General features: G+C 40.6%; 1 protein-coding gene across 3 annotated transcripts; it reads right to left on the bottom strand.

Moving 5' to 3' along the window:
• Positions 1–23,662: 23,662 nt before the first annotated feature.
• Positions 23,663–67,583, bottom strand: YY1 (zinc finger (C2H2 type) family protein). Of its 3 annotated transcripts, none has more exons than XM_087694798.1 (7): positions 67,260–67,583; positions 57,737–57,795; positions 26,578–26,763; positions 25,575–25,765; positions 25,395–25,484; positions 25,060–25,203; positions 23,663–24,842 (listed from the first exon to the last, which is right to left on the bottom strand). In XM_087694798.1, the coding sequence occupies exons 1-7, from the start codon at positions 67,403–67,405 to the stop codon at positions 24,264–24,266; spliced, it is 1,395 nt and encodes a 464-aa protein (XP_087550924.1). In that variant the 5' UTR covers positions 67,406–67,583; the 3' UTR covers positions 23,663–24,263. The 3 variants fall into 3 exon arrangements, with proteins under 3 accessions (XP_087550924.1, XP_087550925.1, XP_087550926.1); XM_087694799.1 differs by having other exon boundaries at positions 26,584–26,763; XM_087694800.1 differs by lacking the exon at positions 26,578–26,763 and having other exon boundaries at positions 23,664–24,842; positions 67,260–67,581.
• Between the last annotated feature and the right edge of the window lie 4,506 nt (positions 67,584–72,089).

The following is a 72,089-nucleotide window of genomic DNA, read 5'->3' as shown; positions in this document are numbered from 1 at the left end:
TTTGCAACTTGGAAATCCAATCCACTAGAAGGCGATCGATTTATGACATGCACTGCCGTACTAACTGCCTCAGCCCAAAAGCTCTATGGTAGGCCTGCATGGCTAAGCATAGAGCGGACACGCTCCTAAATAGTCCTATTCATGCGCTCAGCCAAACCATTTTGGGCGGGGGTGTAAGGGGCGGTCAATTGATGCTTAATATCCCTGTCATCACAAAACTGCTCAAAAGCACGTGAGACATATTCTCCCCCATTGTTAGTCCTAAGGCATTTTAGCCTATACCCAGTTTGGTTCTCAACAAGAGCAAGCCAACGCTGAAAGACTGCCAAGACATCGGACTTTTGCTTTATGGGATAAGCCCACACTTTCCTAGAAAAATCATCAATGAAGGTAACAAAGTACTTCGCGCCACCCATAGACATACATGGCATGGGCCCACAAACATCTGAATTCACCAAAGCTAAGGGCTCACTCATGCATGGCCTACCCGATTTCTTATGCGTAGACCTATTCTGCTTACCATAAAGACAATGATCAGATGAGTCAAAACGTGCATAGTCCAAAGGCGGAAGATACTGCAAACCAGATAACATTTTCATTCCCTTCAAAGACATATGCCCCAAACGGGCATGCCAAAGTGATACATGTGGGATAGAGCCCACTGCCAAAACATGGTCTACAGAAGACCCAGATACAACAAGAGGATAGAGGCTGCCAGCCTTGGCGCCTCTAGCAAGCACAAGTTTGCCTCTGGTAATCTTCCAGGCAGAATCCCCAAAACAGACATGAAACCCTGCATCATCCAACTGTCCTGCTGACGTAAGACTGCGCGTAAGCGCATGTACATGACGTACATCCCTGAGCAAAAAGGAACTGCCAGTGGAAAACTGCAACTGAATATCTCCACAGTCCACAATATCAAGAGACCTGCATCACCAAGTCTGACTGATCCAGATACAGTACGGTAAGAGTGAAACCACTCACGGTAAGGTGTCACATGGAAGGACACACCTGAATCCAATAACCAACACTGTGCATACATACTAGGTGTCTCAGTCAAGTGTGAGGCATAAGAAGAACTAGCTGCAAGTATGAACTCATCACCACCATCGGAATCCTCGGTCTGCGTGACATTAATTTCCTCAATCTTGACGCTGGACTTCGCAGGTACTATGCTGCGATCAGAGGACTTCTCCTGCACTTTCTCTTTCCCCTTATCTTTGCGCTTCTCATTGGGCAACTCATGACATTGTGGTGTGATATGACCCTTTTTCCCACAATGATAACAAGTGACATTAGCGTTGCGCCCACGCGACTTACTACGTGACTTTCCATGAGATTTAGACCGACCCTTCTACGAGTCACGACCACGGCCATGACCACGCTCATTCCTATCATTCCTGCCTCTATCTGTTAAAGCATGTGAAACATGAGAGGCATCCAAATTTTTGCGATTAACCTCTTCCTGCAGAAGAGCACTCTCAACATCATTCAATTTCAGAGTAGCACTAGAGGCACATAGGGCAGTGCGGAATACATCCCATGACTCATTCAGAGTCCCAAGCAAGAAAAGAGGAGTCACTTCCTCTCCAAAGGTGATATCCTACGAAGTCAGGTTCTTCAGTATAGCATGGAACTGGCTCAAGTGAGCAGACATAGTCGCATTATCCTTCATGCGCAGATCCATAAGCTGCTTCAACCAGTATATCTGACTCGCCGGACTTTTCTTATCATAAAGATTCTTAATCTTATTCCATAGATCCCATGCACTCTGTGCTTCCTCAAATACATTATAATGTACATGTTCAATGAGAGACAATACAATCGTGGACTTGCATAGCTCATCAAGTTCAAGCCAGTCGTCATTGTCCATAGTTTCAGGCTGCTCCCCGCTCAACCGAAGTGGCTTAATCTGAGATTTCTGCACCAAGACCTGCCAAATTTGACTCTTCCAATAAGAGTAGTTGGTACCATCCAACTTTGTGATGTTAAATATGGCATTATCAGTCGAAGAGGACGCCATAATGCAGGCCGGAAATGCACAGACAATGTAAAACTACTGGCTGTTTTACTGCAGAAAATGCCCAAAATCCACTGAAATGAGCTCCAAATGGCGAGAAAAGTGTGCCAAAAGATGCTGCCCACTTAGTACTAGGTGTGGTACACCAAATTAGGATATTTCAGCATAAAAAATACTGCTCAGTCCACCAATAAATGCTTGCTGTAATAAATTTCAGAATTGCAATAATGAGAGCAAACTGTCCCAAAACTGGATCTAATGTCAACTAAACAATGCTACGTCCAAAGCCGGCATAAAGAGGACAAAGGAAAGCCAAATGACAGTGAAAATACATGAGCATAACACCGAGAGATGTCAAATAGCATCTGCCAGTAAGAGGCACACCCCCAGACAATCTAGGCAAAATGTAGAACCAACTGCCAAAACCTGACACAAATAGGTGTCTACTCAAAAGAAAGCGGATCCAAAACTGAGATTCAGCTCATAAGCATAATGTGAACCAAGACATATACTCAATGCAACATCCAATTGTCAGAGGATAATCCCAAAGTCTCAATACATCTGTAACTGCTCAATGACATAGACTGCTCCAATAGCATGTAATCCCTGCTCAAGGTCAAGTAAGCATGCAAGATGCTCCCACTGGCACAAAAGGCGTACAAATGAGCTCAAGGGCTCAAGCAACCCAAGACAAAGTACCAGTGACAAGTGACCAAGTCAATGCGTCATACGCATCCCAAGAGCTTGACATACATGAAGCAACTGCTGGAAGCAACCAACGAGCAATACATAATTCCAAAATAAGATCTCTGTCAACTCAATGACATTCGATAGCAACCAAGTAAATGATCAAACTGAGTCGAAAATGCTCAAATACATCCAAGGCAAAGCTCCCAATGTCGGTAAAGCATAGACGAACCAAGCGGCATATATCACGAACCAAAGCATGTAATGTATGAAGCCTAACTGTCAAGCATAGACATGAGGCATAAGCGGTCCAAGAGCATGCCAACTCGGTCTAAATGCCAGTGAATACCAACCAAGACAGAGCTTATGCGTAGCTCAAATACATTCCATAGATTCAAACATGAGCTCAAAGTCGTCCCCAAATGTCAGATACATGATGGCAAATCCCAAAGCATACATCCGGTACCAATAAGTAAGTGACAAAGCATCCAAAGTATCTTAAGCCCACTGTTATTACAGCCAAGTTTGACTGTCAAAACTGAGAAATTTAAGCCAATATTTCAGGCCAAAATCATGGCATAATCATGTGCATACATTCCCAAGACACTAGGCATCATGTAGGCCGCATAAGGGCATCAAACAAGGTAACCGGAGTAGAGTATAAGTATCAAATGCCAATGCCAAGTGTGGCTGCCCTGTTTCCAGCACTGTATAACAGTAAATGATAGTCCCAAATCAGCCAATATTTCAGGCCAAAATCATGGCATAATCATGCGCATACATTCCCAAGGCATTCGGGCATCAAGTAGACCGCATACATGCATCAAATAGCACAACCGGAATGGAGTGTAAGCAACAAATGCTAATGCCAATGGTGATGCCCTAATTTCAGCCTGTTATAACAGTTTATGATAGTCCCAAATCTGAAGAAATCATCCCCGAATGATCAAGACCAATGCCCAAAGCTTGAATGACATCAAACATGAAGTCTAATAGCCCTCTTGATCAAGGTAGAGAGCAAGAAGCAATGGCCAAGTGTGGAGCTGAAGTATTCGAGTGCTAACAGCCTAGAAAAAATGGTGCAATCTGCCCTGTTGGTGCTGAACTTGCTGTTGCTCCACATGGGCTGAAAGGGGGTAATGGGGGGCTCGAGAAGGGCCTATCAAAGGCCTATGACAAGCCTCTTTGAGCCTTGATAAGTGTAAGGCACAATATGAGGGGAATAAGCTTCAAGGGTTTGAAGCCATGGATGCCCTTGCTATTTGCAACCTGTAGACTGAAATAAAATCCTGAAAGAATGATCAAATACCTCAGTACCAATGCCTTCAAGGTGCCTCAATAGGCCGGGAAGGTGCTCGGGAAGCCGGGGAGTGACGGGAGCTCGGGGAGATCGGATATGGCTGCCGGGATGGAGATCCAATGCGTGAAGGGAGTCGATGCGAAGGTAGAGAAGCACCAAGTCGAGCTCGAGCAAGAGGAAGCCAAGCTCTGATACCAGTTGAAAGGTGAGAAGGATCGAAGCTTGCACGCGAGCTATGGCGAGAGAGCAAGAGCAAGAAAGAGAGAGACAAGAAATGGGAACTCCAACGGTCACAATGTGTGACCGGGCCTTCCTTTATTTACTAGTCACTAAAATGAATGTAAAGAATAAAGTGACGTGACGGGCGCCCGCCACCTGCAGTACGCAGTGGCGGGTATTGTCAGTGTAGTAATACACGGGGCGGCACGGCAAAGGCGCCTTTACCCCAACAACGCCTTTACCCCAACAAAAGGAAGACCCCGTCTAAAGCCATCATCAATCTATCTTTCACCTAAGCTCTTCTGGCTACCCTAAGCTCTTCACCTATTATCTGCCTAGATCACCATCTAAGCTTCATAGTGGAAGTGCATAGGTAGATAGAGCCATCTTTGTATCAATTTGTTTGAAATTAAAGCAGTGTCTATTCTTCTCATATTTGGTGTGTGCTCTTTACTTCTTGCTCAGATTTTGTCCGTTGTGCCGTGTAATTTCTAAATAGTTGTCGATCACCCCCTCACCCCATAGCCATCAATCACCTTGACTCAATAGTTGCCCACCTTGACTTTCTCATTTTTTAATCACCTCGAGTCGTTGCAACCACCTGAAGTAGTACCTACCCTAATTGCCTTTGAGGCAATGATACACTAATCATCATCACACGTTCATCACTACCCCCATCCACCTCGGATTCACACACTTATCACATATCCCCCATCCCAATTTAATTAGTAGAAAAGCAAACATTGGAAAAACACAAAGCAAAGAAAAACTAGATTGATATGTGGAGCCACATGGTCAATTTGAATGATTTAGAGAAGGATGCTTATGTTTTTGTTGCTAAGTAATGAAGGGTGAACATTAAAAATTTATTTTTGAATTGTGAATCTTCTATAAAGAACAACATGAAATTAAGGTAAGGTATTCTATTCATGGATATTGAGAAATTAGCAATTCTAATAATTTTGCTAGGTGTTCTTGTGGTTTTGAATAGGTTGAACATCTATATACATAGTTTGATGTCGTTAGATGTATTATTAGTTTTTTATAGATTCTAAGTAGTGCTATTTGTGCTATGTGTACCTTGTCTAGAGTCATCTTTGCATTTGAAGATGTTATTTATCTATAAAAAGGAGAAAAATGTAATCGTCTTAGTATATTCAAAACAATTTCAATACAAGCATTAATATTTGAAAAAACAACATGTTTCGTATACTTGTTGGAAGAAGTTTGGGCAATGTTTCTAGGTTGTCTTGTGTTGTAGTTGGTCTATGTTGAATTTCTATTGAAATGTGTTGTTTGTGTGTGAGAGTCATATTATTGTGGATGGTACTAGTGCAAAGGTAGATGGACTTGGAAGTCCAACTATATATAAATCATTTATTTGAGTTATGCGAGAGAGCATCATGTAGACTAGTTTGGGTATGAGCATGCTCATTATGTGTAGAAGTGCTTTTGGATGACTGTAGCTCCTTGAGATTTTTGATTGGTGATTGCATACACAAGTATTAGTGAGAATGTCAATTTGTAGTACCACTTGTTGTTTAATGCTTTCGTTGGTGATGTTGCTATGTCACAATGTTAGCTGTTGGTTATTAGATTGGATTGTGACTTGGATTTTGATGATCATGTTGTCATTTGTTCTATCAATATGATCGATTTTACACATGGCACCATTTGCAATACCTATACTAAGATCGATGTTCCCTATTATCAATGTGGCCACTCTGATTGCTATCTCTTTCATCTAGTGGAAGTTCTTATCTTGTGACCACTTCTACAATATTGGCTCTTCAATTGCATTTTTTTGAAGTTTAACACTGTGGATATCTTCGAATGTGTAGTATTTATGCAAAAGTTGCTTGTTGTACTTTTGGGCATCTTTCTTGTGTGTGCATATGATTATTGTTCTTAGATCTATGGAATATAGGACCTCCTTCTCGTCAATGATGCACTCATCTAGGCACTATTGTATCTCTTCCTTGGTTGGGATACCAGTGCTTTGCCTAATGACATGCATGAATTGTAGGAATGATGGGTCTTGAGGATTAAAGTGTAGAGGGTGTGGTGTCATGCATGTGTCCAATTGCTAACAAGATGATGTAACATTGTTGGTAAAACTCTATACAATGGTTACAAATAAGTGGCAATTGTGCAAGGTCACTGAACAATATCAAAGGGTTTTTGTTAAAGGGTTTCTGCTTTCTTATTGTGATGAATTTCTCATCCATCTTTTGCAATGATACAAGATATTGATGTGCATGCACTGTTATCTTACATTGGTAGTGAACCATGGTCGAGAGCTTGGATAGTCTAGTTGTGGCTGCTCATGTACTTGCTCTTAATAAGGCATTTTTGTTCTTGGCAATGAGATTGTAATTGTAGTAGCATATGAGGAAACTTTTCCCATTGCGTGGTATGCTGCTAATGTTGTGTAGTCCAGATGTTTCATCGATGAGTTCGTTGTAGACCGTTTGCTATTCTATGATTAAAGTACTACCAAGTATAATTTTGAACTCTTTTATCAGTTGCAACATCTTGGTTCATGTTGATGCAACACTATTCTAATGCTCATTGGAGTTGCTATGAATATTGTTGGGTTATCTTTAATGAATGATATTTCTTGGATAGCCATATTCATTACCTCATGGGTCTCGTCCAATGCAAGTAAATTCCTTTGTGTATACTCGAGGTCTTCCTCATTCATGATGTGACAAGCTCATAGAATTGGCACTCTATGTAGTATGATTGTATTGTATTTTCATTTTTGATCAACTCATTCTCATATTTAAACTTCACTCGTAGCAATAATGTGTTGAAGAAAAAACCTTCAATTTGGTGGCCTGTATGAAAATCAATGAATCGTACTAATCTATGATACTAGATAATGTTTCCCTAAGTGTATTGTAGACTATCTTTGAGATCAGATGTAGATGCATTTTTGGTGATGATGTAGGTTTTTTGGCACTCATAGAATGTCAGGTTGTCTAAGCACAATATAGGTCAATGGGGTGCATGATGATATTCTCTATCCTTGTGAGCTTCCATTGTTGTATGCTAGTAGGGAATGTGTCTTTGTATTCAACAACCTTACTTTTTGTTACTATTGGAATTTGCATGCATTTCAAGGCCCCTTCAATGGGAGATATTTGCTTGGAATGTATTGCAACTGAGACTAGTTTTTACTTGTTTAAATCCAAGTCTTGCAAGCCCATTCTTTTGGCACCTTTTGTTTGAACATTTAATCTACTAATTGGCTTGGCCTTCATTGCACATTTCCTCATTCAATGTTCATTACTCGTTGAATGATATGGATGAGTTTATTACTCATTGAATGTTCATGTGGGCTCCCCACAAGACTAGTAATGTTGGGTGATATGGTATAACATTGTGGTGCTCATCTCCAAGATGATAGTATAGTAGATGTATCATTGAGTTTCAAGGTCTATTATTGGTTTTGGATTATTGCTTGTTCCAGCCTTTGTTGCATGACATGGTGCGCATTTTGCCACTATGATGCCAATGATGTGTTGTTGGCATTCAAGAATGAGGATAGTGCTTGACAAAGCCATCTAAACTTGCATTTGTGTTTGTGAGGTAGTAGTTTGATGATGCATGGGGACTACTCCGCAAGTTGAACACATTGTTAGTGTGCCAATGATACTTGCACATTCTGTTGCCTAAAATAATTCAAGTTTGCATATATCATACCAATTGTAGCATATGGTTTTAGTGATGTTTTTCTAGAAGCCCTAGCTTTCCTTTTCCTAGAAGACCTTAATAAGGTCCTATGATTTGGCATCTACGTGGAGTCCATTATTGTTGTATATCATATTACCATAAAAATGTATATCTATCCATAAGAATAGTACAATTATATGATTGAATGTACTCTTACATCTTTATTCGAACTAGAGAGTGTATTTAACTATCTTTAAGCAAAATGAAACATCGTCTTTTAAACTATGCACTACATGAACAATACTTATACAAGTTTTTAGAGCTAATTAGATTTGGTCAGAAACTTGTCGTACAACTTGGCATATTCTGTTGTTGATAAAGAGCACCTTGCTTTGCTTTTCTTTACTTTCCTACATTATCGATTATAACAAAAAAGGGAAAAGATAGAATCTAACCTTGTCAAAGATTTTATGTATAATGATTATGGTTGCTTTTACTAAATTGAAGCATGCAATGATTAGGTAGAAGTAAATGAGCAAATTGGATTAATTATAAGCATAACAATTATTAGTTAATGCTAGAAAATAATAATAATATAACTATTAAAAGCATTAGTAAGCATACTACTAATAAGTAATTGAATAATAAAAGCTAGTTAACTAACTAATGAATGGAATTAAAACTAATTAACTAATCAAATAGTAATTACAAATTATAAAACTAATAGAATGAATTAAGTAATCAAAACTAACTAATTGAATTAAGTTTACTAATCTATATATTACTGACAAGTAATTAAATACTAAAAGCTAATTAACTATTTGATGAATTGAATTAAAAGCAATTAACTAATCAAATAGTAATTGCAAATCACAAAACTATCTAATCTAATTAATCAATCAAAACAAACTAATTGAATTAAAATTATTCATTTAATAGTAAATATGTAATGAGTATTTACAACATTGATCAAATTCATTCACTAATCAAATTAAACTATTTAACTATTTAAATGAATTAACTAATCATACAACTAATTAATTAGATTATGAGAAACCAATTACTAACTATTTGAATGAATTAACTAATTATAAAAGTAATTAATCAAGCTAAAAAGCTATCCAATTAACTAAGTATATTAAATTACATTAAGTAATTATAATATAAAAATACTTAATTAAATAAATTAATTATTTAATTAAACAACATAATTATTGAATACTAATTATTAACTAAGGCTAATCTAACTATTTGAATGAATTAACTAATTATAAAGCATGTCAATCATGTCAATCTTTTCCTCAAATCGAGGAGTAATTAGAATGCCACTAATCATGTGGTTAGTGCTCTTACGTCGTTTTCAAGGCGAGGTAAAGGAGGGTTTGGATGAATTAGGAAATCTAGAAGACATGGAGGTCTTTGGGATGATTGAAGAAGAAGACGACACTTCTAGGGAGTTCTTAGCAGAACACCCTAGGTTGGATGGTTTGGACTCGATCTCAAGTCCACTCTAACTAATTATAATCGATTAATTAATCAATCAAACTTTATTATGCAATAGAGTTGTAGGTGCTATTCCGCATTTAAGTCGGCAACTTGGGAAATGCCTCTAGGCCAACAAAATTTCCTAGTGCAGGGTGGAGCAAGGATTGTTCTTGCACCTCGAGTAGCTCTACCAAGCCATTGTAAAGGCTCAAGACTAATTTATCAATTAATTAATTAATGGATTGATAAATTAATTTATTTTAATTAATCAATTAAATCAATCAATTAATTAAACAATTTTACAATCGAACGACACACAACAATTATGTGGACGCAGACTAATGATAGATATATGCATGGGGGCCACTTTTCATTGGTGATTGCCTGTTAAATTTGGTTGCGAACTAGCCAAGCTCCTTGGAGGGGGCTTTTTACATTGTATCAAATTGGCAAACCAATCAAGCCAATTACATATAGCGGTGGATGCCCAGTTTTTTTTAAAAAAAAGTGTCCATGGTTAACATGTGGCGATTTGATTTGGTTTGCTTTTTTCGATTCATAGACACTTTTGGGCGGTCTCCCGGCCCAAAATTTGGGCCCACTAACCAGACAACAATACCTTCAAGTAAAAAAAATTTCCTTATGCCTGACAAGATTTGAGCCCTTGCCCAATGGGGAAGGGGATAATCTTTAACTACCACTAGGACATGGCACTTTTGGTGTAGACAAGGGTGTTTTACAAGTGGGCAAGGGATTTAGCCCTATGTGTAACCGCCCTCAGTTCATGGTTGCATGCATGAGTGTAATGGTAGTTGAAGCATGTTTGTGACTGGGTAGGAGGAGATAGGGGGTTGAATATCGAGAGGTGCAAGTTTTTTTCCCCACAAGCTATCCAACACTAGCTCATAGCCAGTAGCAACTAGCATGCATGGGGGGCCCCATGCGTGGATTTATCCACAGTGACCACACAATCAAATATACATTCAATTGAGGGCACAACAAACGCAATGACAATGTCTCTTCAATTAATGTATGTAGATCATAAGTGCATGATTACCTATATTAGCAGGTACTATCTTAACTTGCCCTTCATTGTTATTAAATGGAGCCAAGCTTCATCAGAGCCAAGTTTCATCTCTCTATTATGGAATAGAATAGAGCTAACAGTCCTATCTTTATTATTACCATTCTTCATTTTATGGCATTAGTTTTTTTTTTTTTTTTGCTTTTACATGTAGAATGCAATTAAAAAAAGATTTCTTAAATATTTTTCTCATGCTTGCACAAGATAAAAGATTAAACAAGTGCTAGTAGCACAAAAGAGGCAAAAGCAAATTATGCAACCAAACAAAAGCAACATGTGTGTGCATACAATCTTGGGATTATGTGCTTATCTTCCAATCTATTTCATGCTTGTTCCCTCATCACTGGTTCGTGACATTGAGGTACATGTACATCCTTGCATCATATTGTGGTGTTGTAGTTTTTGATAGGCTTTGCAAGTCATATATCAAACATGCCCTCGCCACCTCAAGTGGTAATCTAGTCACATATTACATGCTAGGTTAGCACAATCTCTCCCATTTGAAATCATACTACAAGTCTTTGCGAGACTCACCTTGAGCCTCATCCCTTCACATGCACATCTAATTTGAGTGGATCTCATACCTCAAGACATCACTTACTTTGAGTTGGTATTACCCCAAGTTGGTACAATCACTTATCCTACTCAAGCTGCTTGCATTCTAATTCTTTTGAACCTTCTTGGTTGGGGAATAGTGACATGCTTGTATTTCCTTTAGAGCACAACACAAGGGTTTGTCACATTCCATCCTTAAATAGAGAAATGGAGTTTGTTGAGCATCTTACTTTGAGACTTGCAAGGCCAAGAAGACTATAGGACTTATCCTAACCCAAACACTTTACCTATTCTCAAAAGAGTGATTTGAACCAAAACTAAGGAAGGGCTTTAGTCTAGGTGCATGCATACTATGAACGTCAAAGACATACATGTTGACCCAACTTAAAATTGAGACCTTGAGCAAAGGAGACTTTGAATACTCATCATGAGTCATACAAGAGCACGATGATAGAACCTCCAACCGATGTACATGAGGCACCTTTCTTCCTAGGCAAATTATTGGCCATGCCTCATATGGACTTACCCTACCTTTCATGACCTAGATGGTTGTGGGCCTTACCTAGTAAGAAATACTCTTCGTAATGTTGAAGTATAGAAGTCATGGTTGTTGTAAATTTTGGACACACACACACACACACACAAGATAAATATAGTGACAAACTATTTAATGAAGTGGGTGTCGAGGTGAGAGCCACCTGAAGAACAATGCTAGAACAACATGTAAGTTTTGATGGAATTAGGTCATTTCCCAATTTGGTTGTCCCATCAAGATAGTGAATGACCAAGGAATTCGGTTAATAAATGAGGTCATTGCATGTTTGTTGCCCACCTTCACAATCATTCATAGAAATTCATCACCCTACCACCCTCAAGTAAATGGTCAAGCAAAGGTATCTAATAAATTTTGATGAAAGTACTAACCAAGATATTCTTGGCCTTTATGAGCAACTAGCACAACAAGCCTATATGGTAGTTTTGTGGGCATGACACCTAACATACAAAACCAAAATTGAAGAGACACCCTTCAAGTTGACATATGGAACATATGTAATCCTACCAGTTGAAATTTTCACATATGCAATCCTACTAGTTGCATTTTTCATTCCTAGTTTACAATTCACAATGCAAGAATATTGGGAGACTAAAGAAGCTTGAATTAAGCATCTCATCAAGCTTGAATGCTTATTTTAAAAAGAAATATTGGCTATACATGTAGTCATTCATGAAAAAACTTGCAAGAAGGCATGGTTTGACAAGCATGTCAACAAATAAAGAGACTTCAAGAAAGGTGACCTAGACCAACTTCAAATACTGAGCGTGGCTTTACTCCATTAAAGGACATAAGAAAAAGATGAAGTTTAGATGTCTCACCCCTTTTCATGTATGCCAAATTAGCAAACGAGCAATATGTGAAGCTTGAAACCTTAGAAGGCGAGAGGGGATCAATTAGTTCGATTGAAGTCACATCAAGAAGTATTTCCTACCTACATATTTGCTACATGAACCACCTATGTTATTTCCATCAATGTTTGCACAATAATGAGCATCATAGAATTTGACCTGAAGATGGGGAACTAGTGCCACTTGCTTATATTAGGGTCAAAATTTCTACAAAAAAGAGAGCACACCCTTGAATTTATAATTGATGAGGGAGATATTTACAACATTTTGATGCATGTGCTTGAATGTAGATAGGACAATATCACTTGATCCCAACAAATACAAAAATCAACCTGTATGATTGAGATTAAAAGCCTTCCCATGATTTTTTATGTGTTGCCAAAATGCAAAGGGAGTTGGGAAGGAAACCCTATTAGGGTAGAACCTTGAATGTTGGCTATGATACTCAACACATACACTTAGCCTTATCCAATGTGAAGAACAACTTCAGTCTACAATAATTAGAGTATACCTCACCTCCTCTTTAGCAATGAGGAGTAGGATAAATATAGCACTAGCTTGGATATTTGGAAGCACTGCAACTTGTATTATAGACAAATTCAAAATCTTGGTAGAGTTCTTACTATTGGAGATCAAAGGGTGAAAAAGTTGGTGGAATAGTGTGTTGTAAAGAAGTATGCACAGAGATCCGAAAGGAGAAGTAGACCACCCCAAATGCATAGAGTTCTTGACCCACTACAATCCTAATTAGAAAATAGGGAAGGTAATAATGAAAATAAATAAAGGTGTAAACAGAATTGAAGTACCATTGAATACAGATTTGGTACAAAGGGCATTGGACTTCCTTAAACAAACAGAAATATTGTAAGGTCGAAGATGGATGTATATACAATGTATGGAATGCCTAAGTAGGAGGTTAATAATGATGGCCTCAAGATACTTTGACCCAACATATCAATTACAAGCCACACTGATTTACACCCTATTCTCTAGCAGCAAGTATAATACCATGATGATTACAATCCACAAGGTTTGCTAGAAGTCCTACAAACAAGAAATATCAAGGAGTTAGACTTCAATTCCTACACAAGAAAAGCCATAGATGTAGTTGGCCAAAGCACTACTTGGAGGCACAAGGAGCAAAGCATTCAGATGCCATTTTAGTTGCAAGAAAAAAGGCAATGACAAGAAAAAAAAACATGAAAACAATCCATTGTACGATTTGGAGGAATTTTGACTCCAATCATTAAAGAGGCGAGAAATGATCCAAAGAAATCAAAGATCTATGTTGGAAGTAGAGGAAGGAGCAATTGCATCATTTCAATAAGAGGTGTCCTTGGTAGTCACAAAGTGACATCAAACATGGAGGGAGAATTGTCAAACCCAATACCCCTTGATAATAAAGCCCAATACCCCTTGATAATAAAGACTCGTAGCTTCAAAGAGAAGTGGAAGAGGTAGCTAGAAGGTATGAAGAGTCCCAAAAGAAGCTTGAAGCATACCGACAGACAAGTAAAAAATTATCTAGTCTTTCAAGAAAAGAAATCCAATTGACAAAAAGTGAAGTGGATCAATCCATTGGGACCAAAAAACAACAAACTAGACACAAAGATACAAGAAAAGGGCGGAAGACACCTAACCGTCAAAAGCTAATCTAGAACCTGAGTTGAGTAAGCAAGCTCAAGTGATAAAGCAACAAAGAAAGGAAAAGAAGCATGTTAAGTAGGAGAATCAACAAAGAAGGAAACTTGAAGAAAGACTCAAATGAGTCACACAAGCCCAAGAACAACTAAAGAGGAAGTGACTTTGTTGACAAAGTAGCATTAGTAATTGAAGCAGGTCAAGGACTAGTACTATGACACCCTAAACACCCTAATGAAGTGGAAAAACAAAAGACTAGACTCAGCCAAATGAAAGATTGGAGCATATGGATGACCAGTGCAAAAAAGAGTCCAAAAATGAGGAGCCAACTTGGCAAAGGAAATTCATAAAAGGAATCTAGTTAATGAAAGAGCATGGATACTAGAAAAGCTAATGTAAATATAATATAAGAGTTTCACTAGAGCCCTGACCAAAGTCATTACCCCAAGTAAGGATGACTCTATTGAGGAGCACAAAAGGAAGCTTCAAATTGCAAGAGAAGCCATGTGAACTAACCTCAAAATAATAGTACCTCAACAAGAGTATTAGGGCTTCCAAAGGGCAATGCATTCAACAACTCATTGATGAAGGATATTCAAATGAGGGCATTAGAAAAAAGGGCTTCATAAAAAAAGAAGAACCAACACTATCACATTCAAGAGTGAATTTTGATGATTGGGAGGTGATAGAATATTGGAATTATCCCTTAAAGAGGATTTAACCACAAGAAGTTTGCAAGACAAACCCACTTTATTACAACTTGAGTAATGGAGAAACATATTAGATGTCAACCAAGAGGCTTGGATTGCTTTATGTAGTACCACTAGATTGAAAAGAGGAAATCTTACTTGCCTTCCTTATCCTCAATGGCATGGCGGACTATGATTAAGAGAAGCAAAAAAAATTTGACCTCCACCTCATCTTCAATGATAATACGTGGAAACTCATGCCCTTTCAAGATCTTTTAACAAAGTTAACCAAATATCTGGACCTTGCCTTCAAATACCACTTGTAGCCATTTGCGGTTTCTCATCCTCCTCCTCAACCATAGTGGTAGTGACCATTGGAAGAAGAGAATCTCCACCCCCTATTCTTTGATTAGAATGCAAGAATTGACAAGTACACAATGGTAAGGTTGATGCTTTGTGCTGCTGCATTGTTAGCTTATTACCTTAAGTCTCTAAAGGACATGAATGAGAGCCAATTCACAAATTGCAATTGCCTATTATTTCTCATACTCCTCTAGTAACTAGATTGGACATGAAGAATTACCTCATGAGAAAAGCTTGCATAGAGAACTATTTGAGACCACTCATTCTATGCTTATTAGAGAAGGAGGAGTACTTTTTTTTTTTGGGGGGGGGGGGGGGGGGGGGGGCAGATGAAAAATAAAAAAGAGAGAAAAAGCTCATTGTAGACTAGGAGCACACACAAGCACTACTTCTAGAGGTTCTTAAGTTGGATGTGTCCCAATGGTTTTGATAGGCTGACTTCATCCCCAACCCCCTAGCCCCTTCCCTCAAAATATCATATAGGGTTCTTAAGGGTAGGCCAAGCCAAGAAATTGGTAAATTTGTCAACTTGAATGCCATTACACAACATTTCATTAATAGCCATACATCTATTAGATCATTAAGTGTGGGACATATCTAGGAAACCTTATCTTGTCTAGTGTTGGGCCCAATACCAATTTCACACCTACCCATCCACCCTCACACTAAGGGACCATCTCGAATTGGAGCAACACAAAATCTTCCTTGTAGGTATGCAACGTGCAACCATGAAGTGCCATCAACAAGCTCTACCCCCAACCTCATCACCAACACACCCTCTTACCCTCTTTAATCTTTCCACTCAAGTTCCAAATATTCTAGGAAGTGCCATGGGATTGGTGCTCAATAGTGAGGGGGGTAATGTTAACTCTTTTCGAGACAAGTTACAACAAAAAGCAAGAAGCATTGCACATGCAAGCCCAAAATAAAAAAACAAAGGCTACATGGTCATATCTTCATATTTTTAATGGCACACCTCAAAAAGGAAAAAAAATAGGGTACATTAAAAATAGCAAGTCACATAGCTCAAGAAATAGTGAATGTGCGTACAAAGTGTGGAAGTACTTAAGGACACTCTAGTAGTGAAAAGCGGCAAAAAAACATTTTTGAAAGCTAAAAAGTAGCCATCTTTATAATTAGTGATGCAAAAAGCTAAAAATATCATAAAGACATAATTTTCTCCAGGATAATTTAAAAACTTAAATGTAATGCATAGGCCCCCTATCTAAAGATCCATTAATATCATTTTCGAGCACTTAAACTTGCTCCCATCCAAGTCGTAAATGAAAATTATGTTCATCTGAGCCAATGAAATTGAATTTGGACATTCTAAAGGGATCAAGTAGTCTATAGTTATATGCAAAAAAGTACTCAGCCCCACAAGTACCCAAGACTAACTTACCCTATCCACACATACAAAAGCCCACTTCATATTTAAGGCAAAAAATTAATTAAAGAAGCCATTTTTTTTGCTCAAAATCAAGCATGGCTTATTGCTCTCCTGCTTCTACCATCTCTCTTACATCATTTGAGAGCACATGATAAAAGAAAAGAAGGTGCCATCATCTCTTGGGTCTATTATGATAGGAGGCTACGTTTTGTCTACTCGGCTCCTTGCTTTTTCACCTTGCTTTGGCCGCCTTCTCACTACTTGGTCTCTTGTCTTTTCCCATTGATTTTGTATATCACAATTCGTGCATGCGTGCGTGTGTGTGTGTGTGTAGAGAGAGAGAGAGAGAGAGAGAGAGAGAGAGAGAGAGAGAGAGAGAGAGAGAGAGAGAGAGAGAGAGAGAGAGAGAGAGAGAGAGAGAGAGAGAGAGAGGGAGGGGGGGCTTTAATAGAGAGATTCACACACACACACACACACACACACACACACACACACACACACACACACACACACACACACAGAGCTCTCCTTGGCTTGGAGGAACGAGCTATTGAGTTTGATATCTTACACGTGGAGCTCATGGATATTGAGAAGTATGGAGCTAAGAAGAGGTGTGGCTATCAGAATTGATGGAAGCTTTGGAGATCATTGGCAAACCTCTAAACTATAAGTCAATGAGCCTCATCATCCCCAATAGTTTTCTTTCCTTAGTTTCAAGAGATGTGCATGATCACAAAAGAGATTCTTGGTTAGGCTAGGCTTGATAGACAACTTTGGTGAGGATACTCTATGGTGTGAGAGGCCATAAGGCATCAGTTGACTAAGAGTGCATGATTGATGCACATCTCCATGTAGATATGATAAGCGTGGTTCACAAATTACAATCACATATGTATTTGATTAACATATATGAATCACTTGTAGATATTATGTTTCTTAGAAGGACTAAAGCTTTTTCAAGAGGAGAGCATAGGTTGTCCTGATTGGGATGTAATCTTAAAGCCTCCTAATGGTGTGACAATTGATATGAAAAGATGTTTGACTAATTGATGCTTTATGTTCTTGAGCATTATTAGTCTTCTATATTCTTGAGTGTTGTTGGTATGGTTGATAATCATATATCTCATATTTCAAGATTCTCATCATACATAACATTAATGACATTTGATTGTTGTTTTCTTAAACAGATATGAATACATTTACATGTGCTGGAATATGTGTCTAATCAATTTCTCATATCTATGATTTTCTATTTGACTATAACAATTGCAACCACAATTTTTTCTATCTTGTATGAATTCTATAAATGGTTTTATTATTATAAATGCTTGATTATACCTGGAGTGAGGCATTGTGAAATATTTGTGATGCATGATAATTTCTATAAATGTCAAGTACAAAATTGTCATATCAACCTACAATGCAACATTTATACATGTCACGATCTTGTTTCTCTACGATATGAATTGGTGATTGGCTAGCTAAGTTGTGCATGCACAAGACTAATTGTAATGCCTATTTTGGCATTATTCTTGTAGAAGTTTAAACTTACTAGTACTCTATCATACTTAACTCTTTTGCATATTTTTCATGGAAGTACTTAAGATTAGCTAGCTAAATACCATCAAATTGTCTTTGATCAATCATGTCATGTCTTGATCTTTCTATTAAACATTTGTGCATGTATAATAGCTAGGCTTTCAAGGCTTGTCATGAGATGATGTTGATGTCAAATTTTCTTGTTAGATATCTTGTATTAAGATTCCATAGGGTAATTCTAGCATTATATTTAGCTTTAATAGCTTTACCTCTAGGAAATTGGTGCGTCATTTAACTTGTGACTTTTTTTAAATCACTTAAATATGTTTGCTTTTCAGATAAACTAGTTTAGAGGGATTTTAGTCAATATTAGAAAATGATGTTTATGTTATGAAGGAAAAACACATTTCTTTGTTAAAAAGTTCTTACTCTCCTTGCTCAATGTTATATTGTGCACCAAAGTCATGTGTTGAGCTTTCATATGCTAGTCCATAGTAATGATTTGAAAGGATTAAAAATTTGACTCTCACATAAGGGCCAAGATATTCATCTGTCAAGTGCTCGGGGTTCTTTGAGTGAGTGCCTCCACAAATGTCTTGTGATATCTCAATTCTTAATATTTTGTGATAGAGTAGTAAATGTGTTGATTGGTTAATGATACAAATTTGTCATGTAATTTATGAAGAAAGCTACAACTAAGCATGTATAGATGCATTCATTTTCTCTCCCTCATATCAATAGTCCTTTTCTTGTGTCTTTAAACATTAGAGGAAAAATAGAATGCAAAGAAAGCTACAACTAAGCATGTATAGATGCATTCATTTTCCCTCCCTCATATCAATAGTCCTCTTCTTGTGTCTTTAAACATTAGAGGAAAAATAGAATGCAAAGACAAAAGAGAAAATGTAGAAAGATGAGGCAATGTTCCAAGTAGGCAATTGTAGACAAGACTATTGCCCAAAGTTTCTCATAACTTGTGTGCAACATTACTTCCAACTTCCACAAATGTCCTCGTGTTAAGAAAATTACCCCAAAACTCATTCACTATGAAAAGGAATGCTTTTTGTGTGAGTGAGAGTAAGAGAGCTTTAGAATGTGAGAGAGCCTTCTTGACCTCCATTGATCCTAATGATTGGATCCTTGTCAATGGACCTCCATATATTCTCTAAGTTCCTAGAGTGCATCCCATTGTTTGCCAAAATGTTGTTAGGATCCCAAACTTAATCCCATGCCTTTAAGTAAGTAGTTTGCTAAGATGGATTTTTGCTTTGCCATGTATGAATGAAATCACTATACGTGGCATCCTTAGGAGCTTGATTGAATTCCAATGCCTATTTGCAAGAGCATATATGTTGCCAAGAAGTAGTTGGAAAAGAGTACAACACATTCAATTGGGTGGCCATTTGTAATTTGCTCCAAATTAGTATGTCCTTGCTAGGTAATCAATATTTAGTGTGTGGAGAGCTTGTCATTCTGCACAATATTGTAAATTTGATTAAAAGTTTCATAATGGAGTCTCAAAGATCCATCCGACCAGTTTTGGGATTTTTATTGCCAACTGTCTTGTTGAGGTGCACTAGTATCAATGACAGGATGGGAATAATTAAAGATAAAGGGAATAAAGGACCATATCAAAATTTTGCAAGGGTTTACATGAACCTCCATATAGGGTGACCTATCTCAAGCATAGAGAAGTTTAATTCATGACATCATTATCTAACACTACATTAGAGCACCTTGCAAGCTATGCAATGTTATGGTGATGGTTAAGTGTACTACATTTAATGGATCCAGACCAAGTTACTTTATTGGTGGAATATTATAGCTGCATGGATGATTTGTTGGGGAAGATCATGGCTACATGGATTATTTCAGGAAAAATTTAGAGATTTGTAGCTCAAATGAGTTGGCTACTTGCTCAAATAAGTTTATTTGTTGGTGGAATACCACAAGTCACTTTGATACGTTGAGGAAATATTAGGTTACTTGTAAGCTCAAATGAGATTTTTTTTCAAATTTTAATGTGATAATTTTGAGATAAGCTCAAATGACTCTTTTTGGGGCTAATGCAATATTCTTGAGATATGATGCCAAGGCCTCCCCTATGGATGAGGCAAGTTAGGTTGGCCCATCCCTAGGATTGAACCTCAAAAGCAAGTGCTCTAATTGTCACCTCAAAAACTAGCCACTAGGCTAATTGATCAATCCCAAGGAAGGTGCCCTGATTTCTACTAAGTTGGCCACTAACTTTAAAAAGTTTAATATTAATTGATGAATTCTGTGAAAGGTGCTTTGATTGCTCTCCAAAAGAGAAGGGTGCCTCTCTGAGAAAGAGTCGAGTGAGCATAGAACAGTTTTAGCATATTGCAAGCCTATTAGTCTAATTAAAGCTTTGGATTCTTAATCTTGGAGATTCTTGACCTAATGGAAACATGAAGCCCTCTTGCAATGCAACACAACCAAGGATTTGGTATTGGTAGGAGTGATGTTTCCCTACCTACTACATGAACTTCTAGGAGAAGCCTAGATGAAGAAACTACCAAGCTTTGGAATTTGATATTTCGAGTCACTATTAGGTTTATCTGGCACATCAAGGACTCCACTATGGATAATAAGAAGTCCTCTAAGTTAGAGGCAAACAATTTTGATGTTGTTAAAAATGAAAGCCTTTAGTTGTTTTAGAAGGAATTATTGTGTGTCTCAAATAGCTCAATGCTTCTATCATGCTACCCTCCTTTCAGAGTAGGTGATGCAAATGTGTCTAATCAAGTTTACATTTTAAAATAATGATGCCAATTTAAGGGACATGTGAGAGATATAGGAATTGCCTCCAACTTAAACCAAATGAAAGGCAAAGGAAATGTAAGGAAATCAAAGCCTTAGATACCTAGCCAAGCTTCACACTTTGAAATCCACACATGCTTATCACCAACCCTACTTTAATGTCTCCTTTGTCACAAGATTTATTGAGAATATATGGTAGGCTCATGTATTACCCATAAGTCCATGAATTGATTGTCCATAGTAGTGGATCAATGTGATTTGAGCATACTCAAGATGCACTCTCGCTAAAAAAAGGCATGAGATATTTTAGAGAAACCACAAAGAAAAAACATAAATTATGCACAAAAATATTCAACACAAGTAAATGGAATAAGATAAAGAGAGGAAACATGATGAGCAAGTCTGCATTGAACATAAAGGATTTTGTACATGCGTCTACTTCTAATAGGGCACTACAGGATGATATTGACCTAGTCTTAGCCATGTTGAATAGCTTGAGGACAAGACATGCATGTCTTTCTCTACTATTTTGGCATATGAGGTGCTTCCTAATTCAAGGTCTCATTTGCATTGATGGTCATTATGGAGATAAGGATTCCGTGTTGGTTCTTCATCAATGCAAAATGGTGAGAGAAGCATTGGCCTTTTATCAAGATTCATGTACAAGTAAAGGGTGATTATTTAAGAGGTCATAATGTAGGAGCCTTGTTTGGCGTATATTAGCGAAACAAAAAGAAGTTTAATTTTTTGTCACATGGGAAAGGAACACAAACTATAGAAGGTAAGAAAATCCAGTAAGGTTAAGATAGACAATACCAAAGGCAAAATGACAATATAGATAGATGTTTTACTATAATAAACAAGATTATATGGAAAAAATTTACATCAAGAGGTAACATGAGGCAAGTATTGGTAGTACAAGAAGGAAATTATGCATTTTCAAACAAATATCCAAATTAAAAAGTTAAGAATTCGTAATGCAACCATTAGTAGTGCTTCATCAAATGAGGTATGGTAAGTAGACTTGGGGCTTCAAACCAAATGACCAACTACGTTGAGTGGTTCATGATGTGCACAAACTAAGAGAGAGTTATATTTAAATTGATATGATGACTTTAGCCAATCTATCACACATGGAAAATATCTTTGTCATATAAGATGCATGGTCAAATTGTTTATGGTTTACCAAGTTTAATGAAAATGTTTATATATTGAAGATTAAAGAAAAAGAAAATATAAACTCAACAAGATATCACATTTGATGTTAGTATACCCGTTGTAAGTTATTTACATTGGATTTTAGTAATTCCTACCCTAAAAGTCATTACATTTACATGTTTGAGATTATTTCCAAATAAGCACATTGGTTATGTAAATACGTAATGGCTAAATCAAGTAAACTCAGAGAACTATTATAAACATACCAACATTTAAGTTGGTGTTATGCACAAAGTGTGTTTCATATATCAATTTTAAAAATAATTAAACACCTATTTTTGCATTATAAAAATGTAAGTAAAAGGCCATGGCATATTATCCATTTAGATGTGCTGTCACATTCATAGATGATTATGGAAGAAAAAGCAAGAAACAAGTGTTTACTCACTTTTAAAATTTTAAACTTGAAATTGAAAATGAGATTCAATGTGTATGCACATTAAATATCTTTCAATTAGAAAATGACACCCATCTAACCTATAAGACCCATTATACAAAAACTCCAATCAACATCCAAGAGTGGCAGATTTTAAGAACAAAGCTCTGTGTAAAAAAAATAGCCATCTTGGCTAAAGATGTCTAGTGGCAAGAAAGCATTGCCATGCAAGTGGATATACAAGTTGAAAAGTATCCTTAGATACCCCAAACCAACTTATAAGGCTAGATTGGTAGCTAAGTGTTTCAATCAAGAACATGGTGTTGACTTTGATGAAGTCTTTTCTCTTGTGGTCAAAACGACGACCCTACAATTAGTACTAGCATTGGTTGCTCTGACCTTTATCAAATGGATGTTAAGATGGCTTTTTTACATGAAAAGCCATTGAGTTGAAAGAATAACTTCAAGAAAAATTTGGATCAAAGATATATCAAGGTAAGCAACTCACCACAGAAAGCACCAGTGTTATTTCAAAAGAAGGATGGAACCCTGCATCTGTGCATCAACTACACCAAGTGACTGTCAAAAAAAATATCTAATTTTAAGGATAGATGAATTCCTTGACCATCTTCGAGATGTAAAGATCTTTTCAAAGATTGATCTACAATCAAGCTACTATCAAATAAGGATCAAAAGAGATGACATTCCAAAAAGTACATTCAATACAAGGTACTAGGTATTATCATTACAAATTCGAGGTTACTTCACAAAAAATTCAAGATTTTCTAAGAATGTCTGGGATTATATGCAATTGACATATGCACACCCAACAAATTTTTGTGAAAAGTAAAATAAACACATCACTTGGACTATTTTGAGCAAGAAGAATCTGCTCAACTATGATAAGGATGAAGTTGTACATATGACTATTGGCATCAGAATAGGATCCCCAGCCATTACAGCATTACATAAAATGACACCTAAGGAGAAGCCTAGTGATAGGAAGCCAGGATAATCCCATTTGAAAGTGTTGTATGTTGTATGTATTGCACATGTACACACCCCAGACAAGTTGAGGTAGAAATAATATTCCAAGTTAGAAAACTTTCTCATTAGGCTGAATAGAAAGGACATGACCATTACAAACATGTATCACATTTAAGAGCAAAGCCACAAATTTACCCATTTTCATCTCCTGGTTCTTACTGGGAAGTAAGATAAAAGAGACCGGTGTAAGTCTTTAAAGCTTCGACCCTTAGCCTGAGCTTGAAAATTGCTGTTTTTAAAATGGTTAACATCTTATCTTTTTGTGGGAAAAACTTTCACTTCTGACAGTACATAAAGCAAGCACAGTGACTGTACATAATTAGAGACCAGCTCTCTAGAGGTTTTCCTTTAGGGAATTGTCTCTTAATACCCCTGAGAGGCTGCTTCAAGCTATGCACTTTCTAAATTAAAATATAAAGCTTAATGGCAAAAGAATCCCTTTTTTGGCTCACCATGCGAGCACTGCTTGTTTTGGCACAATGGTATTTTAAGATGTAAGAAGAAATACAAACAATTAGAGATTAAAGACTTCTAACTCTGGTGTGTCAGAACTGTACAACATATCACTGGGGCAGCAGTTACCCTGCATCATTTTCCCAAGAGCTTCAAGCACTGGCTTGGAGCGCACAACTGCTTTGATGGGGATACAAACAGAGCCTCCATTTGAGGAAGATGGTTCTGAAAAGAAAAAATTACACTGAAACCTGTGATCAGTCAATAGTGTTATGCTTCCAGCCTTCAGAACCAATAAGCTGTCAAGAAAGCGCCCATGAAACACCAAACTTTACTCCATGTCATCTTCTGTTTCTTCATCATCTTCTGATCCCATTCTAGGCTGCATCATTCTGCCCAAGTCTTCATCTTCTGTGTCCTCTTGATCTTCTTCTTCCGTTTCCTCACTATCTACTTCCTTCTTTGGAACTTCCTTTCGTCTAACAGTTCGAGAACCCCCTTGAATCTTGAAACTCATTTCTACTGGAGCTGAGGGCACTGGCTTTCTCCGTGAGGTTTTTACTGTAGGCGGTTTTGATATAATGCGGAGTTTTCCTCGTCCAGAGCCTCGTATGACTCCAACCTTACCATTGGGCTCTTTTTCACTACCCTCATCCATATCATCTTCAGCATCAGTACGCCTCCCAACCCTAGAAATTTCTTCAGCATTTTCTTCTTGTGCATGCTCCTTGCGTAGATGAAGATTCAGTTTGTACTCATGAATGTATCGCTTATCACAGCCCTCGTATGGACATGCAAAAGGCCGTTCAAGATTAACTGATGCTGCAGGTGTCGCCACTGCCCTTGGCATTGCAACTTCTCTCTCCACGGGGGGCACTGGAGGAGTAAGTCTTACTTCAGGAGGTATCACCTGTAGCAACAAGGTCCCTCTTAGTAGCTGTGTTAAAATTTTCCCAGTTAATAGTATCCCATTCCTTTTCAGTAATATAAACACATTAGGCAATTGCATAATACCTCAAAGTCGTAGGTATCCCAGAACTTTCAGTAATAGATGCACAGATGCACAAACAAAAACTGTTTTTGTTTGGTAAATATCTATTGAAAGCATTACAAAGTAGAATACATACCTTTTCATGGCAGGACTTTAAGTGTGCACGTAACTTGTATTCATGGGCATATCGCTTTCGACAATCTTCAAATGGACAAATATGATAATTCTCTTGGGTATGTGTGCGCATGTGAGAACGTAAATTGAAATCCAACGAGAAGGCCTGCAAACTCAACATGTTCTCAGCAATTCATGAAGCATTATTACATCAAAAGCAAACAATAAACTCTCGCAGACTCCAAGCAACCTGCAGTGACTTAGAGCCTGTGGCAACTAGAAAATTGCCCTTACGTGAACTATCAGGTAAGCAATTGATTTCAGGTTATTGCAACTCTGGTCACCAAAAATACACACCTTACCACACCCTTCCACGGGGCACACAAAGGATCTCTCTCCTGTGTGAATCAGGAAATGTCTTTTTAGCTTTGAGCTGTCCATAAACCGCTGAAAAGAAAATGTACATAAGCAGTTAAGATGGCTGACCCAGTCCGTATACAAAGAATGATGTCTAACACCAAAAATGTTTAGTCTCACCTTCCCACAACCTTCATAATGACAAACAAACTGCTTTTCTCCATGAATATGGGTGTGCTTCCTCAGTGCACCCTGATCTGTAAAAGCCTTTCCACATCCTTCGAAATTGCAGAGATAAAGAACCTCAAACTCTTCCTCGGGTTCAGGTTCAGCCTGTGGATACTTATCTTTCAAAGTCTTCAGCATATCATCTGACACACAAAAAGACAATTTTTAACATGAGTCTTTCCAGAAAGATGCTATGACTGTTTAACTTGGAAAACGACTTTTAAGCAAATAAGAAACTTAGATTCACTAAATGGCATGCTAGGACAAGATCAGTCCCCTCATACATTAAATAGAGATGCACAAGTAGCATCAAATGTTCAGAATACGAAAGATGCTCAGCAAGAAATGGTTAGCACTAATCACAACAGTAATCTCACTAATGATTTGCCACAGCTTTTATCACTGTGCATAATCTAATCGCACAGGAGTAAAACAAGCTGCACCAACTTCCCCATGCAAAACTTCAGATGCATGCTATGACATCTAATCCAAACTCATCGTCAACCATGGCATATACCACCCTGTGCAGCCCAATGAAAGAGACTAATATTCCAAATACTAAGTTTATATTCATTAAATGTCTGGCTTCGTTCAGATTCTCTTTCAAAACTCCAATCTTTCAAATCACTTCCTTTGCCTAGATCTTCCAAAACAACTGAAGCTCAAAATATTTCAAAATGAAACAAACCTTATGCAATACAGAATCTATTCAAGAGAACATAGTGTAAGTACATGATATTTACACATGGATTTACTAGTAAAAGCCTGACCCATGACAATGTGCCTGCTCTATTATTCCTAAATTCCTCTTATCGTAGCATAGAATAATGATTAACCTCCTACTGATACAACTTATTTACACATACAGCTGGATTGGGGATATAAAAATGACAAGTCCGAAACTGGAATGGCTATCGAGAAGAAAAAAACAAAATATAGTATACGTTAGTCATACCACGACCTTTGTAGTGACAGACAAACTGCTTTTCTCCATGAATCTGAATGTGCTTCTTGATGGCACGCTGATCTGTAAAAGCTTTTCCACAACCTTCAAAACTGCAAAGGTAAAGGACCTCATACTTTTCCTCAGGTTCAGGCTCAACCTGTGGATATTTATCTTTCAAAGCCTTCAGCATATCATCTGATACCAAAGAACAGAGATCAGACATGACCAGATTCTTTAGCCAGAAATTATGCTGAACTTGCTTGAATACACTTCTGAACAATGTCTTAGCATTGGGCAAGAAGCCCAGATTTTTTGCATGACACATTAAGATGGCATTTTCCTTTTGTCAGACATAGGAAGGATACCAAATTTGATTTTCTTCTTAGAAGAGAACCAATATGCAAACTAAACTCCAAAGTCAAATACTTGGGAATGGCTGGCTATCATACTTTAAGAGAACACAAGCAAACAGAAAATCAAATCTCTTAAACCAATTTCCACCATTAAAAAAACATTAAGCCTAAGCTATATGCCAAAAGCCTCAAGGTTGACCCACCCACTAAAATGACCATCACAAGCTCCTGACTCGACATGCCTAGGCCACACCTCACACTTAAACACAAACAATCAAAAACTGCAATGAACATATTTACACCTCAAGCCAAAGGCATAAGCAGCGGAAATTCCAACTCAGTTGCTGTGCACCTTCTTGCATCTCCTCTACAGACACATTTTTGTCCTTACCACTTTACTTATTTTACAAATGTTAAAAACTGTAGGTGGACTACCATGGCATTTTGGCAATTCACATTGACATGGTGGGAATAAAACTCGACTTGGTGGAGGAATCAAACAAGAATACTTCGTATTGCACTTGTCAAGAGGATGTGAGACAAAATAAGTGCATCATCTACTTGGTCCAAAGGAAACAATTTACTGAAGTCTAGCTGGGGTAGGATGGTTTGTCTACTATTAAGGAATTACAAAGGTGACTCACTCATAGACCACTTGGGATTAGGGGTTCATGAGGAGATAACATGAAAGTGTGATTGATCTCCTATCCAAGATATTCACACATGGAGAAAAAGATAACTCCTAATAATGGCCTCCATAGGATTGTGGACTATAAGTGGAACATTTAATGGTGTGCAGATAAGTGCAAACGTCTTGGATGAGGTTCCTCCACTTTCAATTTGATATCACACAAAATGCCTGTAAAGCCTGTTGATGCTACAGCAAAAAGTGAGGCAAATGAATTAGAGTTCAAAGAGTTGAGAAGTGCCTACTCAAAACAGTGACACATGAATTGAAATTAAATCACAAAGAACTGCAAATCGGATATATGGAAGGGAATCAATTCATCATGAATATGGTTTTAGTTCTACATTGCTACACAAATTTGCCGAACCTTCCATTAGCACATGTAAGTGCAGTTGATCCTCAAATGGCTCATCTCCAAGTAGCGAAGGTTGTGAGGGTTTTCCCCCTATTAGCACACATGATCCATCATGTGTAATACAGCCCTATGTGAGGGGTTTCCCCTAGTTGTGCTACCCACACAATAGTACCAATCCATAAGGCAATAACCTACAGAGCCAAGCAACTACAAGATGATCATGATTGGTCATACAATACCCAAGATTTTGGTTCTATGAATCTACTCATTCGCATAAACTGAGAAAAATGTACCAAGAGACATGGCAATAGAGCAATTGGACAAGGTTGCTTCAAACAAGGACGTCACTAGAATGTGAAATGTGAATGAAATCTTAACATTTTTAATTAGCCTTGCATATGATCTTTAACTATGCTAAAAAATTGTTCTTGCCGTCGCACTGCGCTACTCCCCCGTCCTCGTCATCGTACCAGCACGCCCCCACCTACTGCTGCGTGGTGCGCTGCTCCCCTGCCTAGTCCCCCCCCCCCCCCCGGTGGTGCGTCTGCCCCCCGTGGAGCACTCCTCCCTAGCGCCACCCCACCCCCACCCCCGCCAGCACTGCCCGGCCTCATCCACCCCCACCTGCTGTCCCCCCGCTATGATCCCCTGCCATTGCTTGACACCAACTCTTCCCCCCACCATGATACCCCACCTCCTCCGTCAGATCCCCTCGCCCTCTCCACTTGACCCCCCCCCCCGGCCTCTTCTACTCTATGGCCTCGACCCCGTCCGGTAGACCCACCATCCACGTTGTGCCCGTGGTGAGCCGGCCTCTAGTGGTGTCCAACACCTCCCCCACCATCAGAAAACAGCATTTCCTCCCCTTCCCGCCATCGGCCCCGCCCCCCTCCTCCCCTCCAATTGCTCCCTCCCTCTGCAGCAACTCCCCCGATAGCATAGCAGCATGATTGGTTGTTTCTCAGTAGGGACGTGCAATGGAAACCTCTAGTTAGATGTCAGTGCACTCTGCGAGTGCCCCCAGCCAAACACCTTGCGCATCGTCCTCTCTAAGGAACAGCTCTAAGCCGTCCGTGCCACAGAGCTGGACCTAAAAGAAACAGCGATCTTTGGTCAGGTCGTAGGACACTCCCCATCTAGGGCCCAACTTTGGGATTGGCTTCACTCTACGCTGCGCATTGGCACAACCATAGTACGAGGGAGTTTCGGAAACAAGGGGAACAGAAACGGTAAAAGCCGGAGTTTCAGAGTTTTGGCCAAATTTTGGAAATGGGGAAACGACGTTTCGGATTGTACACTAAAAAAAATACAGTATTATGTGGGTATGTAAATATATCAATGCCTACAATAACATGTATCTAAATTTCATACAAAACTTTGAGTCTTTAAGTCATATGATTGAAATCATGATTCATTATAAATGTCACGACTCACGACTCATGAGTGAAGATTGAGGAGTCAAGATTGAGGACTCAATGGTTGAAACTTAAAACAACTTAACACAATTAAGATTCAATTTTCAAAACTTAAGGCCACAAAATGAATTAGAATTTATGACTCATGAATAATCTATAATCTAAAGAGCAGTGAAGACTAACATCAAGAACGATGGAACAAGAATCAAGATGCATGATAAGTGGGATCAAGATACAATGATACATGTAACTATGTCATGTGAATAATCTGTAAAAACTCAAAAGTCTAGTGAGGCTATAAGTATCAACATCAATGAACAACTGGCAACTATAGTCTAGACTCTGCACTGCTAAATTGACTTCTATATATCACAAGTCATGACTCATGACTCACCCGGACTCTGAGGATCTGTGCACCATTGACTCCAAGGACCCTGATCAAGAAGTTGATGAAGCAGCCTCAGCCTCATCCTCAGACTGGCTTTGACTCTGCCTGTGATGCACAACCACGAGTGGCCCTTACTCTAATTCTCATCTGTGCACGAGTCTTGTGCACCGATGCCAATAGCTCCTCGTAGAGCATGGAGTAGATATCCCGCTCCTACTGTGGTATCTACGGAATGTCGCGCACCTTCTCTATATCAATCTTGTCAATATTCACTTGTAAAGATGAACGAGACAAAGATATATCATATTAGAGGAGATTCGATATGTTTAATATTCATACATATCACAATTTACAATAAAACTTCCAAGCAAATTAGCAATGTCAAGTGTCAAGGACTCAAGGTTAAAAAGTTAATTATACATAATACTAATCATTACCAATTTACCTCTGAAGGCTCAGGGGACAAAGCGGTCCTTCCAAAAAGCTGGAGATTACAATGTCAAAACACTAAACGCTTCAACTGGGCAGTTGTGAGCTTGTTTCTCTTTTTGGTGTGGAAGAGGGCCCATGCGCTCCAATTCCTCTCAGCAGACCTTGAACTATAATCTTACGAGAGGACCCGAATGGCAATGCGTTTCTATTCAAATTTAAGAGATTGAGATTAAGTAATTAGCAATTGCTAATATGCAAGCCACAAAATTAACATTTGAGTGGACAATAGATTATAGAATCTGTTACCTAGGTTGCATAATGCATTAGATAATCAAGATTCAAAATATAAAAATCATCACTTACATACCAAAGTAGAAGCACAATTGTTGCATTTCTCCCACCAAGAGAGAGACTGAAGCTGTGTCTCTTGAAGCCTAGCTTACTCGCCCAAAATGAAGAAAATGATTGCAAAATGCCAGTAAATCATCCTCTACTCTCCTCATCATATCTATATCATCCCCTGTGAGGCATCTCATATACTCCATGAAACCCTCCTCTAACTTCTCGCTAGTGTATTGCTCCTCGTTATACCAAAGGGGATGCAAGATATGTATGATAGCATAGATTGATTTATGAAACCAATCCCATCGTGCATTCCACACTGCACGAATCTCATCAACTCTTTAGAGCAAAGGATAATGAATCATAGATAAAATAAGTTAAAAACTTAAAAGTTAGAATAATGATCAATCATCGAGGAGTCGTTATTACGAAATAATTACATGTATTAAAGTTAAACAAAAACTTACTTATCTTGGGATAAAAAGCCGTTGCGAAGCAAGGCCTTGCCAATTTTATCCATAAACTCATATAGAAGCCCTAAAGTACTTCCCTCCATATCAGTAATGCGCAATACAGTGTAAATACTTTTTACCAATGCCTCTGCCTCAACCCACCAACTCTCATTTAAAATATTGTGTCTAAAAGCAAGAGCCTTTGAAGACTCCCTGTCACTCTATGTGAGCTATTCCTCGCATGCAATGGTCCGTATCAAAATTGGACGGACTCGTATCAACCTCTCCAATACAATAAACATATAAGCAAATCTAGTGGTGGAGGGCTTCAATAGCTAAAGTGTACTATTGGCTCGAAACATGCTTGTGACGGATAGCGTCTTCTTCACAAATCTTATCCTACTTGTTGTCGTCTTGGAAGTGTCATCCACCCAAGATATTTGCCCAACATCGTCAATAAACAAGTCAAGGCAATGGGATGCACATGGAGTCCATACTATGCTAGAAAACTCCTCCTCAAGCATACGTCCCATAGACACACAATTGCTTCCATTATCTATCACCGTTGCACCACATTTTGAACTCCTACGTCCATGAAGATTTGTCGTATGTGCTCCCAAATGAAAGCTCCTGTGATAGTAAGACCTAAGGCAGAGGTATCAATGGCCCTAATGAACATGGTTCCTTTACATGAAGACACCAAAACATTGTAAACATTCCTTCTACGCATATGTGACCATCCATTGCATAATATTGTGCATCCATATTTCACCCATGTCTCCTTCAAGGGCTCCAATTGAGCCTCTATGGATACTTTCTCTTTTCAAAGCTCCCGTGTGCGTGATGCTTCTCCGGATGGGCCTTTCCACTAACACCCTATGTGACTTGCTGCCCTGATTGTCTTCCTCCATTGATGTGTAGTGGCCACATTGAAAGCAATAGCACACCGAATAAATAAGCGTGTGAGTTCCCTAGTTGCCTTCACAATTGCTTGCCTCTGAAGTCCTGTATGGATACTTGCACCATGCAAGGAGCCCTTTTGCCCACCACCACTAGAAGATGGCAACGAGGTCCTTTGAGGCCTACTAGCCTCTCTTTGTCCCACTTCTGCTTCATTAGAATAAGAGGAAAAAGAAAAAGAAGAAAAAGAAGAAAATAAGGAGGATGGACCTTGAGAACCGAGGAGGCGGCGGCGAGAGCTAGAGTGTGCCACGCGAGTCAAGAGTCGAGAAGTTTGAAACCGGACTCAAATCGCGATCCAGCACGTTGGATAACCAACACCAAAACGAGCCGCAGAATCGCGAAACGGCGGTCTGCTGTTTCCATTCAAGTCCGAAATGGCTGGTCCATTTCGGCAACTCCGAAACGGCGTTTCAGAATACTATAACCACATCTCCCAGTGGATTGGAGAAGGAGGACTAGCACTCTTTTCCCAACAGTGGCCAGGTTGCATGATGGACATTACCTGGTGGACTGGTGCTGAGGTCCCACATCTGAGCATTATCTTTTGAGCCTCTCCACAGTGGAGAGCAGTGATGGATATAATCGAGTGGCCCCTGGCACAAGCGGCCCGGTTCTACCAGTATATAGAGTCGCGCCTCTTAGTCTGGCTAATAGATGCCCTCAAGATACCACCAAGAGCATCTATCACCCCCATGGTCCGCCCGAGGGCCACCATTGGAAAATGGAGTTCACTGTCTAGGCCTACAGCAAAGCGTATTTGCATGCCCCATAGCTCTTCTTCTTTATCAGCAGCTTCCACACCGAACAGATGCCTATTCGGTCAGTCACAGGTTTCCCTATGAGTTTACATCTAGTATCCTAGAATGTGAATAGCCTCCACTATAATGGAACACATGGTTCTAGGAAGTTGATTATTCGGCAGGAGTTGCAACCTCTCCTCGCCGGACGGATTGACATTTTACTTTTGTAGGAGCATAAGCTCACTTCCACCCAGGCCCATCGGGTAGGGAAGGTATTTCCAGGCAGTTCACACACTTACTGGGAGTACGCCATTGGTGCCCACGGCAGGAGTGGAGATGTATGTACCTCTATTGGCTCGAGTCTCACCGCATATGTATGTGACCATGGGATGATTGTGGCAGGGAGGGTTCTATGGATCAGATTGGATATTGGGGACTCGTGCCTTGGAGTCCTCAATATCTATGCCCCTACTGAGGTTAGGGCATGCAACACGTTCTAGGGGGAGATCGCAGCAGGACTGCCAGAGGTGGACTCCTAGATTGTTGGAGGAGACTTCAACCTGGACACCTTACAAGACCAGTAGAGCAGAGGCAAAAACTACCAACATATGGCTAGGGAGGATCAGGAGGCATAGGAGGTCTTCCTCCTCACAGTAAGAGCACGTGATGCTTGGAAAGACCCAACTTTCCACAAGAGGGAGAGGTTGCTGGACTTCTCTTAGGGATATAGGCGACTTGGTAAACGTGCAACCGTCGCTATATATATTGCTATTTGGGTTTCTATGTATAATGACACAAATAGCAACAGATCTATAGAGATGCATTTCAAAGCTTATATAAGGGCTTATAAAGGGTGTAACCGGCCTGTTCACTGGAAAGGGCGGTAGTGTACAACCAAAATACATAAATGCTTTCACCCAATTTACAGTCGTCCACTTTACCTGAACTTAAAGACACAGAATGAAGAAGAAATACAGGAAGCTAGAATGCTCCTGTTGCCACACAGACACCCTGTTGGCCCCTAAGTTAAGCGCCCCTTGTGGTATTTCTTTATTTTTAAAAAGAGAAAGTACAATGGGCTGTCTTTCACCTATTCTGGGTGAAATTTGACAGCATAACCGTACAATTACTGACCCAAAACAAGCCGACCAGGAGGGGAAACTCTGCCCAAGTCTGAATCTTCTGGTTGGAGTGCAGATTTGACCATTTCAGACTGCTGTAATTACTGGTTCAGACCTGTTCTGAGACCTATTTTCAACTCATACTATTCCCTGTACTGTTCAGCCCACAGTAAATACTGGTTCAGACCTGTTCTCAGCTCATATTGTTCCCTGCACTGTCCTGCATCATTTGGGCCAAATGCCCCTTGATTCTGGCATCAATCGGGCTCTACAATAGCCTCTGAACAGTCTAGAATCAGAACTGGTTTAGTGCTGTTTCAGGCACTTGCTTGGTGAGGTTACCACCCTCACCTGTCCCTGCTGGGAACTGCAAACATCTGCTCCTGTTCCTGGAGAAAAGAGGCTCTTGCCTCATGCAAAAACAGCATATTCCACACAGCTGTACCTGAATCAGAAGAAAGGCCCTTGATTCTACAGCATAACCATACTGTCAGGGGGAGAGAGAGAGAGAGAGAGAGAGAATATAGGAAGCAAGCTCAAGCCTCTGTGCATCATAGACAAGGTAGACCAGCTCTCAAGAGCTCTCCATCTGCAGCAATCCATCTCCCTTTCACCAAAAATGAGCCCCCCATGCATTGAAACTCGTTTTTTTTTTTGTGCTACCCTCTCTCTCTCCTTTGGGAATTTATGCCCAAATTGTGACACATGGCATACATGTAACAATTTTCATGTTTAAACCTTTCGGTCTAAAATTCTCCATCCTCGGTGCAGAATTTGACCTCGGCACAGACCAGAAGATTGATCCTCGTGCAAAAACGAAGGTAATGACGCGAACAGATTCTGGGGTCCAAAAATAGTAACTCCCTAAATTTTAGGAGTTGCTTCCATTGCATCCCCACTAGTCTTCTGACCATCTTTGCAGACTATGGCTACATCCAAATCTGTAATGTAGCTCAACTGAAAGTGAATTTCCGCTGATGACTCCACATGGACTAATCTTTTGGAGATTTGTCCATCTTTACTTTGAACTAGTCTCTTCCAGACTTGTTCTTCAACACACTTGTCCATATACACTTTCACAAGTCTCTTCCAAGCTTGTCAATCTACAGTGCCATCAATCTCTTCCAGACTTATACTGGACCTTAACTGTCCAGTCTTGGCTCACTAGACATTCCTGTCCGTTTCACAAAGTGGCCATGCAACTCAGGCGTTTAGATTTCAAGAGGGATCCTTCCAAAAAGAAAAACCAAATAAAATATGTAATAAAGAAATCAACAAAAAGGTAATAGTTGTCACAGTCTTGTGACAAAGGGTATTGTAAGTAGTCCTCAATAGCTACAGGTCCTATTCAAGATGTTACAAGGCTTAGAGACCTTAATTTGGATTTACAAGTAGTGAAAAAGCCAAAACAATGAATTTACAAGGTGTTAGACTATTCTTACACCATGAAAATAATATTTCTAAAATATTCTATTTCAATTTTGAAGTAAAGTGTTATAGCTCGTCAATGAAGAGCTATTTGTTAGCTTTTTTTTTTCAATTAAAAAGTTTTGGAGTTTGATATCATGGTGAAAAGTTGTAGCCATTTTTGTGACAGGGATATACTTTGACCACAATGTGACAGTGAGTAGAAATGGTTGGAAACTGTACTTCTCTTGGACTTCGAGAAAGCCTATGATAGGGTTGACTGGGACTTATTAGAGGACACCATAGTCAGGTTGGGCTTCCCCCACGCATGGATCCGCAAGGTCTCTATACTTTACAGATCGGCTACTAGCAAGGTTCTCATAGGTGGCAGCAGGAGGGAGGAGTTTCGACTAGAGAGATCGGTCCGACAAAGCTGTCCTCTGGCCCGGTATCTATTCCTACTCTTTGTAGAGGCAGTCTTACTTTCTCAGGTCACGTGTAAGCGGACTACGTGACCTCCAATTTCTAGTGAGAGCAGAGACGGAGCTGTTAGACTCAACGTATGCAGATGATACCGCACTTTATATAGAGGACAATGAGCTAATGTTGAAGAGAGTCAGACTAGCTTTGGAGGTACCCGGACTCTAGCACGGAGTGGGGCGTCCACTTGGGATTTAGATCAGTGTGCAGAGGGCAGACCGTCTGTTACCTAGGGTTCTAAATGGAACTCGACATCACTCCTGCCCAACCCAGTAGTTTCTTCCAATCCTTAACTCTATCAGGCGGAAGCTGACCTACCGAAGTACTATCTCGCCTTTCCTTAGCGGGCCGAGCCCTGGTGGTCAACCACATTCTCCTAGCGACGACTTCGTACATCGCTTCATGTTGGTGCTTTTCCTCGTCCTATATAGTTCAACTTTGCCACCTAGTACGGAACTTTCTCTCGGCTTGGGATCATAGACCCAAGGTACCAGAGCCTGGCCCTTTTGGGCAATTAAGTAGTCCGTAGGCTCATACCAGGAGAGCAAACTTGGAAGGTCCTACTGCAGGAGGGTCTGCAGGAGTGTAGATCGAGGCTTGGTGGTCACTGGAAGCTGTCCTTGAGATGAATCTTCACGACGACCCAGATCACGCCCCCTAGATCTTCCTTCCTCCGCGACTCACATCGTGTGTCGTAGGGTCTCTGTAAGGCCCTAAATCAGATCCCCCCAAGTTGCCAAGAGGAGATAGACCACCAGCTAGTGATCTGAAACCCGTAGATTAGAGATCAGGACGAGATACAGATTGGTGAGCGCCCCCACATCCAATGGGCTGGTTGGGAGGCCGGCCCTATTCGTACCATCAGGACATGGCGGGAGGTATACAGAATGATGAACCAGTAGGTGTTACAGCAGGCATCAAGTTGTCAAAGAGGAGTTGAGCTGAGAAGAGAGATTGGCGCAGCAATACCTCAGGAGTGGCTTGACCCCCGGATACGAGAGCTAATAGAGCCTGGCGAGGTATGGGCCGCTAGATTTTCACCACCATGTATCCCCCTACAGGTGACAAGCAGAGTGGTTTGGATATGGGAGAGCAGGCCACTTGATGAGCTGGAGTGGGACCCTGGAGAGTGGCTATGGCGGGCCACTATGGTCACCAAGAAGCCACTGAGGTTCTTGGAGTATACAATTAGGATTGACAGACATGTGCTCATCTAGGAGGACATGGACTAGGCGCCTTCGCGTAGCAAATACTCGGCGGAGCACAGCATCATGAATGCCTTTCGTCGGACTTTCCAGCGCCGCCAGTGGGACGACTAGAGGTCGAGAAGAGTATCTTATTTCTTATAGCTTTTGGCACATGGAGGTCTGGTGGTGGGGAGTTGGCTAGCCCAGATGCGGCACAATGAAGGGTGTAAACACTACACACAGTAGATTCTGGAAACTCCAAAGCATTGCCTTTGGTCGTGCGAGGCGGCATAGCTCGTGTGGAGAGAAGCATGCCGCATTCTCCGCCGTCTGGCACCCAGCCTTGGATGTATCTCATGGGAAGCTTTTTGTTGACAAGTAGTCAACCAGGGTTGTCACGTTTTATATGAGGCCGGGATGCAAGACAGGATCTTCATCATTTAGGCTGGGTCATGCGCAGCAGTCGGCTTGGAGGCTTTACCCATCTGCCAGGTACTAGAGACCACAGCAAACCGCTCTAAGGTATGGGAGATCGTAGGAAGTCTTACTAGATGGCACATCAAGAAGGCGCGCTGCCAGGAGGTTTTTGGCGGGGCGAGCCTTTTAGTACAAGTGACTTTGGCAGAGCTCTGGACCTCCATCATCCACTCCCTCTGCGGCCGGTGGGACCAGGTGCAGGGTGAGTCTCGAGCTCATCAAGAGCTCCGTTTCCACGTCCTGAGCACTTGGGGCGGCCAAGACCTATTCTTCATGATGCAAGTAGGCAGCCCCAAATGGCGATACACCCCCCCTCCATGGCTTCTTGCCCCCATTCTCCCCAGGACCCCATGAAAGGCTTATATAAATGATGTACTTATGATTCTACATCAACTCCAGCTAGTTTGTTGAGCATGAACACTCCGTTGTAATCAGTTTTTTGAGTGATATAATCAACCACATTTTACTTACAAAAAATATGATCTTTAACACAACTTGCCATCTCCATGAGTTGTGACATGTTGGTCACGATAGTCTTTATTCAAAAATTCTTGATTCCTTTAGATAGCACAATAAGGAGTTACGAGCAGCAATGCATCCCATACCTTCTTATTAAATTGCTCCAAATTTTTGCATTGTGATGGATCCAACTTATGCTAAGCAATCATAATACCACTTCAAATGTGCTCATCAATTCAAGCAAACATTTGCTTAAATTGTATCCATGTTGATGGTGCTCTACCTTGCATTAGAAGTGCAGACCACTACTACAATGCATCTCCCTTCAAAAAAATGGTTGCCTTTCAAATCTTTGAGAATTCGGTAAATTTGCCTTCTAAAAAAGCCACATCAAACTGTTGAATGAAAATCAAGGCTTTCACTTTATCTTACCACCTCATTATAGTCCTTTGCTAGCCCTTTTAAAATCAACTTATCATAAAGTTGCCGCTACAAACATGTTTATTGGCTATATTTGCATTATAACCACTTCAACCAATCTTACCCTTCAAGCCCTTTCAAAAATGGGATCTACTAGACTTTATTGGTCCAATTTCATTGGCAATAACATATAACAATAACAAGTACATCTTGATGAAAACTAACTAATCTATGAAATGGATGAAAGTATAGACTCTCCCATACAACATTGCCAAATCTGTTGCCAAATGCTTATTTAAAGATATTTTAACCCAATATGGTACCCTGATAGAATTGGTTAATGATCGAGAATACATTTTATTAATAAGGTCAACAAGAAACTTACTTTATTTTTTCTCATTGTGCACAAGAAGTTATCACTATATTATTCGCAGCAACGATAGCTTGGAATATCGTACCACCACCAAAGTGTCCACGTGCCCCATGTTTACATGCTACCCAAAATCCACTGGATTCAACTAAACCAAGATGGCCTTGCATTGCATGTCTACCCCCATTGGTACTAGTTGCTTTTGCTCATTGACAACATTGAGAGCATCTTGAGACTGTTTTGGCATCTCCTTTGGTATATCCTACTATTCAGAAGCATCTAGAGAATGGCTTTTTCCTTTTTCCCTTGTTGTCCGTCTTGGAGAAATTAAAAAACCAAGCTAATTGAGGATCCTTTGCTAATTGTGCAAAGATATCAATTGTTGTCCTTGCCAAAAGGAGGTGCAATAACAGAGGAAAATAAATCCCTATGGGATGTGATATGCCTAGAAGCACCATTGTCAAAGAATCATGTCTTTGCATCCTCAGTAGAGCTAAATGCTCTATCAGCCCAAGAAGAGTCATAACTGTATGTTTAAAAACAATAGTCACAGTCTGCAACAAAAGACGCGGACTCAGTAGCAATAGAAGGTGCATCAAAAACAGACATCCCTGACTCCTCCTCCTCCTTGGCTATGCGCTTTCTACATTCTGTGGTATAGTGACCTAGCTTCTTGCAATAGTGGCACTTGTCCTTCTCAGCTTATGAGCCCCCATGTTTCTTACTGCTCTGTGAAGTACCTAATGTCCTAGAGCTTTGTGGAGCATTTTTAGCTTGGCTGCCCTTGCCCTTCTACATTGCCATAAAAGCCTACTCAGAGGCTATAAAATCCACCCTATTGTTCTTTCTAGTTTGCTCTTTCTCTAAGAGCAAACTAACCAGCTAAAGGAAAGTAAGTGGCTATGGGGGAATCCTCATAGTGAGACTCAAGGCCATGTGAAAGGCCAAATACGAGGGCAACAATGAATTTGAAGTAGTAGAGATCAATTGCACATCTAAGTAATATTTATCTACATTCATAAGCTACTCACACAAGTCCTAAATTTTATTTAATGATCTTGCATAGAATCACCTTCACCCATCTTCACAGTCTCAAGCTCTTTCTTCAAAAAAGAGATGTGTGTCTCATTTTTTCCGACAAACATATGCTCTAGGGTTAGCCATGCTTCTCATAAAGGAACTGCAAACCGAATGTGGGGGATGATAGACCACTGAACCACCAATGCAATCAATGACAATGCCTGAGCATCTTGTGTGTCCCATGCCTTTTGAGTTGCTAATCTCTAGAGATGCAGCTGAGCTAGAGGGGCCTGAATAGGCTGAGTGGGCTAAGTGGGCTTTGCCCACATTCTCCAAGAGGAGGTGTGACAGGAGCCACAACCCTAGGCCGAACTTCTTCACCGCTGACATAATCCCACACATTCTTTGCAATCAGTACATTTTTCATCATAAAAGACCATAGAGAATAGTTGTTGCCATCCCACCTATCCTCCTTGGACACATATGTGAATACATCACCTCCCTGATTAGCCATGGTAAATGTCACTGATCAAGGAGCACAAGAGTAATACTTCAAGCTGGACCAACCTAGAATATGAGAATTTCCAGAAATTACAACAAACACTTGTTGTAATTAGCGAATCTAATCACACTATCAAAAGCTATCTAATGTACACACTGTCCAAAGCATAGACAGTGCTTAGCAGCACAAAAAATGCAAAAGCCCCAAAATTTCTTGTTCCAAAAATTCAGTCTATTATAGACTGTCACTGATGCACATTTGTCAATCTCTGAGCTGACATCAAAAGCCCCAAATTTCTGATCCAAAATGCACAAAATGTTTGCCAGAAATGTGTCCCAGACACTTGCAATAACAGAGATATGCTGCCCAAGCACAAGCCCCTTCCAAAAGATGAAATCTGAATTAAAATTTGATTTAAATTTTTCTTTTACCTCCTTGAACTGAGCTGTGGCGGCAGACGTGGCAGTGCAGGTGGCAATTCAGAGCTGGAGGCGCAGGTCGCACTGGCAGCTAGCAGGCGGCGGCTGACCAAGGCTTGTGGTCAGGGATTGGCCGGTGGCGGTTCACAAGATTGGTGAGCGCTCATGGTGCGCTGCTGGAACGAGCGTAGGGACCAGACCAGAGGGCAGGCACCTGTATCGATGGCGGCACCTGTAGGATGGGCTGCACAAAGCTATGGGGGACAAGGCTGGCGCTGAGGCTGATTTGCAAGGATCAAGACAGAGTACAAGTCTGACTGAGTGCAGAGTTCAAAGGAGGAAGAGTGAGCAGAAGGAGTGAGTCTTGAGAGCATGACACGCTAAGTATTTGGTACAATGACAGGGTGTACCGCTTTAGGTTTTAATAATATATAAAGTACAAGTGTAGGGGTGCGTTCACACCTGAACATCATAAAGGCACGGTGAGCCTTTATTCCAAACAACCTCCCACCTTAAGGCAACGTGCCTAAAGGTAGAGAAAAGAATCAACCGAGTCTGTGTATGTACAAAGCTAAAATACACATATACTATCCAACCCCCATCATGTGGCAGCAATGAGCAAATTGCTCTACTAGAAGACCGTTCATGAGAAGGTTTACAGGGTTATTATCTGTATGTACCTTGACAAGCTCAATGCTCTTGCTGTGAAGTACATCCCTGATAAAATGATAATTCACCTATATGTGCTTTATCTTTGCATGAAAGACAGGATTCCATGCTACCATAATAGCACTCTAACTATCACAATGGAGGATAGGAACCTCTATAATACCAAGCTCTCTCACCAGACGTGAAAGCCATAAAGCCTCTTTGCATGCCTCACTGGCAGCCACATACTTTGCCTCTGTAGTAGGCAATGCAACACACTTTTGCAGCCTGGATATCCAAGAGACTGCTCCACCTATGGACGTGAACACATATCCTGAAGTAGACTTCCTGTAGTCAAGATGACCAGCATAGTCTGCATTTGTAAAGCCAACAACAAATGACTTCTGCTTACCACAGCAAATACACAAATTTTTTGTGTCCTTAAGGTATCTCATGATACCTTCACTGCTTCCCAATGCTTTTTTATTTGCTAACTCCCACCACAAATGCAATGTGAGGACCTGTAGCAACCATAGTGTACATCAAGCTACCAACAATTGAAGCATAAGGTATCTTGGCCATTTCAGCCTTTCCATCATCAGATGTAGGGCTGTCATCTGCACTAAGTTTCATATATGGAGGCAATGGTACACCAATGGATTCCCCCCCCCCCCTCCCATATTGAAACGCTCCAAAACCTTAGTAACAAACTCCTACTGTGACAGATAAAGAAGACCCTTTGATCTGTCCCTGAGTATACGCATGCCAAGAATGTGATTGGCCTCACTAAGATCCTTCATATAAAAGCTATTGTGTAAACTCTGCTTCAAGAAGTCCAAAGTACGAATATCCTTGCCTGCAATCAGCATGTTGTCCACATACAAAACCAAGAGAATAAGGTAGCCATCTTGGTGTATAAGCAATGATCAACTTGAGAGCGATGGAATCCCTGAGATTGCATAAATGTATCAAATTTATGATACCCTTCGCATGCTGCCTATTTCAGCCCATAAAAACTCTTGTTGAGTTTACATACCATGTGCTCTTTCCCCTTTGCAACAAAACCCTTAGGTTGTTGCATATAGATCTCCTCATGTAGATCACCATGTAAGAAAATTTTTTTTTACATCCATCTGTATGAGTTCCATATCTTTAAATACAACCAAAAAAAAGTTCATCAAAATCAAATCCATATTTTTGCTTGCACCCTTTAGCAACCAGTCGTGCCTTGTACTTTGGCAAACAATCAGAAGTGACTTTCATTTTGTAAACCCATTTGCATGGTCATACTTTCTGCCCTTTACGCAAATGCACCAAATGCCAAGTGCCATTTTTTATGAGAGATTCTATCTCTGACAGCATTGCCTTTCGCCATTTCTCGTTGTCTTTTTTGTCCATTGCTTCCTGGAAGCATGATGGCTCACCACAATCTATCAACATGATATAATCAGCCACATAACTGATACCAAGAACAAACCTATTTGGCTGTCTTTGCACTCTAGTCGACCTACAGACCCAATGATCAAGATTTGTTAGCTGTTCAGCCTGCAAATCTACATTAACAGCTTGCGTTTTGCAAGTTCAGCATGTTGTACAACTAGTTTTGGTTGTTCCAAAGGCATTTGTTCTTGCTAAAAATGTAGTACATCATGGGCAAGATCTTGCTGATCATTTTCAGCATTATTCCTTACATTTTCACGGACATATACAGCAAGTATTTGCTGTTGTCTAACGAGAATTCTTTGTTGTCCTATCGGTACATCCTCATGAATACAACCCTTCCGACCTCCTCTATCTTTTCGAGCTATTTGTGCATGCGATCTTCCCGAAGATAACATCATTGCTACATACTACTTGTCTTTTCTCGTGATTCCATAATCGATACCCCATTTCACCTTTATCACCATATCCTAAGAAAATACATTTACGAGACTTTGGCTCAAGTTTGTTGCGTTCTTCCTTGCGAATGTGTGCAAATGCCTCGCAGCCAAACACTCTCAAGTGAGCATATGAAGGTGGCTTGCCCGACCACACTTTTTAAGAGACTACCCTCCCCTCCCAAAGATTTGTTTGGTGATCGATTAATCAAGTGTACAAATGTCATAACAACCTCTGCCCAAAATCCGTAACGTAAAGCAATATGTGACAACATTGTACGGACCTTGTCTTGAATACTCCTGTTCATACGCTTTGCAATACCATTTTGGGGTGGATTACGAGGGGCGGTGAGCTCCCTTTTAATCCCTTTGTTGTCACAAAAGTCCTGAAAGCCTTTGGACACATATTCCCCACCATTGTCAAAGTGAAGATACTTTAATGTCTTGCTAGTCTGATTTTCAACAAGTGCCAGGAATTTTTTAAATTTATCCAAGACCTCGTCTTTGCGATGGATTGAATAAACCCATACTTTGCATGTGGCATCATCAACAAAGGTAATGAGATACTTCTTGCCCTCTAGAGATAACCCTGGCATTTGACATACATCTGAATATACCAACTCTAACAGTGAAGACTTTAGAGAAAGAGATTTTTTATGTGACGTTTGAGCATGCTTGCCATAAATACAATAATCACACTGTTCAAAATCAGCATACCTCAAAGATAGCAAATAACCCAAGCGAGAAAGCACTTTCATTCCAGTTTGACTCATGTGTCCCAACCGACTATGCCACAAAGAAACACTTGTCTGCTTGGTTATAGTAATAAAATGGTCACACATACTAGATACATACAAAGAATACAAAGTATTACCTTTGGAGCCCTTGGTAACAATGCGAGAGCCCTTACAAATTTTCCATTTGCTATCCCCAAAGGTGGTGTGATAGCCTTCATCATTTGGTTGCCTTGTGCTTATCAAGCTCTTCTTGAGTTGAGATACATGCCTCACATTATGCAAAACAAACATGGAGAAATACTGAAATTCTAGTTTTACACTGCCAATGCCTGCAATTTTACATACATAGTTATCCCCCAAGTGGACAATACCACGTGCACCACCATTGTAGTCAGAAAACTACTCATGGTGTGGTATAACATGAAAAGACGCACATGAATCAAGTATCCAAGTGTGCATGTCATCCTCAAAATCTGCAATCAATGCATGTGCACTCAAAGAAGAAGCAAGAAGTACATCACCGTCACTATCATTCTCATAAGTGACTACATTTACCTCTTCTATCTTCACACTGCTCTTCTTTGCAGGCTGGCTGTCGTTTTTCTCAGCCTTGTTGTCTTCAGTGTTTTGTTTTTTTCTTTCTCTTTCTTCAATTGAAAACAGTCATGTTTGTAGTACCCTTTCTTGCCACAATGATGACACTCCACATTTTTTCCATGAGACCTGTTGCATGCTCAATTTTCAGAATTGCCCTTTTGCTGAAATCTGCCTTGAGTATGCAATGCATTAAAAGACTTGTTTGCTGAATTATTTTGCCTGTTGAGTTCTTCCATCAGCAAAGAACTCTCCACGTTAGAATATAATAGCTGAGCATTTGAGTTACTCAAAGTTGTCCTGAAAGTATCCCAACTTTCAAGCAAAGTGCATAGCAAGAAAGTAGCCTTGAACTCATCATCAATATAAAAATCCAAAGCAATCAGTTGACCAAAAATGGAGTTGATTTCATTCAAATGTACAAACATGGTTGTACCTTCATGCGAAAGTCCATCAACTTTTTCAGCCAATAAACCTTGCTAGCTGCACTTTTTTGAGCATACAATTCTTCATGTCTTTGCCACATTGCATATGCTGAATTCAGCTTCTCTATATTAAAGAGCAAGTTGTCTAACATTGAGAGCTCAATGGTAGAGCGTGCAAGCTCATCCAAATTATCCCACTCTTCTTGTTCCATACCTCCTAGTTTTATTCCCTTCGCTTTGATGGGCTTCACCTGTTTTTTCTGCACCAAGACCTTGTAGCATTGTTTTTACCATATTGCAAAACTATATGCACCCTCAAGCTTCTTGATATGTAGAAGATTGCTGCTATCACTGTTCCTAGCCATAATTTGCAACACTAAATTAACTCAAAAAATCACCAAATGCAAGGCCAAATATCACACAAGTGACCATAGTACACTGCAAGTACCAACCAACAGTGAAAATCATGAGATTGAAGAAATTCAGATCTGCAAATAGATTTTCAGAAGTAGAGAGTGTCTGCAGCTACACTCCACAAGCAATTACAACAACATTTATAGGCCAATGCACCAATTACATGTGAAATCCCCAAAATTTGACTCCAATTTCTGCTCCAAAAGCATTCAGGGCACAAATTTGAAAATTTCGGTCAAAACCCCAAAATTTCAAAAGGAAATCTATCCAAGTTGCATCAATACATGTACCCAAGTGCATATACCATGCAATTGTTGCACAAATTGAAGAAATTTTGCAAAAGCTCCAATTTTCTTGGATCTGGTGTGCACAAAACATGAAAAGCCCCAAAATTTATCGGTCAAAAGTGCACCGAAATTACACACTATGCGTGTGCACACAAACGCCCGTCAATGAAGAAAAACTATAGGAAATAATAAAAATTTGAAAAAAAATTTGTATATTGCGTGCTGCCTATTGTTTGTGTTGGCCTGTCGGCTAATTGCGCACCGCGACTCCGTCGGCTGACTGCAATTGCGTTGTTGTGTGTTGCCTCTGACCTACGTGCCCATCGCCTGCTCACTGCACCCCTATCACCTGTCAAATCTACATGCCTACATGCGTGACTCCTGCCTGGTGCTCCATCTGGCCGCCCGCTTGCACGTCATGTGCTGCAACTATTAGTTGTCGTCTGCCCCCAACTCACTTGTAACAACTGACCAACTGCCAAGCTGCCTCTTGCCTGCTCTGATACCAATGTGACGGCTGATTTGCTAGGATCGAGAGAGTACAGGTCTAACTAAATGCAGAGTTCAAAGTAGGGAGAGTGAGCAAGAGTGAGAGCACAACACACTGGGTATTTGGTACAATGATAGGATGTACCACCTTAGATTTTGATAATATATAAAGTACAAGTGTAGGAATGCGTTCAAACCCGAACACCGTAAAGGCACGGTTAGCCTTTATTCCCAACAGGCGCGCTGCTGGCAATGGCAGTGCAGGCCAAATGGTAGACTGCAGGTGGCGGATTGCTCAGGTGGCAACTAGGGCAATAGCTCTGACAACAGCTCTGCACAGGGAGTTGACAACAGGTCAATAGTTCAAGAGTTTAGCTGGAGATGGTGGCCACTAGTTGGGCTAGGCTAAGCTAAGGGCCGGCTCTAATACCAAATGTGAGAGGATAGAGAATACACATAGATCGAAGCTTAGCTAAGAGTACAGTTGATAGTGAAGATAGTGTGTGTGAGTGAAGGCACAACTCCCAATGCAATAATCAAAGTGTAGGACACAAGTACAAAGTACAACCCTTTAACCTTAGGATTGCTAGAGTGTGTTCACACCCGAAAGGTGTAAAACACGATAAGTGCCCAAACTATGTAGCACATGCACATAAAATAAAAGAGAATAAATCTAGGGGGAAAAAACCTCTCGTTAGGAGAGTAAAAAGTACTCCAGAGTCCTATCGAGGATCATTGATACTCCTTTATGAGTATAGGTGTGAGTCAAACTATACCCAACACAATTCAAGTAAATTGATGATATCCCAACGATGGAACCTTGAAACTAGCCTTTCTCCTTGGATAGGATGGTAGACAACCTGGTTCAACACCAATTACAACAAGTATACAATTCACATAAACTGAAAATGTACACTTTACCACCTTCATCTTGGACAATGCACCACTTGTTGGCCCCAAAATTGGTATCCCTTGCAAAATTTCTTTAGCTTTTATTGCAATAAATGGAGTACAAATGAGATTCTTTGATCTCCTCTGCTAATCTAGGTGCCCCTTGTTGTGTCAAAAATGACTAGTAAACCTTCAAACCAATTTCCCCCTTAGTTTGCTTTGGGATTGGCCTTCACCTTACTCCTTGAAAGACAAATCAAGCCCCAAATCTGATATAGGCTTGCTAGCCGCTTAAATCTCCCTGAAATACTTTAAACTCAATTGCTGGAATTCAAGTCCTCGGCTTTCAATTCTGAGCACGCATCTCGAGGTGGCTGTCAAACCCTAATTTTTACTGTAAATTAAGGTTTATAGCAAAGATTTACCAAAATCTCCACCTCTGATGACTCAAATGGTTTGATTTCGTTTAGATAACTTGAGAGATGGTTGGGGGATGAGAGAGAATGTTGTAGAGAGAAATTTCAGAGTTTTATCGCAAGCCTTGGTTAGCTATTGATCCTTAGACTGGCATTAATTAATTAATTAATTAATTAATTCCTAGTCTCTAATGTTCATTGACATTAATTGCCAATAAATTATTCTAAGCCTAAATCTAACACTATATATCACCTAGTTATTGTCAAGCATAGCTTATTGCAACTTTTGCCTTTGGCGCCAACAAATATTTTGGGGTCCTAGGTCCCACCCTGTGAAATAATTAATATGCATCTCACGTGCAAATCGCATTTGCACATTTGATTAACTTTTACTCAAATACTAAGCAAAGCAATAAAATTTCACATCCTCATGACAGCTCTTGATGTCTTTTCCTAGATCTACTGCAAATTTTCAAATCCACAGCTCCACACATTTTTTGCTATGGTCTTGTGGACCTATGGTCTCGGTACATAATGTTGTAGCTGTCCTTGCAAATGGCATAAGGAGCCCTTTCAAGGTAACTGTGAAATGTTTCATACCTGAAACATTGCGTTTCAATGTGAAACATTTCACCCTTGGGTAGGTCCCAAGTGAAATGTCACATAAAATGACACAATAACTTATCTTGAATCCATATATTCAATAGAATTTCAATAGCTACAAGGTTTCCCTTGGAGTGAAACAAATGGGTGAAACGTGCATAGTGAAACAAATTTTGTGTTTCATGCCTAATGAAATGCATTTCATGGTTATGAGTCCTTTGCACTTACGCAATTATGAAAAGCATCATCTTAACAAGTTCAAAGAACCAATTTTGAACAAATTTGCAAATACAAGGAGAGGAAGTAGAGACAAATGCAAGACAATCTCATTATGACTAGACAACTTGAAATATCTTAAAAGAGAGATTGCAGCAGCAACAAGCATTTAGAGCTCAAGGTTCAGCATTGTGGCAATGGACAAGAGAGAGAAAGACGAGGAATGAATCATGAAATAGAGTAGGGTGCTCTTCATCCATCTTCCATTATCTTCAATGGAAATGATATTTAAGCCTTGTAATGAATAGAAAGTGTTCAACTAGGGTTGTTCAAACTAAACTCGACTTATTCTTCAGCACACACATAAGCAAGGTGGACTTGAATTGTTTTTTTGCCCTCGAGATAAGACACATCCCCAAGCGCCCATAACAGGAGGCCGCTTCTATCTAAATATTAGTGAAGAGAGTGGGCATATTGGCATTGTTGCTATGTACAAATAAATAGTTGGCAAGCCAAATGGACAATAGAGCTTGGTTGCACTTAGAACCTCCTGCTAAGTCCTTGATGGCCCACTCAGAAGGAGGACCTACTGAGTGTTTGAGTCGGCAATAAGTTGAACTTTAATGCACACTCCATGTGAATATAGGTGTCCAACCAAGTGATGCACCTAAATAAGACTTGAACCCACAATCTCACGATTACGAGTCTAGGCAATCATCTTTAAACATTGTTGTGATGGCATCATCAATCTCTTTTTAAAATTGATTCCAAATAAGGCATTGCTTTGCCCCTCTTGTCCACAAGTTACACCTTGTAACTTCTCCTTACATCTTTAAGTGTAATGCTTCAAAACTATGGCTTTCAATGTAGTTTGTGTTTGAACTTACTATTTGGAAAGGTATTTCTCTTGCCTCTTACCCATCTTGTGATCCTTCCTCATACCCTCTAGCACAAGTCATTGCATAAGACAATCATTCCTACAAAGGAAAACTGTTTTCTTTGCCTCTCTGTACCAAACAAAGACTTGAAGTATTTCACTAAAGGTATAGCAAAATGCAGATGATGATCGAAGGTTTACTTGAATATGAGAGTATAAGGAATAGATAAGGATCACCTAAACATGAAACTCTAAGGAAGGATTTGGTATCAAGGGGATGGAAGAGCATAAGGAATTGGTAAGTGTCACCTAAACATGAAACTATAAGGAAGGATTTGGTATTAAGGGGATGGAATATTTAGGTTTTCACCAAAGTAAACTTCAAATCTTTGAGATACATGGATAGCAAGGAGCTCTTTCCTAATTTCTTCTAATGTCCCAATCTAGATTGTTTTATAATTGTTCTTTAGGGACATTTTGTCTTTGTATGCTAACAACTCGCTAGATTCTAGGATTGAGGTGATTTTATTTAGATCATAATCTTCAATGTCTAGAAAACTTTGAGAACTACTCTTTTAAGAACTTAGCCAAGTACATGACTTGAAAAAGTGATTTTTGGCAACAACTACAAACCTACTCAAGTGGATACTTAATAGAGCTCTAGAACCTGACCAAACCAATTTAATCACAAATCTAGGTTTATGCAGTTCTTATGGTTAGTATTTTTGCTTGGTTGTCATGAAAAATCATAATCTTGCACAAAGATAATAGTTCAAGAAATGTCTATACCTCAAAAACAACTCAAAGGGGACTTCCAAGTGTGTCTTACGTGAATGCAAATGGATGAAGACACGATGGCATTGAGAATTCCCCTTAAACATCTCTAATTTTCTCGTGGTTTACGTCCTTCAAGATGATGATTCAATCATTAGATATCCTATATTAGAGTCTATATTCATGGCCAATCATCAAATACAAAAGGCCTTTTAAGGGTCTTGTGTGGACACGTCATCCAAGTAATTGCATTTTTTATAACCTTTCAATAATCATTGATCCATAAGTACTTCATCCATAGGTCATACAATGCACCTTTGTATTACTCCCTCATCTCATTCATCAAATTTGTAAACCATCCACAACAAATCAAACACTATTTTTCGAATATGTTCTTACTAAGCAATGGGGGTTGAACAAAGATGATGCCATCAATGTATACAAGAGTTATGGGGTCTCCTATTGTCTACAAGGTCCAATGTAGGGTCATTCGAGAGGGATATCATGAAGTGAATCTTCTCATGAATGTTGATGGTGGTGAGAGATGATAGTTTAGAGAGTTACAAGGGAATGTTTCTTGGTCACTTCTTCTCATGAATGTTGATGGTGGTGAGAGATGATAGTTTGGAGAGTTATAAGGGAATGTTGTTTGTCGTGATGATGGGTCCTCCTATCTTCCGATAGTTGTGCGGCTCTATCTATAGTGTCCTCGAATAGTCCTCTACTACATTGAGCCAAGATGGTGGCTAAGCCTATGCTAGTGGTGCTATGACCTTGAAGAAGTTTGTTAGTGTCCATTGTCTCATGTCCTACATGCCCATTGCTATGATTGCTTGGAGCTGGGTGAGTTTATCTCGGTGTTTGCAAATCTCCAAAAGGTAGGGGCTTGCGCATCTTGATCAAGGGTGTCATAACTTGATGTAGTGGATCAATGTTGTGCCCTCTTGGAAAAGGAAATAGTAGTGACCTTGTGTCTTGTAGGGGACATGATTTCTATATATCTAATGCTCCTCTATCTCCACCTTTGGCATTTTCCATCTTTGACACAAGATGTCCTTTCATGCCTCTCCAAAGTATCTTTTCTTCAAGTTGGAGCTGATTTGAGGTCCAATTTTGGCCTATGGCATATCTTATCATTAAGGATGTGTGTATCCATGTATTTTGGTTTGATAATGAAGCCATCATTAGAAAGATGGAGAAAAAAAGTCATTGTAGAAGGCAATCTTTGTGCCAAGTGGTACTACTAGTCAGATCCATGCCCTCTCGAATGTGTATTCTGTCCGTCTTGATGACTTGGTTTTGCTCAGCATGGTTGAGTTGCATCATAGGTGCATCTAGGCCATATTGTAATATGGTAGTACATCCATTTGGCTCTAGTTCATGTACTAGTTTGTGCAAACTAGCAACTTTTGTGATCACCTAGGAGAGACGCTCAACCATTAGGGATACAACACGACTAACTTCAGCCATGCAATCTTGTTTGTACTACTGGTTTGCTATTTATCGTCTTGAAAATCATCACAATCAATGGTCTCTCCATCCTCCAACATCCACTTTGAAGGTTATGTCCCAAGAAAGAAGCTCCATACCATAGGCCTAAGGTGTTAAATAACCATAGCTTTGTCCCTAGCTTCTAGAATTGGATCTAGGCACACTCTCTTTAGGGTAGTGAGGGTTGTGAGTAGTTGTGTGGGTTTGATATTTGCATCTTGTTCAAGGCCAAAGAAAGTGGCCCCATGGTAAACATAGAAGTACTTTATTTTTGCTTTGGTAGGTGAATTGTGGTGGTATCAATGTGACCACCTAACTAGCTGAGGTATTTTAAGATCATAACTTTGGTCTTGTGATTCACAACAAGGTCCCTTTGTGTATAGAAATCAGTATTGGGATCAAGACTCGTGCAAGAGTTGCTCTTGGCTTGCCAATCCTATCAATGAAACTAGTACTTTCATTAGTGTATTGTCCAAACAGACTTGGTGAGAGGGGGCAGTCGTAGTTCAGCTATGCTTTGGACTATGTCAGACATCCCACTTGGGGCTTGGATCTTGCCTGTCATTGACCTATAAAGTGTGATCATTCCTCGTAGCATCTATGATGATATTCCTATATCTCGGAATTTATTTAGTAGTATGGCTTGTAGTGTTATGTAAAATACATGTGGCTAGGACTGTGCCTATCTTTATTGATCCAAGTGTAAGGATTCTTCATGTCATATGTGATGTTGAATTGATGTTATAGCTTGGTCCAATGATGCCATAGTAGGAGCACCCAGTAGTCTGGTCATCTGTTGTCAAGAAAGCATGGGTACCAGTGTGCCTTGCTGAAGAAGGAAGAGATGGAAGAGGTCAGCCACGAACCATGAACCGCAATGTCCGCCTCAAGGGATGTAAGGACAATGCGAAGCACGAACCGCAATGTCCGCCGCAAGGGGTGGGAGGATAGTAGAGGGGCTGGAAGCGAGCTACCAGTGGGAGGAGAATGCTACCAGAAGTAAGAGGTTGCAACCAGTAGAAAAACGCAAGTGAGGAGAGAGAAATACTAAAAACGCTGGCTGCAAGAGAGAAAACAACAAACGCAGGTTGCAGGAAAGAGACTAAAAACGCAGGCTGCAAGAGAGAGAAAACAGCAAACGCAGGTTGCAGGAGAGAGAAAGACTAAAAACGCAGGAAAAATCAGCAATAGCAATCAACATACTAAAATCAGCTCCGAACAGTGTGTGATAGGCTAGAAACAAGCACCAGACTGTTGTAGACAACAATGGCCAGCTTGGACCGTGATGTCCTCCATGTCCAGGGTGTGGGCAACAAGCTGAAATCCCTGAAATCTGCAAAAAAGAGATTGTTTTCTGAATGTAGAGTGATCTGCAACAATCACTCTACTGTAAACAGCTGCAAACTACGGGTGGAAGGCTGAAAACAGACGCCAGATTGTAGATGACAACAAGGGACAGCTGAGACTGTGATGTCCTCCGCGAAAGGGGTGTGGGCAGCAAGCTGAAAACACCTACAATAACAACCCCTGTAGAAGAATCTTTGATAACAACGGTATGCTCGGTGAAGACAACTCAGGCACCAAGCCTGAGAGTAAGGGCACAAATTGAGAAGAGTGAAAAGCCCAAGTCCAAAACATAAAGGGCCTATGAAAGGGAGATCAAAGCGCAGTCCGAAAACAAAGGCAAAGTGCCATCACCACTAATAAGCACTGAAAGAATGTCACCAACAGTGTGATTGAACCCTCAAAAGGGCACAAATCTTGCAACAAATTACCTCGTGGAGTCATATGACTAAAAGCTCCACTATCAACCAACCAAGGTCTCTTTGAAGACGAGGCAACCATTGAAGAAGGCTCCTCCAACTCAACAATATGAAGGAACAAGGACTCATGGGTAACCACTAGAGTAGAGGTAGAAGGCTCAAATGTTTTAGCTCTATCCTTTGCTCCCCAACAAAGGCAAGGGTACTTTACCCAACATTTCTCCTCTAGATGTGTCCCCCTCTGACAATATCGACATTTAGGCTTCTTTGAATCAAAGTCGGAGCCTGAAGAACTCTCCGGTCGTACAACTACACAAGTTCCAAAGAGGGACTTCCCTAATGCATCCATTGACGTCTAGCAAGTTTTGAAATCCTGAAGTTGGGATTGGCTTCCACATTCATGATGGGCTATTACTTGACAAAGAGCAGGATTGGCTCCTAGTCCAAGCTCACATGAGGGGACACTTTAGCAATCTAGTCAAAGACAGGAAATCCATGTTCACGTATATTCAGAGGCATTTTTGACAAGATGGTCTTATGCCACTACAAGACATTGTTGGTAGACACAAAGATCTATTATGATTCTTCTCTATGTTCCACACAACCAGTGACTCATTGTTGTACGCTATTGTCTTGTGTTGGATATATGGATTCCATTTCCTGAGCATTCTTTTGAGTTCTCTTCTTTGCAGTGTTCTACTATGTTTTCTCTTTCTTTCTCTTCTGTCTTGTGTTCAGCAGTTTATTTCAGCATCTGTTTATGCTTCCATTGCTACATCCACTTTTGGCAATGCAATGGGCAGTAGAATCATCCTCAAAAGGCAGCAACTATTTGCAAGACATACATGAAAACTTTCAAATTTACCACCCTTAAGAAAAGGATTAAAACCATCAGTGTTCACATTGTAATTATCATTAAACTAGCTCTTTGAGTTTAACACGTTATTTCAAGGCTCTATTTACATTGAAATAGTAATAGAGACTTGACACTCCAGAAAAGGCAGAAAGAGATTTTATGTCTGCACTTGTTTAAGTTGAACTTCCTTAGCTGCAGGTAAACAGGTTCAAAGCAGGTCTGTGCTCCACAAGTCTGTGAGGTGGATTGAAAGCAAGCTGCCCAGCTTGTATAATGGGATCCATAAGTGGAATTTCTGGACTGATTTGATTGTGCAAAGCAGTGTAACACCACCAATGAAGTAACAACCAAGCAAACTTTCGAGCTTATCTTGCGATGCATCCGCAAATGTATTTTGTGAGTTTTGGGACAGTGTGCAACAGTAGAAGAACAGGAACATGGAGAGAAAAGGGAAGAGAAAGACTGAATGCAAAAAATAGGAGAAATTAGTTCCTGCATGCAGCTCGAAGCATCAGTGAGGACACCAAATCAAACTGATGACGGAGGATTATGCAGGCTGACAGAAAGAGAGTGCTGGAAATCTGCAAGCAAAAAGCTATGAACCAAGGAGCAGCCCCAAACTGGCTAACTGCCCAAAATTGGCCACCTGCACCAGTTGGGCCACATTTAGTGCAGCCAGCCTGGTCAAACCTGGTTGCCAGCCCCTACACTAGGTGCATAGGTGTGAATCAACCTCAAGTAGTCTAAAATCTGAAAAGCATTGACCTGGACCATTGATAGCCAGTGCGAACACACTAAAACTAACTAAAACTAAAATGTGCACTAATGCAAGGGCTGGAAAGTTGAAACAGTCAGAGCTCCTCAATCTCCATCAAATTCCAAAGGAGCTCACAACCAAGAGATGACAAGCATGAAAAATACAGGCTAACACCCCTCTCAAATACTAGATTGTGTCCAATCACCCAACATCCTCATGTGATGAAGCATAGAAGCCTAAGACAAAGGTGTTGCATTGTCCTCCATGGAACAATAGACCACTCCTAGCTCAAAATCCATGATTTGCTCCCCAACATAATGATACTAAACCTCTATGTGTTTCATATGGGCATGAAACATAGGGTTCTTCACCAAAGCCAAGGCACTCTAGGTATCCATGCGTAGCTCCATGGGTCTTGTCTATGAAAGCCAATCTCCACCAACATCCAGTAGAGCCATACCACCTCCTATGTGGCAGGGCATAGGGCACGATACTTGGTCTACATAGAAGATAAGGCCACAGTTTCTTATTAGCTTCTGTATTCATATATGACACAGCAAAATGGAGTGGCTAAATGTCAAAATAGGGTGCTAAGGGAGGCTGCAAAAGCCATGCTGCATGAGAAAAACTAACCAAATCACTATAGAGCAAATATTTTGAAACTATTGTCTATGTTTTCACAAACTTTGAGGAATGATGGCAAGCACCAAGAATAACAAAGGTGGCCTCTCTGATCAGTACGTGGAGCTGTCACAGTGTTGCACATAGGTCACCATCAGCTAAAACAGGTCACCAAGTTGTGGGAGTTCTCACCATGCTGTGGCCAGTGGTTGCTACACTTGAGGAAGAAGGGCACCAGGCTGAAACAGCTAAGGAAGAGGGAGAGAATATTCTGATCTGATGAGGAATAAATGGGAGTAAAAGAAAGCCCACACATGCCATATTTAGAGGGGATTTCAAGCATTTGTCCACCACGTACAATGAATGCCAATTAACACAAATAAAGCCTTTTTGGGGCTGTTAATGGAGACCAAAATTAGGATCTACAATCAAATGTTAATGCATCTAATGACTTTAGGTTCACTACACTCCTAAGCCTTGAGAGACATAAATGAATCATCCATACAAGACTGTCCCAGAAGCTTTGCTCTACTCAGAAGAGCTAGACCAACAATTTCACCATCAGAAGGCCAGCTTATCCAATAGGAAGAGCATCAGACAAGTCCAACACAAACAGAATGTGCACCCCTCCATCAAAGCTGGTTGTATCAACAAGAGAAGTCATTCGAGGGCCAAAGTCAAAGCAAGGACCACCTAACATGATCAAAAGCTTTTTCAATATCCAGCTCAATCAAAACAACCTCCTCATCAAAGGCTTGGCATAATTGAACATCTCTCTCTCTCTCTCTCTCTCTCTCTCTCTCTCTCTCTCCCCGCATCCAGTCCCGCCCCCACTTTGTCCTTGCCCTGACTTTGCCCCCACACACACCCTGCCCCTGACCCTGGCCCTGCCCCGCCCCCACCCAATCCCTGCCCTGGCCCTGCCCCTTCGTCCAGTTTCGTTTCTCCTTGTCCGAAGCCAGCAGGGCTAAGGTAACTTAAGAAACCAACCCCCCCCCCAAGGGAGAGGGGAGCACCCTTGGAGAGGGGAAACTCTTCTTCTCCAACAGTCCCCCACTTCTGTAAGACACATCCAGATGGAGCAACGAAGGAAATCCTTCTTGTCCACCCTTTCACAATCTACACCTGCAGTACTGCCACCCCCCGCAAAACCATCAGCATGGGATTCCTACCTCCTTCAAGAAATAAAGAAATTGCAAGCAGAGCTTTTCAATGTTAAGAAAGAAGTAACCAAGAAAGATGAACAAATAGCAGAGCTCCAGCTGCAAATACAAGAAATGAAGATAGAGCAACACATAAAAGCAGATTCCACACAACCAGTTTAGGTAACAACCCCATCTCCACCATTAATAAAGTTCATAGAAGGAGTTTTATCGGTCCTCAAGGAAAGGGTTGAAAGGAATCAGAAATACATTAGGATAGATGGTCTCCCTTTCGGGTGGGACAGAGCCACACTTCCACAAGAAGAGCAAGGAAATTATATTCTTAGCATAGATGTACTCAAGAAACAACTGGGAAAGGTCGTCCCATTTGTGGAGTTGGGAGATCCAATGTTCATTGAAGTGAAGGGGAAGCGTGCAAGAGTTGGGCATTTTGATTTGGAAGAGAAAATAAAGGTCATGAACTAGACCAAGTCATTAGCAGGGACATCAGTGTGGGTATCAAATGAACTGACACCACTCTAACTCAAGAATAGAGCAGCAGAACTTAGCTAAGTTAGAGAAGCTAGGAAGGAAGGGAAGTGGGCAGTTTACAGAGGAGAGAAAGCTATCATTAGAGAATTCCTTGTGAAAGCCCCTAACAAAGGGACAGGTCTTTAGTTTTTCTCTCTCTTGGCTAATGGATCATTTGGAATGTAGTGGCAACTTTTATGAGTCAGAGTTCTTTAGGATCTCAAATGTTGCTTTTTCTTTTTGTTTTACTTTTGCATATATGGTAATGACCCAAAATGGAATATAAATGGAAGTATCTGTGTCTCATACGTCAAGTTTGGCCTCCCGTGGACATTAATGACTCTCTCTCTCTCTCTCTCTCTCTCTCTCTCTCTCTCTCTCCTGTTACCAAAAAGACATTCAACCTGGGTGATCAGAAATCTCCAAAACAACATGAAAAGAACAGTTATTTCTTGCTTAATTGAGAAGCAGATGGATAGTGCATTTAGTAAGCACATATTAATTCAAGGTAGAGTTTGGAAATGAGCAAACACTCCATACTAACTTCTTTTACAGTAAGCCTGTCATACTGTAAAATATTTTCATTTTAGAGTCAAGCTGCAATTCTTTAAACACCTCATTAGCAAGGGTTCCGTACAAGTATGCCAAATGAAAAAAAAAATTGGAAAAAGCAGATTTAATACATCAACTTCAACAGATTTTGACCACAAGAAAGATTCTACCAGGTAAGGCAGCAGCAGAAAACCCAGGGAAACAATTGAAGCCTTACCGTTCACCCACTTCAAAAGAGCGCATTTGCCAGGATTCAGAACAGTATCAAATGGCACCCTGCACAAATGCGATGAAAAGCAAATGTCGAGATTCAAAAAGTAACATTTATTGAGAAGTCACTTCAACAACTAAAAGAATACTTTTTAATAGAAAACTTGATGTTACAGGATATAAAATTGTATGAGTCGATACTCCACAAATTTAGAATTTTCACGGGTTAATATGAACAAACTCAGTGTGAAGGGTGCCCGTTTGGCACTGTTCCTCCGTGTCTAGCAGAGCCATGGTATCTCTTCATATTACTGCAGCAATTGTTTATAAATCCACTAGACTCTTGAAGAGCAGCAGAATGCAGGCGGCTTAGGGTTCATTATCTGGGCACCTTGAGGCAGTTGATCGGTCAAACCACAACATTTGAGTTATTTATATGGTTTTCATTAATGTTTGACTATTGTGGCTTGCCACCTAGTATAGCACTCCTCTATTTGTCTATGTATTAGCACCATGTAGTCACACACTTTTAATCACTGCATGGTTCTATAATGCTTTGTTCTTGTCTCCAATTCCATCTCCCTTCCTCTTACTATATATTCTTTGTGACATTCACAAAAAATATTAGGGTAGGTATATCAAGTTAAAATTCATCCTCCTCTCCTTTCATTCACTGCTGTGATGTTTTTCCTGCTCTTCATTTGGCAGGCACAGGTAGTGCCATGGACAGCTTTCTAGTCGAACATGAATCTCAACAGCTCACAAGATACATCTTTGGCAGCCCCCTTGTGCCTCTCACATTGCAAATCATTGCATTATACTTTGGGGCTTGGGGTTCTCTCACTTTCCCTCCCCCTTCCTCTTTCTCTGTGTTCTTGATGACCTTCATGGTATTGGAGCAGGCTAAATTCTTGTTCATCCTCCTCTCCTTCATCAACAACTGCAATTTTTGTGTTTTCCTCTCCTCTCACATTCATAGTCACACCACCAGAGAAGCAAGTGTGGACAACAGCACATTTGGCAGTGGTGGTGAAGGTACCGGTTCTAAAAGGCACACAGGCACAGCTTCGTAGCCCAGCATTGCTTAGCTCTGATGGCTCACAGGCAATGCGTTTGGCAGCCCTTGTGGCACTCCAAGAACTTTGGCAACTTGCCTAGTACTCCAACAAGTGCTCACTTTATATTGGGGTGTTCTCTCCTATATGGCAGTGGTTTTCTATCCTATGGGCTGGATACATCTATGTATTTGACCCTGTATGTTTTGACAATTCTTAGTACTTGGTTACTACACTGTTAGTTGCATTTTATATATCTTGATTGCTACCCGGATATTCCTAGCAATGGCAGCTTACTTCTTTGGTCATTTGCCTACAAATGTATAGTCATTTACTGCAATTTTATGGACAGCAATGTTGAAAACTATTTATGAACTGTTTCTTTGAGAGCAAACGCCTTTTTAAGCACACTAGTGCCTATTGTTGTGGACAGCTATATATTCTTTAGTTCCCCACTTCTCACCTTTGCTTTTGACTCAATTTTGAGACTGTTTTGATGTGATTACAGCAGCCCATACTCTTGTACTTTGCAGTCATTTGCAGACATAACAGCAAGAACTTTAAATAAATCCAATAACGATACTATTTTCAACATCGAAAAGTTGGATGATAACAACTTCCAATATTGAAAGATGCAAATATGGCAAGTATTGGTGTAATTAGGCCATTGACAGCTAAGGGAATAAAGCCAAAAAATTCAAATAAAGATGATTGGGATGAGCTTGATGAGCTATGCAAGTCTACTATCATGCTATCTTTGTCTAAGCAGATATACTTCAATGTTATTTCAACTTATGAATAGTAAAGGCGATTACTCTATGCATTGTCACTGTGAAGACAACTTCTCACCTAACTCGCAAAGTTGTTGAACAGATAACAAATTCACCCCAAGCTGGGAGACATGATAGACATCATCCAATGAAGCTAGATCTGGACCTTGGTCAGTGGAAAAACTAACTCGACCCTAGGCCTCAATCTTGACCGAGGAGTTATTTTCTGCGCAAACTCTCCCGGTCGCAAGGGCTCGGGAAATAAAAATGTTCTCTATAGGAGTCATGTGATGGGTAGCTCCACTTTCCACAAGCCAAACAGGTGTTGATGTGCTCAGCTGTAACAAGTAGGCCTCTACAATCACCTCGTCACGAGGCAACTCGCACATGTAAGTGAGACTCACATCCAATATCTCTAAGAAGACGATGGGGGCCTCTACAAACCAACCCGACAAACCCTCTAGAGTTAAGTGGTTTGCCGACTGTGATGACTGACGGATGGCTATGTGGGTCTTGTCTCACCACTGGTCCTGCTAGGGGTTGCCACCACCCTGCTTCCCTTGTCGAGGGTTACCCAATTGGGGTGCAGGGGTCTAATTCTTAGATTTTGGCTATATGCATCTTGCCTTAGATCGACACTCGTCGTCATAATGGCCAACCTTTTGACAATGTTGACAATACCTATCCTTCTTAGGTACATTCTGCCATCCAAGTTTAAAGTTTAATAGTGGATTGTGTGGTTTGTTGGGATTCACTAGCCTTATTTGGATTTTCATTTCCATTTGAATTTTACTTGCCCTTGCCCTGGTACCTCTTCTGAGAAGATGCAACAAAAACCCCCTCTATCAAGCACATGTTATGAATTTAATCGAACAAGTGTGCACAACGCAACAACTAAGACTCAAACTCATACAATGTGAGCATCTAGGGCTGTGAAATCACTTGATATACAAAATGGAAATATTTTCTTCATGACTAGTTAAGGAATAGGGTAATCTGATCATCACAAGATATAGGAGCCCAACTGGCAAATGAGGAGATAGAACCATGAGTTGTCTGTGAAGTTGGATAGGTGGAGTAGGGTGGAGGATACAATGGTGGTGGTGTCAACGGATAAGAAAAAGGAGGGGATAGTGGCAGTTAGACAGAAATAGGTTGCATATGTCTAATGAGTGTTAATTGATGTGGAGGTACCAAAATGCACATAGATTCATATGATATTGTAAGTGGAAGTGGAGGCACTACCAACTGGGACACAATAGCCTCGTCCAAATGTCAGCTGGGGCACAACATAATGACCAAATGGTCCACTAGGTAATGCCATAGAGGCAAACCGCGGTACAAAAAGATCCACACTCCAAATGTCTAGGATGCAGAGTGTGTATGAATGGTCGAGCCTTCGTCATAGGTACATCACCTGAAAATAGATATGTAAAGGTCTTAAAGGCTGTGCCTAAATATGCGGAACCCACGGTGTTGTCAAAAGATGACATACCAATGAGACAGTAGGGTTTGCAGGGAGGAACACGAAGTGAACTAGGCAAACACTGAGAAGAGAAGAGAAGAGAGAAGAAACTCTGTTGAATGGAATAATGAAGACCTAAATCATACAGTGAATGTGATACAAGGGAACAAGGGTGTCATAGCACAAAAAGATGATGAAGATAGCCACGAACCACAAACCGCAATGTCCTCCTGAAGGGATGTGAGGGTAGTGGAGAATCTAGAGAGAAGAGGTGACGAACTGAATGAATCAACCGTAAAGAATGAGTGAGAGAGTGGCCTATAAATAGGCACAGTCTGTCTAGGATGGCGCCCCTTTTTGGGGCTGCAAGCCCTAAACCCAAACCCTAAACGCAAAAACGCAAAAACGCAAAAACGCAACTGCAGGTGAAGGGTTTCTCAACACCCCCTCTCATGCCTAAAAAGGGAAACAAGAGGAGTGAGGTGGAGATGCAATGCTACATGTTGAAGAATGCTCATGCAGCAGGTTCCACTTGGACAGTGTCTATCATGGGGAAATTGTTCACTTGCCCAAGTGCACTAGTACAAAGATGATGAAAACATGCAATGCATAGAAGGAATGTCGGACTTTATGTAGTGTCGAGAACCACAAGGATATGCCCGTACTCCATCTCGGGAGTTGGCTCCATGCTGACCAAGGAACGAAGAAGATCCACCCTATAATCTGAGAATACCACCTGAAAGGAGACCTTTGAAGATAATCAAGAGACAAGATGAGCTGTAGAATCCGAAACTCAACCTCGGGAGAGAAGCCACTAGCTCCGTGACTCCATGCTGGAAGGAATATGAAGGCCTAGCCACCAAGTCGCTGCTAAAGACCCAAGGGCTCCGATCTAGGTAGATCCTCTAGATCCTGGGTATGAGTAAAGGAAATGATTGCTCAAAGGAGAGCCACTTCTCGAAAGTGAAAGGTGGTGGTGTGTGAAGAACTTCATGACACATAGGGTCCCTCTCTCAATCGGAAGAAGCAGAAGTAGAAGCCCCCTTTGAAACCGAAGAACGGAAAGCCCCCTCTGAGGGTGAAGTAAGAAAATTCCCCTCTGAATCCCAATCTAAGAGAGAAAGGGAATCCAACCACTCAAGGCTCACAAACTGCGAACATCTGATGGCGAATGAAGCACCGCCGGTCGTGCCGAAGAAGGTATCCGAGGCTCGAAAAAAGAAGCCGGAAAGCACCCAGAAGTGGCCTCTCAAACTTGAGTGGAAGAGAGTGGAGAAGGAGGCTCAGGATGAGCCACAGGTGGGGAACACTCAAAAGCTCTCAGGAGAGTAGACTGTGGAGGAGATATGGGCTGTGGAAGCCACTGTACACGGAAGTGGGTGGGAAAAACCTCCGCACAATGGAGTAGTCTCCAGGAGGGCTTATCGCCTCGTAAGGTCTTAGAGCCTCCATGTGATTGAAAGGACTTAGTGCGCATTGGATGCAGCTTATTACCTTGAGCATAATACTCTGATAGCCGATGCAAAACTATCTTTGTGGCCCAGAAAGAAGAGATGGCACAAGTACCTGGTGGAAGACACATATACTCTGAAGGGGTAGGGAGCAAAGGTCGATGTTGACAGTCTTCGATGGGATGACCGTTCGTGCCGCAGTAGGAACACCCAATAGAAGAGCAATCTGTCGGGGGAGACGCCATGGTATTGGTGTGGTAAACAAGATAAGGGAGGGTGGCAGGGAGAAAAAGGATATCCCCCAATAAACGGCGGAAATAATAGAGAAATCAAATGTTCATGCCAAACCCGCCATCGGTCGTTGTCTTCTCTGATGAGGAGGATCTTTGTGGGCACCAGCAAACACAATCAAGGAAGACTGAATCTGAAATCTGCAAAAATGAGATTGTTTTTTTTTAATGGAGAGTGATCAGCAACAGTCGCTCTACTGTAAACAGCTGCAATCTGCAGGTGGAAGGCTGAAAACAGGCGCTAGACTGTAGATGACAACAAGGGACAGCTGAGACTGCGATGTCCTCCACGAACGGGGTGTGGGCAGCCAGCTGAAAACACCTGAAACCTGCAAAAACGAGATTTTGATGCAGCGGAAAAAGAGGAGTGGATGCCAAACCTGCTACTCATCTCTTTGTCGTCACTGGAGTGGAAGATCTTTCCCACTATTTGAGTAGATCCAGCTCTGATACCATGTCAAAAGATGACATACCAGCGAGACAGTAGAGTTTGCGGGGAGGAACACGGAGTGAACTAGGCAAACACTGAGAAGAGAAGAGAAGAGAGGAGAAACTCTGATGAATGGAATGATGAAGACCTGAATCATGGAGTGAATGTGATACAAGGGAACAAGGGTGCCGTAGCACAAGGAAGATAATGAAAACAGCCACGAACCACGAACCACAATGTCCTCCTGAAGGGATGTGAGGGTAGTGGAGAGGCTAGAGAGAAGAGGTAACAGACTGAATGAATCAGCCGTAAAGAATGAGTGAGAGAGTGGCCTATAAATAGGCACAGTCTGTCTAAGATGGCGCCCCTTTTTGGGGCTACAAACCCTAAATGCAAAATACAAAAACGCAAAAAACGCAAACCACGGGTGAAGGGTGAAGGGTTTCTCAACAGGTATGGTGTGTGGTAGTAAATGTGATGCACTCTATGGAAGCATAAAGGAAGGCACAACGGAAGCTAAGGGAGGGATGGGTCGGAGCCCAAATGGACAAGTGAAAGATATTGTTATGGAAAATATGGTTGACTCCTTTTGTTCATTAAATGCATTGGATGAAGATGCACCTACTCCAAATTAACTATGAGAAATAAAATCATTTGAAGAAAAAGAAAGAAAAGAAATACTTACAAGTTCTTCTTTCAACTTCTTACCTAGTTTTCAATTCATAAAGAAATACATATCTTCCTTATTACTCATAAAAAACAAGAGGTTATTTTGAAGAGTCTTTCTTTACGAGCATCTCATGATCCAACAAAAAATACAAAATCAGATGGCATAGAATCTGACATTATAGGGTTTGTACCAAGCATTGAAGAAAAGAAGTATTGTGGAAGTGGAGTATAATCCGAGCTAGGTTTCAAATCTAACGTAGATAACTCACGCTTTCCTTCAATCTCCTGTTGAGCCCTATGTATAAAGACGAGATCATACTCAACAATGAAAATTTGATATGATCTATGGACTCCATGGTAGTCTAATGATTCTTCACCCATGTCAGATCAAGCAGTAGCAAGCTAGAAGACCCACTCCTGATCATTTCTGTCCATGTTTAGCTATGGAGACTAGAGTGGTGGTATGAATATGTTCGAAGTCATCTAACCCTTCTATTGTTCTTGCTTCTGCGATAAGCTTTCTAATAAAAGGTCAAGGTTTCTTAAAAAGTATCTAGCTCTAAACCATGTGAAAAAATACTCTAAACATAGAAACACAAAACCAATCGTACGACAAAGCACAAACTAATAACACAGAACACAATTAAGGTTAGGGTAACTTAGAGACAATGAATACAATGATTAATGAAGTGAATGACTATATTGAATAAAAGTGTTCATGCAACGAGCATGCTATACAATGAATAGTCCCTTCTCATAATGGGGTGAGGATGTCCCTTCTTGGGGAAAATTCTGACCATGAGAGTCCTCACCTTAACAATAAGAAAAGGTTTTAGTTCCTATGTGCACATCACTCAATACAATGCATGTGAAACTCAGTATAGACGGATATGATACAAACCTTTTCCTCATTCTCATACATATAACCACACTTCACTAGCAAGGTCAAGGTTTCTCGAACTCTCGTATCTCTAAGATCAGGGCAAAGGTTATGAGCTAGAGAGTGTGTCGTACTCCGTACAGATCTCGAAAAGTAGCAAGGCACCCTCCGTGTGTCGAAACAATACCTAAGCAAAGAGAAAAATTAGGCAACAACTAAAAACAGTAGACAATTGTGCAAAAAGTATAGGCGATAGCTGAATGAGAGAGAAACTCAACAAACTTAGGGCTCTAGATGATAGCAACAATGTCTGACTAATGGCGACACCTCCAAATGATGAGATCACTAGCAAATACAGGGTGCAAATTGCAAGCACCAACTCCAGGGTACTAGGCGACAACTCCTAGATGCAAGCGATACCTCACAAGGAGTCCAAGACTAGAGTCAAACGCCAAATGGTAGCAAATAGCAATGGAAAGCTCTAACCACGATGTCCTCCATGAACGAGGCATGGGCAACAAAGATATGGCTACTGAAATTGCATTTCTTTTTAAACAAGGTTTCTTCATTAATTAAGCGTGTTTTGGGACTATTTGAGTCAAAGTAATGAAGCTTTAGCTCAATAGTTGGAGCCACAGAGGACTTAAACAACTAATTGTCGATTATATCTAAAGCTTGTTGCAACAACTTCCCAACTACAAGGCTCCTAAAACTTGCAAAAACAAGATTGTAGGAGAGTGGTGGGTTGCATGCCTATTTATAGAAAGTTTGAGACACCCAAATTAGGATCCAACATGTGGGACACAATAACTCTCTAGGATCGCATTTCTTTTTTAAATAATAAGGTTTCTTCATTAATTAAGCGTGTTTTGGGGCTGTTTAAGTCAGGTAATGCAGTTTTAGCTCAACAATTGGAGCCACAAAGAACTTAAACAACTAATTGTTGATCATATCTAAAGCTTGTTGCAACAATTTCCCAGCTGCAAGGCAGCAAGAAGGGGAGTATGAAGTGGGTTATTGCAACTCCAAGTTCTATTGTTTCTCTCCTTGTCTCTCAGCATGCCACATTTGCTTTCAGTTCTCTATAACAATAATGTTGTCCTACTGCAGTCCTGCATGTGACAGTCCTAGTCTAGCTACAGAAATTCAGTAGCCAGCTTGTTTCAGTTGTACATTTACAAAGTACTTAGACATTACTCTATGAATGTCTCATCCTTTGCCAGCTTTTGTTACTAAACCAAACAGTAACATAAGCCCCTTTGGGCCTTTGCTTTTGCATCTAGAAACAGCTGAAGCGAATATCCCAAAGTAAGCATCCAAAGCTTACTCTGCAACTGAATTGTACATTGTACATATATTCATGGTAGAACATAACAGATCCTATAATAAGAGTAGGTGTACTACAATTTTTCCCACAGAAATGAAGCTTCTGTTTACAAAGTGTGAGCTCATGAAGCATACAGAACTTGCAACCTGTAATTTGTGGTGCTAGGAAGAAAGGGATGGACAAAATGAATGGTTGTCAATTATAAATTCCATAGCCCAAAACTATATGAGACAGCAAATCAAAAATGTCTAAAATCAGGATTCGTTTAGGAAGCTTAAAACTCCTAGACACACAGGCTATATTCAACACCCAGGTCCCAAGAGAAACACTCGATTGAGAACACAATGAAGCTAAAAATGCAAGTTGATTGAGTCCAGACTTCAATGTCAAATGCAGAAGCTATAAGAATATTCACTGCTGATCCAGCTGACAACCACCCTAACACCAAGAAGTAGATCTGGCTGATTGTTGACCTCTTTGGTGGGGAGTCCACTGATCATTCTCATTGCAAGCATGTCTTGATGAGCAGGCCCATCTCCTAAATTCTACACTCGGATGAACAGAGAAGAATGATGCAATTGTACTCTCATATTTCTGGATGGGTCATATGAGATTCTATCCGTTAAAAAAATATATTCCTTGTATGTGAACCATGTTAATTATCTATCGCATTGTATGTGAGAGCTTTCATGTTCATGATTGATGTACTCATCGTGTTTTGACTATAAAGGACCCTGCTGATAAAGCAAAACTAAGCTAATTCTATGGCCAAGGTAAACTCTTTCAGAGTACATACATATACGCGCATGAGAGTGAGTCTGCTCCTATTTGCGAAATTACCCTGGAGCATGGGGAGGCAATGGGGTCAACCATTGTAAACTGTAAAGGATAGCCTGGAAATAGGAAAACAGAAACGAACCCCTGCAATCCATTTGCAACATCCTCTTGGAATTTATTTTTCCCCCAAGAGTATCCCCTTGGATATCATGCTTGTTTACTAAGTTAATATGATGTAATGGCAGCAATGGTACAATGCGTGGGCATAAAACCGTGTTCCAGAGAACAGTAGGTATTGTGGCCCGAATTCCCAAACTTATCCTAAAAACTTGTCTCAAATACGTCTGGACACATTCTTGACGTCTACTTGTAATCTTTTTTGGACCTGTAGAATGAATAAAAGGCGTCGTTCTTACCATTGCTTGGACCACTTAGGGCGACTAGAGGAAGAAGGCTCTGCCGGCGGTGGATGTTGCTGCTGAGCGGCAGCTGCGGCGGACATGGAGTCTCCTGCAACGTCAGCCTCTTGTTTGGAGCTCTGCTGTTGCATCATCTCGCCCATCTGACCTGCTGCTTGCCCCTCGGCGGAGCGGGGAGGAGGAGGGGCCTTGCGTTGTCAGGTCATGTACAATTCAAGTTAGGTAACAGGGAGAGAGAGACACACACACGCAGTCTCTTTCTCTCAGAGACATGTATACGCCATTGTTGTAGCTACTGGGCCTTTTTTTTTTAATAAAATTAACTTTAAACTGTAAGACAAGTGCAATTTAGTTTAGTTATTGGCATTAGCGCTCCATGTTAGGACTTATGCAAGCATAGGTCATTACTTGCATAAGTCATTAACGTGCACTAGTAAAGTGTGGTATTTGGCCCTCTCTCTCTCTCTCTCTCTCTCTCTCTCATATATGTGCCATTGATGCCCAGGACGGTATGAACGGCCATCATTTTGCGGCAGCTCCCAGCTTCTCTTGGGGAACTTGGGGAATCATGGAATTGGGTCTCTCTCTCTCTCTCTCTCTCTCTCTCTCTCTCTCTCTCTCTCTCTCTCTCTCTCTCTCTCTCTCTCTCTCATGTATGTGCCATTGTTGTAGCTAGTCTACCCTTTTTTTTTTTTAACTAGTAAGGCAAGTGCAATTTAGTTTAGTTAAAGGCATGCTTCAAAGGAAAAGCAAGTTGCATCATATACATTTAGGCTTTTGAGGTGTGCATTGGAAGAGCATTTGCAATCAAACAAAACAAAGAAATTTTTGAGGATGTCTTACTCTCTCTACATGTGTTGTCCTCTTAATAGTAACTTGAAAAAGATATAGCAAACAAATAAGAAAAATTTGCTTAGAATCCACACGGTGATAGCTTTTATATCCTAGTTTTTTCAAAAAACAATGAGTACGTTGTAACTTTTTGTTCAAGAAAACATGAAATTGTATTTAAAGGTAAAGAAAAAGGTAACATAGATAAGCTTTTTGTCAAGAAGCATGACACTTATTGAATTTTCTACATTAGCATTACATTACAACTTTCTAAGAGTGCAAGAGTGAACACAAATACCAAACTACACTTGTAATATCCCCATACCACCCCCCAAGGAAATTTTCAATTTCTTTTTTCCTAAAAAAAAATTTAACCCCTCTCTCTTCCCTGCCGACTGCATGGCGGGAAGAGAGAGAGAGAGAGAGACCCATGTGGTAAAGGGAGGGGGCATGCAGCCCAAGTGGCGAGTGGCACCGCCGTGCCACCTCTCCCCCCCCTCCACCTATAAATTTTCCCTCCTACGCTCTGCAGTGGGGGGCTCGGCTTCTTCCTGGCGTTCACCACAGTTTTCGTTCCCCCCCTCATGCTGTGTACGGACGGAACCCCTCCCCTCTGCGCCCACGGCAGTAGTAGTCCCTCGTTGGCAACGTACTTTTTTTTTCCTCCATCGTCAGAATCCCCCACCCAATTGGATTCTTAGAGCCGCCACCCCTGCCTCCCATGACGTCAGCACCCCCTTCTACGTTGACTTAAACTAAAACACCCCCCGACGTGATCCGCGTAAGGAAAGAGGAGGAGAAGAGAAGGAAGAGAAGGGAAGAGGAAGGGAGGGAGAGAAGAGTGGGAGAAGAGGAGAAAGAGAAGGGGAGAAGAGTGAGAGAAGAGGAGGAGAAGAGAAGAAAGAGAAGGGCAGAAGAGTGAGAGAAGAGGAGGAGAAAAGAAGGAAGATAAGGGAAGAGAAAGGGAGAGAGAGAAGAGTGAGAAAAGGGGGAGAAGAGGAGAAAGAGAAGGGGAGAAGAGTGAGAGAAGAGGAGGAGAGGAGAAAGAGAAAAGGAGAAGAGTGAGAGAAGAGGAGGAGAAGAGAAGGAAGAGAAGGGAAGAAGAGTGAGAGTTTTTGGGCTAGCTACTTACCATGGCACCCAAGCGCAAAGAAGGAGTGAAGACCGCGGGAGCTACCCTAGATGCTCAGGGGACAAGTACAAATGGAATTCATGGTACAGTTGGAGCCATTGGAATTGCAGCCAATAATGGAGCACCGAGTACAGCCAATGTGGGAATTAGCGTAACTCCAGACCCCGTCTCAGAAAACCAGGTTCTCCTTAGCCTAGGGAAGAACTATTGATTTCATTCCACCACATGAAATATTAGTTTCCATTCATGGGATGCAACTGCACAGAATCATAGAGGACTTGTCATCTATCTTGCATTCCACATGGAAGTTAGGTCTTGATCTTGCATACCACAAATAGGTTGTCTTATCCTATGATAGCCAGTGTTTATGTTTGGAGATAGCGTGAAATATTAGGGTAAAATTGCATTTAGAATACTAACAGGTTCTTAGACTTTCATGGATCGCTTACAAGGAAAGATTTTTTATGCATTATATGATTATCTTTTACTTATGTTAGAGCCTAGAGGCGATAAGTGAATTGAGTTTAAACTTTATATACTCAAGTCACATGAGACCCTGCACCCTAGGAACAAGTACTCGTTGCCACATTTGAAGAGTGTTAAAGATTGTCTAGGTTGTACTAATATACTTAAACACACCTTGTGCATGCCAGATAAGTTTGATTAGGAAAATTATGCATACCATCGCACTAAGAGAAGATAGAAAGAATGTATGACTAGTCATGCAATATATTTAACGCGCTTTAAACAATACCAAGTATGTTAAAAGATGTGCAAGGAAATCAAGGATTCACAACTTGGATCCCTAGAGAAAAACCCAAGGAAAAGAGGGATTCAAAAGAAGTCACGTAACGCACCTTGTGCATGCCAGATAAGTTTGATTAGGAAAATTCTGCATAGCATCGCACTAAGAGAAGATAGAAAGAATTTATGACTAGTCATGCAATATATTTAACGCGCTTTAAACAATACCAAGTATGTTAAAAGATGTGCAAGGAAATCAAGGATTCACAACTTGGATCCCTAGAGAAAAACCCAAGGAAAAGAGGGATTCAAAAGAAGTTGAGTGATTAAACACATGTGCTTGTGAGTTGTTTTTAAGGATATTGTCTTAGATTATTGGAAGTAAATATCCTCCATGCTTAAGCTAGGCTAATAAGCTAACTCTAAATGGAATGTTGATCAGGACTTATGCTTGGACGTTTCGAGAGGAATATTTCTAAGTGAATTGATTGGTTGCCTTGGTAAGAGGAGATCCCTACTAAGGACAAGTGGTTTATAAGCAAGTGATTGCTTGATGTAGAAAATAATATTTTTTCTTGATTGGAAATGAAAGGGATGTTTTCCTTAGTAATTGTTTGTAAGCTGGGTGCTTCAGCTGTGATTGATTCCTTAAAGGAATAATTAAGGAAGGATGGCACTAGCTACCCCCCCGCGAGCTACCAAACCCTAAACAAGGGGGTTATGAATCCGCGCCGGGAATGTGGACCGAACCCGCCGCGAGAGGTCTCTCCATGGAAATTACTTGGAGTAGGAGGACGCTTGGGTGCCAGTGGGGGCTCTGGCCGTAAATTCCAATGCCTCCGGGTCCTACACAAGTGTTCTATGTGACTCGAGATAGGATCTCGAGGCCTTGATACTAGTTACAAGGCGGAATCTTGGAAGGATAAAACCTTCGGGTTTTATTACGGGGAGACGGAATGATCTTTTTGCGGAGGCAGAAAGGAACACTTAATTCTCCTATATGGGTAGGAGGCAAACATTAATCTTAAGATAAGTTAAGGAAGTGTTTGATCTTGTTTTATCTTGTCTTGGTTTCAGTGCCCTAAATTACGTAAAGAAACCTGTGACTATCAGGTTAATTAAGGAAGCTACTTTTATGTGTCAAACATAACGTGGTAGGTAATTAGATAACTAAAACAAACCCGAGGGAAGCGTGGTGGATGTGACCAATAGGTCTATCCTATGGAAGGGTGGTCTTGGTTAGCCGAGAGCTTTCCTCAAAAGAAAATGTTAACAAGCAATGTTAGGGAAGGACGGACGATGACCTTAGACAATGTTGGTTAGAATCCTGATTCATACCGTTTTAGGGGACTGGAATGGGATTATGCTCTACTGGCAGAGAGGTCAAGCGATGCATCCCTCTCGTTTTCCATTCTCTTTGAACCAAGTGCGGTATGAGTCTGCTTGGGTCCAGTTATATCTATGGAAAGTGGAACAGTTGTAGACCGATGCTAGGAAGCTGTTAAGAAGATTCGACTGTTGGGAACCCAGATTTCAGGTCGATCCTAGTGGGAACGACCGAATAAGTTCCGTTGCGGAGCAGACTCGAGAGACCCTAGTTAGCAAACCCTGTGTCATTCCTTAGGAGTGTCGGTGGTATCTTCTAGATTGATCTCTTGATGGGCTGCTAAGACGTGTCCCGCAAATTGAGGGACGAGCACGTTACAATTGGTATCAGAGCAAAACTTCTTAATGATGCATGATTAATTAATGTTTAGATCATAGGCATATCTTAAATAACCTAAGTGGTATGGCTTGACTGTCAGGCACCTTCTGCAATTACAAATGCTGACATACAAGAGAAGAAGTTCCTTCTCAAGCAAATTAGGCCACCCGAGTTTGATGGCAAGGGAAGGACTGTTCAAGTGGACGCCGAGATCTGGATTGAGTCCATGGAGGACTATTTTGAGGCAGCAGGTACTGCACCTGCTAACCAAGCCATGCTCACCAAACTTAAACTTACAGGCGAAGCTAGACTTTGGTGGAAACAGTGGTGTAGAAACCAAGCGATCTCGAAGGGGACAATCACTTGGAACAAGCTTAAGAAAGCTGTGCGAGGGAGGTATCTGCCACCTACCTAT

This window comes from Lygodium microphyllum, chromosome 15 (assembly GCF_053477565.2).
Source record: "Lygodium microphyllum isolate KBCC chromosome 15, Lygodium_microphyllum_v1.1.10, whole genome shotgun sequence".
NCBI classification, from domain to species: Eukaryota; Viridiplantae; Streptophyta; class Polypodiopsida; order Schizaeales; family Lygodiaceae; genus Lygodium; species Lygodium microphyllum.
The sequence above is the reverse complement of the archived record's forward strand: the minus strand, read 5'-3'. Positions and strand labels throughout refer to the sequence as shown.

What these genes read in the sequence shown, in the direction of transcription:
- YY1 (XM_087694798.1), bottom strand. Translation starts at nt 67,405, where the DNA reads ATGGGCGAGATGATGCAACAGCAGAGCTCCAAACAAGAGGCTGACGTT. An exon ending in CCTAAGTGGTCCAAGCAATG is followed by an intron (nt 57,796 to 67,259) that starts GTAAGAACGACG and finishes GCATTTGTGCAG; the next exon opens with GGTGCCATTTGATACTGTTC. An exon ending in CCGTGGAAGGGTGTGGTAAG is followed by an intron (nt 25,204 to 25,394) that starts GTGTGTATTTTT and finishes TTGAGTTTGCAG; the next exon opens with GCCTTCTCGTTGGATTTCAA.